Here is a 60,849-nt window from a genome sequence, read left to right as displayed (position 1 = left end):
GACACTACCAAGACAGGCATGGGTGCGCCTCAATCGTCTCCGTGCGGGCGTCGGGCTTTTCCGCTCAACCATGCACCAATGGGAAATGGCCTCTTCCTCCTCCTGTGAAAGTGGTGCCGAAGAACAGACCGCAGACTACATCATTGATTGATTGAATCTTTATCCTCGGACTGGGAAAGCTTCTTGCAGAACTTAATCCTGGCATTTTCGCATACCTGTAGACTAAAGGCTTTAAATCACTGACGCAGGCCCGGTCACCGAGATTCAATCAATCAATCATTTTATTTTTCGTCATTAACGCGTCCGGGACGAAAAAGATACTAACTACAAAAATCGATGAGTGAAGTTTCCGATTGTTGAAGTCTTGTTGTCAGGAAATTATTCCATCTATATACCGCTAAATGGAGAGCAGTTCTTAACGTGCGTTGCTCAAGGGCATGCCCTGAGAGTTGAACCAGTGCCGCTTGATCTTGAAGCTTCTTTGTTCCAGAAGTGACGCGCTAACCAATTGAACTATCGAGGCGGACATCATCAATGACTGTAACATCTTCAAGCCACCTAACGGAATGGAAGGTCTGTTTGTCATGAATGATAAAACCAAAAACTGGCTGCTCTCTAATATAGCCTTCCAGTGTAGTCCGGGAACATCGTGAATCTGGGGCGGTAAAAGGATAGACATCGGGTCCCAGAGGCTCACACGACGACAATTGGGCAAGGACATTTTAAAGTCCAAAAGGGCAGGCCTGAGTGACGAGCACTTTGAAATGCTCGTATTTCTCAAAGGAAATAAACATATAAGCCACTGAGTATTTTTTTAACCACTTACGCTCGGCAAACGTTTATAGCCGCGCGCGCACGTTTTGCTTGCTCCACCCGGCAAGCGTCTATGAACGCAAATTTTTGTTGCTTAACTTTGGAACAACGTTTATGGTCGTATACAACTTGTATCGCTTCGGTGAATTCCCTAAAGCTTCTGTTATCTATCAGAAATAGTTTGGCTTCAATAAATCATCGTTATGGTTTTGCTTCGTAAGGAAAAAGCTGGTCTGTTCACAAGCAGGTTTGAGAAATTCAGTTCAAACTGGCTATTCAATGAGTCTTTTCACGTTGATTCAAGGCCTGGACACCTTGAATTCATGTAAAAACTGCTGATAACTCCACACCGAATGAATTGCCGAAGCTGAATAGGTTTCATATGAGTTCACTTGCCTTGAAGGAGTTTCAAAACCAGGCAAACCCTTGTTTCGTCACAAGGGTTTTTAAACAAGTCACATTTATTGAAGGCCTGACTACGTTGAATCTATGTAAAAAAAGCTGATTTACAACTTGAAGAAGAAGATATGCCATTTGGAGAAGTTTAAAATGAGTTAACAAGCCCATATTACAGCCAAAACGCCGGAAAAAAATTTTGCAAAAAATTTTAGGTCCCCACATCTACATTTTGATTTCTCTCTTAAAAATTCTCCCAAAACAACAAAGCGTTTCTTGAAGCTCGGCAGTTCCCACAACCGCCCCAATAGCTCAGTCGGTTAGCGCGTGACTTCGAGGGCAAAAAAGCTTAAAGATCAAGGTGCGCTGGTTCGACTCTCGGGGTGTGCGCTTGAGCAACGATGCAACATTCTAAGGACTGCTCTCCATTCAGCGGAACTTAATTGGTGGAATCATGGTGGAATAATTCCCTGGCAACAACGCTTCAACAATCGGAAACTTCACGGTCCATCTCGGTAACCGGCCCTGCGTCAAGAGCCTATACAAGTATGCGAAACTGCTAGGAATAACCTATCAAGGTTTTGTCAGTCCGAGGATAATCTTCAAGCAAAAAAAAATGCATTACAGTTTTCTTATTACGCAAAGCAAGCACAACACTGGAAAAATATGGAAAACCATAAATGACATCATCAAGTACAAACATAAGCACACAGCTCACATACCAGAAGAAATAATTAGCACTGACAATGAAAAAATATCTGAGTCTGACCCTGCACAAATAAGTAACTGTAATGATTATTTCACAGAAATTGGTCCTTCCATGTCATCTAAAACCCCTCTACCGTCTCCTGGCTCATTATTGAAATTGCAAAGTGTCCCATTCTCCTTTTTCCTAAAACCTGTCAATTAAGAAGAAGTATTAAAACATCTTAATAATCTTTCTGTCTCTAAAAGTACAGGACATGATGGAATACCTATAAGATTTGTCAAACTATCCTCACCAATAATCGCCCCTTTCCTCACCAACTTATTCAATGAGTGTATCGATAAAGGTGTAGCCTATATCCTGATGTACTAAAGGTCGCTCAAGTTACCCCAATCTTCAAAAGTGGCTCCAGGAAAAATTGTTCCAACTATAGGCCCATATCACTATTGTCCCCCTTCACCAAAATATTCGAAAAATGCCTGTATGAACAAATGTACAATTATCTAACAAAAAAAGACCTGATCACACCACATCAGTATGGATTTAGACCACAATATTCCACTTCGTTAGCTGTGTCAAACGTTTGTGATAACATCTTAACTAACCTAGATAATAAAGATACAACTTGCTCTGTATTTCTTGATTTAGCTAAAGCCTTCGACACAGTTGATCACACTATTCTCATACAGAAACTGCAAACATATGGTTTTCGGGGCCTTCCATTACAATTGTTCAAAATCTATATCAGCAGTGTTATACGCGCCATTGAAATAATTTGACGGCGTCAGCGTCAGCGCGAATCGCCTAAAAACTTTACGGCGTAAAAGAGTGCGTAAGCTCTTAAAGAAATTGACGGCGTCAGCGCTAATTTCTAGCGCTATTTTTTGCCAGCGTCTCATAAAAACGGAAATATTTCAACCAAGTTCAGGCTAACAATAGCTATAAATAAAGAGCAGGTATTATGTTTTGAGACTGTATTGTAATTAGCTGCTCAGCCTATTAGTTATTTCCTTGCAGAAAAACAAGCATTTCAAAACGTTTTTCTGACAATCTGCTGCGTTTGGGACACAAATACAGGGTCGTTGGAACGATTTTTGACTGGATGGGCAGAAGTATGAAAAAAGGGCACTTTTGTTGCTGAAAGGCCAATTTTTTTGTAAGTTTTAAGATAAGATATAGCGATAATGCTCATCTATCAGCTCATTATCGAGTAATGATACAAGTGTCCGCTATACAAAGAACAATGGCACGGAAGGGCATCATGCTATTTTATAATGATGTAGGTAATATAACTTACTGTGATGGAGAATTTTGTGTCGTGAATATTATTTTGAGGCAAAAATAGAACATTATAATTAGGCGAAAAGCGAATAGCATAAATTGTTATATTGCAAAGTGTGCAGTAGCTTACATGACCTTAAAAGGGCACCATTGCCCCCTCTTCCCTCCCCATCCACAGAAATTTTAGACATTCGCTCCCCCTGCTCCCCCCGCTTCCGGCGCCCCTGCGCATATTGTCCTTTCAAAGTGAAAACATGCGTTCCACAGCAGCGCTGGTTGGTATTGGTGTGTTGTATTTCAAAAACAAGTTGAAAACGTTTAGTCGGAAAGGTTATCACTGTTCCAAGCGTACTGTGATAGTTTAGCATGTATAAATCTTTTAGCGAGGTCCACTGCACCAACATCGCTCTTTTCAGGGGCATAGAGCTCTTGAAATAAAGTATATTCAACGTCCGCGATGTCATTCATGGATTTTTCGCTTTCTGTCTCTGATCCCTCGTTCTCAATACATGGGTGATCACCATTTGGCGAACTTCTTCCGCATGTATTCCAGGGAGCCATTCCAACCAACGCAAAAGCCGGTAATTCGGATGAGTCGCGCTGGCCAGAATACATTGTGAAACTCTTATTGTGAAACGAGATTTTTCCATGAAAACAAAAACTGACGCTTAGCGCTTGACGCTTAAAATCGGCAAAATAGTTGACGGCGCTATCACTTCCGTCAACTGAAAAATAAATTGACGGCGCTAGCCTCAGCGTCAACAAAAAGTTGACGCCATCAAATGACGCCGTCAAATTGACGGCGTCAACGTACAACACTGTATATCAGCAATCGTCTACAGCACACGGTCGTCAATGGAATCTCTTCAAACTCAAGACAGGTTACCTGCGGTGTACCCCAAGGATCAACATTGGGACCCCTTCTTTTCTTACTGTTTATAAATGACTTACCAAATTCAACAAACATGAATGTTAATTATTTGCTGACGACACCAATCTTACGATGAGCGACAAATGTGAAATAAATTTGCAGAACAATGTGAATGCCGAAATGCAAAAAGTTTACAACTGGTTGAAGCTTAATAGATTATCATTAAATTTCTCAAAAACTGAATACATGCTAATAACAAATAAAAAACACATAAAAATTTTAACATTAGCATTGGTAACACAAGCATTCAACAAATAGATCAAATAAAATACATTGGCGTTTACATAGATAACAAATTAACATGGAAATATCACATAGATAAAATTTGCGGAAAAGTAGCAAAAGGTTCATGGGCGTTGCTTAAACTCAGAAATTATGTCAACACAGACACTTTAAAAGATGTGTATCACGCTTTGATTTACTGTCATTTGTAATATTGTATTTCAAGCTGGGGAAAGGCCTGTGACAGTGCACTGGATCCATTAATAAAATTACAAAAAAGGTTATAAGAATAATTACGAAACAAAATTACTATGCTCACACTAATTTTTTATTTTTCAAAATGAACATCTTGAAACTAAAAGACATACATAACATTGAAATAAAAAAACATATGTACAAAGTTCATATGAATGAGTATCCGTCTACGTATTGTGATTTATTTACAAATGCTTCATCTATTCATCAGCATGACACAAGATATCAAACAAGCAACAATTATTTCATAAACAGATCAAACACAGAATTTGGCAAGAAGTCCATGCAGGTATTGGGACCAAGGCTCTGGTCAGAGGTTCCAAGTAGGCTAAAAAACTTATCATTTCATTGTTTCAAAAAAGAGATCAAAACGTTAATTTTACAAAGCTACAGTGCATCGTAAGTGATATGTTATGGAAACCAACTTGTCAGTTGCTTCGGAAACTTTATTATTCTCTGCTTGCTTCATGGAATTTTGTGTTTTGGCCTACGTTATTATCAATATGTTTTTTTTTGTGCGTATGCTGTTGTTGAAGCGCGGGAACGTTTCAATTATTATTTTTCTCTTGTAAGCTTATTTTAAATGGCAAAATCGTAATTTCCGTAGGGTGGCAATTGACTAGTAGACCGTATGGTCGTCTCGTTGTCTCCCTGTCGGTATGGGAACTTGTGTAACTTTTGTACTGTGTATATTGCATATTTCAAACATGTACCTATGTTCCTGTTACTGACAAATAAAACATTGATTGATTCATTGATTGAGGATAAAGATTCAAAACCAACTAACCAATAAAAGCACTAAATGACAACTTGCTTAGGCTATACATCTTGTGCCACTGCCGCGACACTTCATAAATTGAATTAAAATAACATCAAACAAAAGTCTGAGTTGTTGCAAAACATAGTATTTAAATTAAAAAAAAAGATGATTTGGTTTTGAACTTTTGATCAGAATGGTTCACTTTTGAACTGTGGTTAGCGTTATCATATTTTTCCGATAAAATTAAACATGATTTTGTTTTATGGTTGACTTGACCAGACAGCTACGAGGTATTTCTGGAAATCACTCAACCATATCATTGCTAATAACATATGGTAACAGCTCACAGCTGTAACCTGCTAGTAACTAGGGTTTGACAGTTAAAGAAAGTTTATAATTTTGAGATTTGTGCTTCCTAGTTGCTGCTAATGCTTATCGTAATATAACCTTTTAGTTTGTTTGACGCGCAAAAAGTGCCGATCATGGACATTGTACTTAGCTTTGCTTTTGGTGAGGTCAGATCGTGGAAACAATTTATTGTTTTTTTGCATCAACCCAAAAGTGCTTCCGTTCTTGCCTATTCTCGAATAGTATATGGTAAGCTGATTAATCACTTTTAAAAGATGTTGTAAAGTGATTTGTCAATTAACTTTTTCTTGGTATGTTTGGTATCCTAATCCTACTAATCTGTCTTTTCTGAGATATATATGCAGTTTAGATTGAGTAAAAATGATGAAGTTAACTTTGTTTTTATAGCTTTGCTATAAAAAAACAACTTAAAAATCTGTAGAGTTCATGTACTAATTTGCGACCATTGACATAACTGCATCCACTTCAAAAGTTTGCAAATATTTTGCGATTGAAAACAATTCAACAGTTTATCAATAATATTATTACAACTTGTGTAAGTTTTATGTTTTTACGCCAATTACGTGATGTGTTTTTTAGTTTTAAAATTTTTTGTTTTTTTATGAAAAAAAACTTTCAAGCGGCATAAAAATGTAATATGTCTATGATATGTACGGTACTTGTATCAGGGCCTGTGAATTGTTGCTGTCATCGCATTATTTAGGTATTGCGTGATTTTGTACGAATTGTTTTATTAAGCGGCTTGTGCGAAACTATTCTGCAAGAATGACAGTGGTGTTTTACGCAGTTTGATATCAAAACAGTAATCACACAATGCGCTATTTCAATATTAATGCACACAACAATAACACCAAATTATTATACGCGTAAGAGTATAAAAATGTCTTTCTATTAAGTTATAAACAGTAGTACCTTTTGAGATTTTAAAGAATAGGAAAATGATTTTCTTGCTATTTACAAAAAGTAAATGTATTTTATACCATACGATAATAAAATAATCATACTAATAACTTGCAGGTATTCTCATGATTGTTGACATCCCTCAAGAAAGAGGAATGACAAGAGCGGACACAAAATATGGCGATGATTCAAACAAACTTTGTCAATTTCCTTTATTTTCTATGTTAAAACCACTTCCTTCTGATTACATGTCGTTATTATATACTATTCTTGTCGCTAGTAAGCAAACTTGGGTTAGTTATCATTTTGATGATATCCACAAATGTTGGTAGCTTTTATTAGACAATGTTTTGCAGGACTGATTGAAAAAAATAGTTTTGTGCTATATATATATATACTACAGTAGAATTCGCCTATAGTGACTTTGGCTATGGTGACACTTCGCCTATAGTGACACCTGTTGCAAAGTTTCGTTTGCATACGTAACAGTTGTTGAGTAGTTGAGTAGGTTGAGTAAGTTGAGTAGAATTCGGCTATAGTGACACTTCGGTTATGGTGACAATTTTTCCGCGGTCCCTTCAGGTGTCACTATAGGTGAATTCTAATGTAATATAATTTTATTATTTATAGTATTAAATCATAAAATTTATTTCATTATAGATGAGAGAAATGCCTATCAAGGATTATTTGGTGCAAACGTATTTCTTATTCAATGAATATTGTGTGAAGACAACAGATTGCGGTTTTCTTTAATCTAACAACATGACTATATATAATTAATAATGTCATAAATATTTCATAGATTGGCATACAAATCAGTAGCATATGGTGACCATTATTTGGGTGTTCACTTTTTTTAGAAAGTTTCAAACACATACTTGATTTGCACCATGACTCTTTATATCATATCACATCAGTTTGTTTTGATATGATCTGAACTGCAAACCAAGTGAGGGTTAAAAACCTTCTGAAAGAAGTAAACACTTGAAAAAATGGTCACCGTACGCCACAGATATAGATATTTACAGCTTATATTTTAGTTATATATATACTATTTTGATAGGCACCATTGGAATTATATTGGGTTGCTTCTACCGCTTGAGTTGCATATGCTTTACCTCTATCTATTGGTATATATTTCTACTGGACAAGTCTACGTGGAACAATCATTCATATCTTTATGGCTTATTATCTCTTTTATTTCTGTTTACTGATGCTCATCGTTATATGTAAGTTTGAAAGCAACCTTCAGTGATTTACTTCAGTTGGGTAATGTCTAAGGAATGATGACCATTTTCTAACGTTACAGTTTACAATGATGGTTAGGCAGGTTAGTTGTGTTTCAATATTTTTTCATTGTATTTCTGACTCTGTGTAATTTCTTCAAGGTCTGTGGATGGGCTCTTTCGAAGCAAAATACGCAACAGCCATGTTCCACATTGGCATTACACCTTGTTACGATTTCAGGTAAATCTCATCAAAGAATGTCATGTAAATACTACAGTTGTGGAAGACTTTGTGTGGTTGCCCAAACAGCAAAGTCTGTCATTTTTACATTGATTCAACATCTGCAAGTTGCAGACTGCAACAACATAAAATTGATGGATTTTGCTGTTTAGGTAAAGTGTCCTGACTTTGTGAGATACATGAATCTAGAAATGTGTCGATGGAAATTGTTTATCATTAAAATACTCAATTTATTTCTCAGGTATTTCTCGTTTATTTTTATGCTGGACTAAAGAAAACTGAGATGGATTGGTTAATGGGTTATTCAATGCATAAGTTGACAAGGCATTGGGTGTTTGATCCCATTAGGTGAGCATTTAAAACCTTTTTAATATTATTGTGATTTGATCGGTAGTCATTGTCAACTGCTATGGAAAGGTTTGGGCAAGTGGTATACAAGTAGCCTACTGCATTACATTTGCTGCTAAGCTTTGTTGATCTTTTCTGCTTTTAATAAAACATTATATTTTATGTATAAAAAAGTCTTGAAATGTTGCTAAATTACGTTGCGTAGCCTATAAATAATTTGAACATCACAAATGCAATTGAAAAAATTGCTTTGTCAATGTGTGTTGTTTCGGTATGGTTTATTGCTAGTGATTAATTTCTACATTAATAACTTTTAGAGCACTATAAAAACTGGTATGTCCGTAGTTTTGCTGGTATGCATGCGTGGTATCTAATGAATGAACCTGATGTATAATGGGTAGCCTACAGCTGGTTTTTTTATACATGCAAAACATTTTTCAATAATAAGATTTTAATATCTCTTAGGTTTCCATTACACACCCACTGATTCTGACCCACATTCAGTATGGTATAGCTGAAATTTAACCGTATCTATGACCGTCGTTGGTCTAGACATGTAGCATACACTGCTTAACTTTTTAACTGCTTGTTTAGTGGAATTCATATTTGTTTATGAAATTAAACGCCATTAATAATTAAATACACTACAAAATCTTTGCGTTTCCAGATTATTTTTAAGTGAATCGATGATGGACTTGGTAGTTGTTCACTATGGTGGCTTCCTTCTTGACATCTCGGCTGGATTTCTTTTGTTTTTTGATAAAACTAGATATATTGGATTTACGATGTGTGGGATGTTCCACATCATGAATTCTCAATTGTTTAACATAGGTTGGAACAAATTCAATTTATTTTATGCTTAAGCTTTTCATTCAGATATGTTAGCATATATATAAATAGTGAAATCTCTTTGGCTAAAAAAGTTGCAGTACCAGTATATATATATATATATGTATTATGTATATATGTACCAGTATATATAAAATCAAATATAGTTATTACTATCTGAAGCCTTACAAATTGTTTCACCTAACACGGATCATCAGAAGGTCTTATTCAAATAGAAGCTTTTTTGCTTAGCATTGAGCACTTTTTTGTAGTATTGATAGTTTTCATTGTTTTACCAACTGGTATATATAATTATATATGTATATAGAATGCTGCTGCTCGGCTAATTACTTTAACACGTAAACGTGAGCATATCACTCTTATACTAAAATCCCTGCATTGGCTTCCAGTATTGTATCGTATTCGCTTCAAAATATGTCTATTAATTTATAAAGTTTTCCATGGTTTTGCTCCGAACTATCTGGACACTTTGCTTGTTCATTATAAACCTGCCAGAACTTTGTGTTCTCAACATCAATTGCTCTTGTGCAACCCTTCATGTAAGACACAATATGGAAATCGTACTTTCCCAGTTGTTGCTGCCAGTTGCTGGAACTGTTTGCCTATTTGTGTGATTGTGTGAAAGAAGCTGAAAATTTAAATGAATTCAAAGCTCGCTTGAAAACGTTCTATTTCAATGAACATTATGACTGAATGTACCGTATTAATTATCACCATTGTCATGTACAGCGCCCAGGAGCATAGTTTGACTGTGGATGTGGCGCTATATAAATATTGTTATTATTATTATTATTATTTTTTTTTCCAGTATATATAAAAGTTGTGTTTTTTCCAGCTCACTATCTAGTAGAAAGAGTATTACATTTGTTTACAATTTTATAAATACTTGTTGAAATTTTTCTCGATATTTAGCGTTGAATTTTCATTATTTAAATACTTAGATTGGTAGAGCTATATTATTTTATAACTACTTATGTAGTTATCAAATTAGTAAAAACTATTATTTCAGGCATGTTTCCATATATGATGATTGCGACGATGTTTGTGTTCTGTGCTCATGATTCATTTCAACGCTTCATAGAAAAGATCTGTTCTTGTATGCGATCTAATGGTAAAGCTCCGACACAGCAAAACACTTCTTGCATATATAAAAATGGCAAAGGGCCCATTAAGATAAGGTAGGCTATCGTATCTACTGTAGAAAACTCAATCTGCAATTTGTATAACTGTGAAGTAATATTTTTTGGAAAGCTAGTGTATGAATTATATCTACTATATAACGATATATTATTATATATATATAAAAGTGTATGTTTGTGCTGTGTTAAGCATTCATGCTCTAAAATGTAGTTTTTTTTAAATAATAAGTTTATGCTTGACGTTTTAGATTTTAAGTTAGTCGTAATTTAAGAGTTTTCAAATCCTCGATCACAAACGTATTCCAATTCCTCCTTTTTACACCTTTTTCACATTTACCTTTAAAAATGTTTTGATTTGTTTGAACATACTGATAGTTGTGTTTCCAATTTTAGTTGGAAACAAACATTTGCAGCCGTGTTTACTGTTGCTTACATCATGGAGCAACTATTTCTTCCCTACTCTCATTTTATTACAAAGGTAAGTTTCTAGATAGCTTTGTTGGCTTGTCTTCGACTAAATCCGTCTGTTCTCTAAGAACTTCCAACAGCAAGCCGTTGTTGCCCAACAACTTGGTTCAGGGCTGTGTCGACAACTTCAAACTGGCAAGCAACACTACTGACTTAAATAATATATTCAATTCACAGCAGTAGCGGATTCAGAACGTAATTTATGGGTGGGTCTAGGAAATATCTTGGTTGGCCTTCACCAATAATGCCACGGCGGGCCAGCATGCAAAAACTTAGTGTTACCGAATATCTCTTACAAATGCTGTGAAATAGTGATGCCACAGACAATTCAGTGCCACTTGGTTGTTCTAGTGTTAAACATTAATATGTTATTTTTTTCATGAATCTGATTTTGGGTGGGCCCACTGTCAATCTGGGTGGGCCTGTCTGTACCAATCAGACCCACCCGGTAGATCCGCCCCTGATTCACAGTTAGCTACCAAGCAGTCAACATTTTGCGTAATACTGTATTTGAATTCCTAAGTAGTTCTACTAAGTAGTCCTGCCAAGCCGGTAATGCTAAGTTGGCACCTGACTGCATCTAGACAGCAATAGATACGTGTTTCAGTCAAGAGGCTGTTTCATTGGTACCTCTTCACTAATTCTGCAAAGTTCTAATATTTAAAGGTCTTCACTGCCAATATGGCTACTCTGTTGTTGCTCTCCGTGCATTACTGAGCATCAGTTTCTGCGTTAAGTTGCGTAACAAAGCTTATTGTTGTTTGTTTGTGATGCGGTGCAGGGGTACAATGGCTGGACGGAAGGGCCGTATGGTTACAGCTGGGACATGATGGTCCATTCATTCAGCAACCAACATACCAGAATCACCTACCGAGATAAGCACGGAGAGCAAGGTTATTTGAAACCAGGGGTAAATGTTTTTAATGAAACATTGCACAATGTTTAGATGCCGTAAACACGATGTAAAATTATATTCTTTTTGCTGTCACTTGACGGTAATTGAAAAAAAAATGTTCGAAAAAAAGTGACGTGTCAAAACTTTTAAACTATGGTAGCTCGTCATTCGATGAGCTGGTAGTGTAAACAATGGTGCAAACAATATTCGATGAGCTGGTAGTGTAAACAATGGTGCAAACAATCCGTCTAATCCAGTGCTTATAAGCAAGGTGCGGTGTATTTTGTACACCTCCAGGGCGTGGCTACCTGTGAAACTTTATAATTTTTATTTTGGTTGCCATATTTTACTGAACAATGCCCCCGAATATAGTCTTCGTACATCAGGGGTGCCCAAATTTATTTAAGTCGCCTTTTGCGAGTCTTGACATCCTTATCAAATTTTCAATCACTTTTTCCCTTGACATTCGGCCTCAGCTTTAAGAATGTGTAGTATATTCTAGAGCTCAGACGGGGGTCGCAGATAGAAGTTCACGTTTTTTGGGTGCAGACAGTTAGTTCCCTGCCCAATAGGTGCGCACTGTCATGTAGGTGCTATTGTGTAAATTACACTCATGATTATTTATCAGAAATGCTTGATTATGCAACAATTCTTCCCGCTCTCCCCTTAATCTTATACATTATGACTTGCCAGCTATAATCAGCAAATGGGCGTTTTATTTTTAATTTGTTTTCGATTCGAAATGCATCTCAAATGCCCCCTTGAGAATATCGTGCGTGCGCCACTATCTAGACTTTACTGGGAATAGCACCTAAATGACCGGGCGCAGCACCTAAATATCCTGACGCCACAGTGTGCGCACCCACAGTATTTGGCAGGCGCCTAACTATCTGCACCTAAAAGACGTGCTCCGAAAAGTAATGTTCTTTCTGGCCGTACTTTGGGCACTGCTAGTCTATATCATCGTCATCCATTCGAGCGTACCCGGACACCATTAACGTTGTTTTTCAAAACATTTATGTCCCTCATAAACTTTGACAGTTCATGTCTCTGCACTCCCGTGTCCTGATCTTATTGATAGCGAAAGTTTTCACTTGCCGACCCCTTGTTCTAGTGCCTTTAAATTTTCTGAATAAATCTGACCCGATAGTAACAATTTTGGATTTGAAATCATACTGTATCATACCATGTATGCAATGCGAAATTGTTAAACATTCAATAGCACTGAAAATGAAGACAGTTTAGTTATCAAAACGTTTGTTAATCATGAGTTTACTATCTATATTTAAGGCTCTCTATTTTTTGGGAAATTGATTTTGAGTAAACCCAAAATGTTGTACGGCTGCAAAATGCTCTTACCAATCTTATGCATCAAGTAACTTCAGTTGATGAAATCTTTCAGGCTTTTCTTCGCTCAAGCAAGTCACGTTGGTCCTCCCATCCTGACATGACAATCCAGTACGCTCGTTGTCTCAAGGAAAGATTGATCAGTTTCAACATCGAAGAACCGTCGGTTTATTTTGACGTGTGGAAGTCAATGAATGGAAGGTTTCAACAAAGGTGGTTGAGTTTAGTTGTTTGTTTAAACTAAGGTACTTAGATTAGTCCCACAATTCCAAACACACCGAAGAAAAGTATAAGTAAATCTCAAAGAAAATTTTGAGGTATGCAGTAAGCCTTGTAACTAGTTAATAAATCTTAAAAGAAACACACGAACCACGGTACAAACAATACTTTTTTGTTAAAGCGTTTGGGCCTTATGCCAACCCAGGGAGTCGCTTTGTGTCTGAACTTGGTGTATGAGAGACAAGCATCTCTGATGCTATGTTATTGTTCGCGGTCTATCACAGGACTAGGAATATACCAACTTCCATTGGTTGAACGTAAGTCCCACAGCTGTGCAACATACCCAGCAAAATTGGTCTTTTTTATATTCCTTTATCATCAACCAATGTCGATGTTAGAATGGCAGTTTTTGCTTGCCGAAAACAACTTAGACAAAGTAGAGGATGTTTCTACAGACGTTGAATCAATATAAAAATGATTGATTTGCTTTCTGGGTATCAAATCGTGAATAAGTTGAAAATTTTCTAAATTAAAACTCAATTGTCTACCATGCTAAGTCCTTATCTTTGTCGACATGTTTCAGGGCTGTCAACCCCACGGTGGACCTGGCCAGTTACGATTGGTCACCTTTTCAACCCGCTGAGTTTGTCCTTCCAGTACTATCAGAGTTGTCTGGTTGGCGCGATAAGTTGCTCTCAATGAGGGAGGAGATCAAGAATCAGTCCTTGAGCGTCGTATTTGTCGCTGATTTTCCAGGTAACTAAACCTCTGAGACAATTTGAAAAGTGCTTTATTTGTTACAGTTTGAAGTTATATAAAACACGAACTATCTATTACTTGTAATGTTGTTCCAACATTCTACCTAGTAGCTACACGTCCGTCTTCCATTGCTTGAAAGTACCATAGCATGATATTTTATTTTGAAAGTCAATATTTGGTATCTCAAACCAACCTTGTTTGGTGTCAGCACATTCTTCGTTTTTATTCCATTTTAATCGTGAATTTCGCATGCGAACCTTCAGTACAGCCATTGCGATTGAATATTTTCTTGGTGGTTTTAATTTTGTGGGAAAAACTTTATTGAAGAAAGGCTTTGTTAGTTGCAAGCTTAATGCAGCGTTGTGAAAGTGTTCATGTTTTGTTTCTTATAGGTATGACACTTGAAAACTTCGTGCAAGAAGATTTCACTAACACGACAATTGAGGTACTTGAAGGTAGGATATCTGTGGCAGTGTCTAAAACCAACACATCACTCGCACCCGGTCAGACCATACAGGTAAGCAACCGCCTGCTTTTGTCCTTGACTGTAGACATCACTCTCAAGAACTTCCCATGTGCTTTTTTTAACCGTGTCATCATTACATGAATGTTTTGGGTTTGTAGTACTATGTCATTTGTTGGTTTGTTTGTATTGTAAACGGTTGTAGTCGCTTGTACTAGAAGGCCTATGGAAAAATTCGCTTATTGCGTTTGCCAGTCATGTATTGAAGTATTAAGAGCTTAGACTATCGCATAATACGGCTGAGAAGCTTCGAAAATTAACGGTGCTATTGTCACAGCGCAATGTGTTCTGCTTTCTTTTGGCGGGACGGCGGCCATTCGCTTTTAGCCCTTATTCGGGTTTGAACTTTCATTGGCACGAATCGGAATTCATATCACACGAACAGGCTGTGTCAATATAGCACTGGCAAGAGCAACAAACCGGTCCAATACGCCCACAGATCATATTTCAAAAAATCTCTGCTGTCGTCGCTTGACTTGATACACCAGTCACAGGGTGGCACCGCTGCTCATTTCAAACCGCACCATTTCAGGTCCCGAGTGGCGAGTTCCACTATGTGACCACCACATCCACGAAACCTTCCTGCTATTTCTACAAGTACCACAACGGAACCGAACAGGATCTAGCGGAGCGAGTGGAAAACTATAGGAAAAAAAACGAAGCTGCTTCTGGCAAGTCGTCTCGTAATTTTTGTATTTTTGTTAAGTTACTTTCATTTTTAATTGCATTGCTTATATCAGTGGTTCCCAACCTTTTTGACCTTGCGGCACCCTATCAAAAAGACAAATAGTTCGCGGCACCCTTGCAAAACTGGATCAATCTCATGAGGTTTCTGTATTTCAAATAACTGTATGAAATAACACAGAATGAGTTGTACAGTATAGTGCGCGTAAATAAATGCATTTATTCAAAAGTCAGTGTGAAATTTGGGCTTTTTTATGAAATTTGGGCTAATAAGTCCCTTAATATCTGGGGGTACATTTGATAAAGCCACTCGCATTTCTTCTTCGACTATGCGCAGTCGTTCTCGATTTTTAGTTTTTATGTTCGTTAATACGGAAAATCCACTCTCACATAGGTATGACGCAGAAAACTGCAGCAAAAGCACAACAGCTTTCTTTCCAACGGAAGGATATTAATTTTGATTTTTTTATCCAGAACTCGTCAAATTTGTATCCAATGTTATAATGGTTCGCAAGAAATCGTGCAATTTTATAATCGTGCTGGTTCACACAATTCGATAATCCATCACTGCAATGTGACTTTGTGCGCCGTGGAACGCGAAATATAATTATGAAACCCGGCAATAATGATGCGCTTGGTTGGTTGGTTTTGAATCTTTATCCTCGGACTGACAAAGCCTTGATTGGTTATTCCTGGTATTTTTACATACTTGTAGAGGCTCTTGACAAATGGCCGGTTACCGAGATTGTCAGAGTGAAGTTTTCGGATTGTTGAAGTGTGGTTGCAGGGAATTATTCCATCCATTAGGTGCCGCTGAATGGAAAGCAGTCCTGAAATGCGTTGCTCAAGCGCACACCCCGATAATCGAATCAGCGCAGCGTGATCTTGAGCCGGGCGCGTATCCACTGAGCTATCGGGGCGGACGTTTTTATGGAAAAAAAACAACAACGAGTCAAAATCTTTTTCACGCTGTTTTTCCTGGGTGAGAAAACAAAGGCTCACCGCGGATTAGAGTTAAAATAAATAAATAAATTCCGCACTTAACGGGTTAAAGAAATATTGGGCCACAGTATTGCAATATCTCAACATCTCGCGGCACCCTTGAGCATTGCGATTGGCACCCCAGGGTGCCGCGACACCTCGGTTGGGAAGCACTGGCTTATATACTCAAATAGACAGGTAGCTTTGAAAATGAACTTGTAATTGATTCTTTAATGCCTAAAAGCACTACGCATTTGCTTCAATATCGAGCAAGTATTTTGAAAATATTTAGACTTTGAAAATCTCAGACCTAGTTGGCTTGTACATGATTGGCAATTTTTGAAACTCTGTGTCTTATTCAACAGGTTCTTCGATTTTGGTGGACACTGATGAAGATCCATTGTAAGTCGGTTGTAACTGTTGGCGTCAGATTCATCTCATTATTCATTGCGGTCATGTAAACCAACGTTGATTCAACCAGACTGCAAATCGGTTGTTTTTACCTTGATTCAACGTCTGCAGAAGTTGGATCAAAATTTGCTGTCTGAGCATAAGCTTAACTATGACGATGAACAGCTGTTCTCAAGCATAAGTACAAAAAGGCTTGAGAACAGCTGTTCATCGTCTGTACAAAAAGAAACTAAAATTGAACGCTTGATCTTCTACCTACAGCGTTGCCCTTTCCGTCAAAATTGCTGACAATCGGATTTCGTCAGTATCTTGGAATCTTCTTTCTTAATGGCATTGTTAGATAATTTTAACTTTTTAAGTCGAGAATTAACTTTTTAACTATTTAAGTCGAGAATTTTAAGATAAATGTTTTAACTGTTTCGTATAATTAAGAGTTTTGGTTCGTCTGAAAAACGGAGTCAGTCTTGCAAAGAATTCTAATCGTGTACAGTTGGCTCGTCTTAAGCCTCGTGAAAAACGGGCTAATGTGACAAATGAGCAAATGTAGAAAAAGAAAAAATTATATAAACTCAACAACATAGACCAAGACGAAGCAAAATGATTGAGGGATAAGTAGAAGTTAAACAGGATCATGCTGTTTCGACACTTTTGCCATCACATCAATAGCTACTACTTTCAGCGCCAAATTACTTGGTTTATTCACTGTACTTCCTTTCAGGGTGGTGCAAATGTACGAGAAGCAGGAATTGTGGAAACGGAGCCAGGAAAGTCGGACCTTATTTGACAATGCTTCGTTTTTCGTAATCAAAAAGTTTCACATTTTCCGACGAAGGTTTGTCCATTTTATGGAGTCCTCCTTTTGCATGAAACCAATGTGCAGGAAATGGCCATATTTACAGCGTCTTTCGCCATAATTGTTGCCAGACAAAGAATTCTGTCCTAATTTGAGAAAATTTTTAATGTGTTGGACAAAGATTTGTAATTTGGAAAATTTGTAAGTCCTGGGCTAAGAGCAAACCTAACCTGAGAACTTTTTGAAAATTTAAAAACTTCTATAAATTTAGGACATGATTTTTTTATCTGGCAACACTGTTTCGAATCAAAACTTTTGATCGCACATTATGGCGAAACCCCCGTTCATAAAACCTCTTCCTAAAGTTGATGGTAGGTGGTGCAAACCCAGGTCAGTGTAACCACATCCAGTGCTGCCATATTGCATATCTCGTTTAGTACCATATTATGACGGAACGTTTTTTCCGTGCCACATTTATTTGCCGATGAGTGCCAAACCCTTTGTGCATGGTGGAATGAAGTGGCCAACTCTTGTTCGTTCTTTGATTGAGCTTGACTTTAGTTGGTCATCAATTGCGTGGCCGAGTGGTGAGAACGTCTGCACGACGTTCGAAAGGACGTGGATTCGACACCGCTCCAGAGCACGCGGCTGTGTCTCGGCAAAGACACTTAATGAAAAGCCAAAATAAAGGGAGCAGCTGACTCGAAGACTAACCCGTCACTCCGCTGCCTGCTGTTTATATTACATCTGTGGTCGCAATGTATTGTATGTTGCCGCAATGGGCGCAAAATAGAACATGATTATGATTCTTGTGAGGCTGGTCGTACACTTATGTTTAAGTTAATTTTACGAGTTGAAACGCTTTTGCAACGCAATTATTTTGCAATCCAACTATTGTCAAACCACTGTTTCAAAAGCCATACAAAGTAATTGTGTTTCCATGTTAAGTTTTGGTGAAAACTTACAGCAGTGTTTCCAATGTAAAATTTGACAAACAAGTAGCAAAACAATTTTTCGTTCTCTCTCAGTCTAGAGACAGTTTGTTAGCATCATAACAGATGGAATATCTGAAAGAGTTTAAAGTTGTAATTTTGTGGATTGCAACTTAATAACAACTTGACTTAAAATACATATCAGGTTAAAGTACTATTGTTATTTGCCTTTATGCAAGTATATCTGCTGTACATCAGTTATATCAGTACATTTGTTGCTGTATCGTAACTTGTTTGTTTTTCTGTTAACATTTTCCGACATTGCTCACTTTGTATTAAAGATTCAAAATTTGTCTTGAAAACTTGCTTATATTTGTTATTGCTGTTGTAGTTTCCTGTTGTCTTGCTACGCGATACGTAATATCGCCTTCGGAAGACCTAAAGAAGAACAACTGGAAGCTGAAAGAAAGCACATGGACAATTGGCTGGGGACAGAGTAAGTATTGTTACTGCAGAAGTACTATGTCGTTGCAATGGTCCAAGATTTAGCACATTCAGCTTATCAATTTCTAGCTGTATGTGCAATTTTGATCGTATTGAAGTAGGTTGTGTTAGGTCTTCATTGAGAGCCATTCATTGAAGCCCGCTACAAGTGTGCAAACTTGCCAAGGTTAAGTTCTTAAGGAAATAATTATTTTTTGTGATTTACATTCCACGGCTTGTCAATGATTTAGAATAAGTGTTGTAGTTTTTTTGTACATTGTATAGCGCATTGTTCTTCTAGACCTGAAAAAATAATATTTTATAAACCACAAATTAATTCTTCAGACAGGAGGAACTGCAGAGCAATGACCATCATTCTAAAACAGAATTGTGATGCTGCCTATCTCGCACACATTCAACTCGTCGTCATCTGGTTGGTTCCTTCCTCTCATCGAAAGCTGGGGGCAATGAAGCGCCAAGTTTCTTTGCATAGAATTATTGCTGATCATGTCGCCAAAATGTTTCGGTTTTTTCGTTTTAAATGTTTGTAGAATTACCACGTTTCTGTGCTTTATAAATAATAACATTTCGTTCGTGAGTTTTTCCTTTCATGAAATTTTAAGCACGTATTCTTCCATAAGTCCACATTACCTATGTAACAAGCATACACATTTTAACGGCATGCCAAATTGACTAAAAAATTTTTGTCAATGTAACGTTACGCAATGTAGAACAACTTTGGAATAAGTGATTTGCGTTGATCCAAAATTCCCAAGGTCTTGTTTTCATTTTGTCCAGCTTGACATGGACACAGAGTTGCCATAACTTTTAATGTAAAATTTTACACTGAACTCTGTGTTTTACTTTGTATGAAGTTTGTAGTGTTACACTTCGCCATCCTAACTGATACATGGCTTTTGTATTTGCTTGAAGTTGATTATTTCCCTGCAGTATGGGTCAGTTTACTCTTACGGATGTTTAAAGATACATCCTTTGCGTTAAATGTATTTCTCATCAATTATCATTACATTCCTGCCGTCTTGTCTTATATTATCTCATAAATAAAGTGCAATCATGAACTTACGAATTTCTAATTGTGCCAATGAGCGATTACCAGCAGTAAAGGGACGGTGCGCATTGGATAGTGTCTGTGGCGAGCGTCCCAGACTGCAAAAGCTGTCCTTTTTGCATTCACCCAACTTAGGGATGGTAGAAGTAGGGGATTGCTCACTCAAAAAGAAGGTGGACAACTGGAGGGTCATAGTGTTATGACAAAATTTAGTGCAACTAAAGCTTGAGGTCTACCGCCATATGTCGCATACCCAGGTGCAGCGTGTTTGACCTGTCTACGAGTGTACAAAGTGTGTATTGCCAAAATAAACGATTAAACGTATGAAAATATGTGATATCATGCTTATGTAATGCTATAGTAGTTATAATAATGCAGCAATAGATTTCACGCTACAATAGTAACAGTAGTTAACCTCACACTGCTGTAGCAAGGTTCTGTCGATGTTCTAGCATCCTAAACATCGCGCAAAATATAGCATTTCATTTGTTAAAAATGAATTTGCGTAACAGCAAACAAAACTTTTTGCAGTTCTGCCAATTTTTAAATTTTGCAGTGACCCTCCAGCTGTCCATATCGCAAAAAAAATCAATAAGCGAGTCGTCCCGTTATTCCACTGTCCCTAACCCAACTATATCAGTGGGAACGCAAGCTACAACTGAGCTGCTGGAAGAAGATTTCTCACATTTTGGCAATCCAATTACAATAGTATCAGACAACGCCACAAGTTTTAAATCTGAGGAGTTCCAGCAGTGGTGCAAAGAAAGGGGTATAGAGCACTTCACAGGGGCAACTTATCACCCAGCAACGAACGGGGCTGCAGAACGGCTTGTCCAGTCGTTCAAGCAAGCACTGAAGAAGTCGAGCTAGCCACCCAAGCATGCACTTCTAGAGTTTTTAATGCTATAGGCCTACTAAAGAACACCGCTATCAAATGGCTTATCACCAGGTGAACTGCTATCGGGTTCACGTCATGCTACCGTCATCACCCCATTTTGCACAAAGAAAGCAAGGAAATGCGGAAGCACTTCAGAGCGTGGAAAGACCTAAGTTCGAAGTGGAAACTCCCTGTTATACGCTGTATTGCAGACCCCGACGGACACGAGACCCTAAGTGGGTCCCAGCTGTGGTAACGAAAGTGTTCGGTAGCCGCAGTGTAAACGTGCGGGTATTACCCCACGGTCCGATGTGGAAAAGGCACATCGAACAGCTACAACAGCGTTTCGACCATCCAGTAGATGAAGCAGATGTGGAAACATCCAATCCTGTCCAACAACCACCAAGAAAGTCTTCAAGAAGACGTAAGCCAAAAAGAATGTTTGAATGTTAACTCTTTCACAGGTTTTCAGAGTAGAAGGGAGGTGTTGTGTATAGCTACGGGTCATTGCTTTTAGATTCGATATATGGTCTGCGGAAAGTTGCATGAAAGCTGTATTTAATGAGGCGTAAACTCTCGTGCTAAGACGTTGCTGTATCTTTATGCAGTGATAGATATAGTTCGTGAGGTAGGCCTACATTGCGTTGTTATTGTGTTGTCTAACTTATAAACGTTTCGTTCAATATACTAAAAACCTATATCTCACCGAAGTAACTCCTGACTTAATAACGAGGCATAAGTAAGAATACAACAACAGGCCAATACAAAAATCATAAAAAAAAAAACGCATGAGAATGAAACGGCAAAGCAGAGGAGAGGTAAAATCAAACAAACAACACAAGTCAATAACGCAAAATTACCATTACGTGAAGACATTTAGCAGATAGGAGGCGCATGTGGCAAGCAACTGCCTATTGAAGGGAGAATTTCAAGATTTTATGAGTAAAGCCTCGTGGATTGTAATATCAAATTCGGTGAAGCATTTGCGTAGGCTACACTTCTAAAATAATTCCAGGAATGATTTGTTGTTTGAACAAGTTTGGCAATCGAGTATAAGATCTTTAATGACACTTTTTCTGTTGAGAGCAGTTAAATCCAAATGCTCTCTCAGTCTTGTGGCCAATTGTCGAATTGTGTTTATTTGACCGAATAAGATTATGCCCAGTTGGAAGATTTGTCCAGCTTGGACAAAAGTATTGTTGCTGACAAAACAGTTCGAACTAGTTTAAATTTCCACGTCACTTCCGTCGAAAATTCCAGCTTTGTGAGGCAACAATGCAGTTTTCCATTCCACAGTTAATTCCACGGTGCTAAATACAGCGTGGTATCAGCAGGTGAGCGACGCACAGCTGAGATAGCTCTTTGGACGATGTGCAAACTGGGAAACACCTAACTACTGCATAGAATTAACATTCTCTGTTTTCGGTTGTATCATTCAGTAGCCTATTGACTATTGTATATACCGGTAATTACTTCTGTCTGGCTGTCTTGGACTTTTTTGGCGGTGACTCATAGCGGTCATGTTGTCATAGCTGTCATAGGTGACTCATTTTTTTTTTTTTTTTTTTTGTTTTATTATCTTTATCCTGCATTGCGGGAAAGCGGACTTGAGCGCTATGCATCGGTGTACGCCTTCCGACGTACACCTGACCCACGCTGCAGCCGACTGCAATGTCTGTTTCCGGTTGTCTACTCTACTTATGACTTAAATTTGGTACTACCCATTACTCGAAATCGATCACTGGGTAGAGGCAATTATCGTAAAGTTTCTTGCCCAGAGAAACAACAGCAAGTGCAAGCGGCTGGAGTCGAACATGCAGGCTCTCGACTGCGAATCCAACGCGCTAACCACTCGGTTGTTGTATCTATAAGCAGTGGCGGCTCGTCATAAGGGACAGCGGGATTGCCGCCCCCCCCCAACATTTTGTGCATATGTGAATTATAATACAACAATGAAAACTATTAATACTACAAAAAGTGCTCAATGCCAAGCAAAAAGGCAAAGCAGAGTGAATTAAATCCAATATAGTTATTACTATCTGAAGCCTTTACAAATTGTTTCACCTAACGGATCATCAGAAGGTCTGAAAAAAAAAACATGCAAATAGTAAAGAATCTATAATTCTGAAAAGATATTAAATATTACAACTGTAATCTAATCTGCTAAAAAAAATCTCTAAACCTGTACTTCCTGAGAAGATATTAAATATTACAACTGTAATTTAATCTGCAAAAAAAACCTCTATACCTGAATTCCTGAAAACATATTAATTATTATAACCGTAATCCAATATGCAGAAAAAAAACCTCAGAGTTACTAAGGGCTACCTTCATAATCAATTTGTCCCAATGGAAACCAAGCAACATGATGGCAACATTTATGACATCACAAAGAAGCAAAATGCGTTTGTGATGATCAGCGCAACCTGTAGTAACCTGAACAAAATGAATAAAAATTGTTTTTAAACCTGTAAAAATTAAATGAGATTTATAACCTGTAAAAATCAAATGAAATTTAATTTTTTCAAAATTATAACCTGTGAAAATCCCAAGGAATTGTGATGATGTAACCTGTAGTAACTCGAACAAATGAAATAAAATCTGTTTATAAACCTGTAAAAATTAAATGAGATTTATAGCCTGTAAAAATCAAATGAAATTTTTTTAAAAAAACCTGTGAAAATCAAAAGCACCGAACTATCTAAGGCAGTTTGGGACCTTAAAGACAAGGGTGTTGATCCTAAAATAACTTGGTCTATCCACAGCTGTGCTCGGCCTTATAGTGGAGGTGGTCGTAACAATTGTGGCCTATGTTTGGCTGAAAAGCTGGCCATTCTGAAAGCTGATAGCGGCCACCTTTTGAACAAGCGTTCGGAACTGATCGGCAAATGTCGTCATAGAAACAAGTTTAAACTCAAGTACTTCAAAATAAAATGAATTCCTTTTGATTTTCACAGGTTTTTTTAAAAAAATTTCATTTGATTTTTACAGGCTATAAATCTCATTTAATTTTTACAGGTTTATAAACAGATTTTATTTCATTTGTTCGGGTCACTACAGGTTACATCATCACAATTCCTTGGGATTTTCACAGGTTATAATTTTGAAAAAATTAAATTTTATTTGATTTTTACAGGTTATAAATCTCATTTAATTTTTACAGGTTTAAAAACAATTTTTATTCATTTTGTTCAGGTTACTACAGGTTGCGCTGATCATCACAAACGCATTTTGCTTCTTTGTGATGTCATAGATGTTGCCATCATGTTGCTTGGTTTCCATTGGGACAAATTGATTGAAACTTTGTCGTAACGGATGAAGGTAGTCTTTAGTAATTCTGAGGGTTTTTTTTTCTGCAGATTGGATTACGGTTATAATAATTAATATGTTTTCAGGAATTCAGGTATAGAGGTTTTTTTTGCAGATTAAATTACAGTTGTAATATTTAATATCTTCTCAGGAAGTACAGGTTTAGAGATTTTTTTTTGGCAGATTAAATTACAGTTGTAATATTTAATATCTTTTCAGAATTATAGATTCTTTACTATTTGCATGTTTTTTCAGACCTTCTGATGATCCGTTAGGTGAAACAATTTGTAAAGGCTTCAGATAGTAATAACTATATTTGATTGAATTATAATACATATAGATAGTTTTGCCATGTTTTTTTAAATTTATTTCGTTTGAAGAAATAAAAAATTCTTAATATTAATTTTTTTTGTAATAAAACAATCAATTGGCAACCCTGGGTCTGCAAATTGAGCAGGTCCTGTGTTGCTTGTTCTTTCTTTTATGAAGTAGGTTTTTCAGAAAAAAGTTTTCTAGCATCACTGAACAAGCGCTGTGGGGACCAGTGCTTCCACTTTAAAGGATTTTATCCCGAAATCGGGATTTTTCAACGCTTCGAAGGATAAAAAAAGGAAATGAAGATAGGAAGGATTTTTTAAGAATTTTTAACAATTTTACAAGGAAATTTTATCTTAAAAAGGGAATTGTTGTTTTTAGCAACTTTAAAGAACATTTTATTATTATTCTTTTTCAAAAGTTCTAAAAACGACTGAAATAACGATGATCAGCTGGTTTCCGTCGTCACTCGCCATGCGGAACCCCTCTCACTCTCTTTCCCATTCTCGCCTTTCCGTTGCTTGATTTCTATTCTCGCCATTTTTGGGAATTGGATGTGAGTGCAGTGAGTGAGTTAGTTCTCAATTCTTTTAGTTAAAACTAGGTAATCCGTTGATTTACAGTTGAACTTGAGTAGCAATGACAAAGTTCTCTGAGCTTCGACGTACCGTTAGGTATGATAAGCTTAGGCTAGTGGTAGATCCTTCCGGTTAAGAAAAGTTTGTCATAGCCTATGCTAACCTATTATGGTGTCATAATAATAGAGCTAGCTAGGCTATGTATGTGTATACAACATAGTATATACAGTCACACTGAGTCAGTATCATGAATAGACCTAGTATCCTGAAGTGTTTCATCAGTCTCAAATGATTGTGAAGAAGCTACAGACAAGGAGAAGAAAGAGATAGCCTGGCCTATAGTGTTAAGTTAGCGCATCAAGGAAAACTGAACTAAACACAAAAATAAATTTGTTAATGGATAGATAATTCGTTACTGGACATTTACCACCTGTACATTTTCGGTGTATAGGGATAGGTTAGGAGTCCGGGTAAGAAAGATAATTGGTAAATGATGTCCAGGTCTCCAGCTGGTAAAGGTCCCAGAACCGACTAACCGACAAGCAGTTTTTTGGCTGGACAGTGAACAAAGGAAGTAAACCATGTTATTGTAAAATATGTGCTGCTTTTGTGCAGCCTACTGTTCTAATAAAACAGCGTTACTTCGACATACCGGTGCTACCAGGGTCTCTGAGAGAAATTTTCACTAGGGGTACGAAGAGTCATTCCGGGCCCCCCTCTCGCTCCGGGCCACCTTTGTCTTAGGCAAAACGCGTGATGTTTGCTTAGGCGTATTACACACCATACAACATTTTACTGCAGAATTGGACACCTGTGCGCAATAATAGTATCAGGCTGCAATAAAACTATTATTTTGTGTTATGTATATCATGTGATCTGTCCCTCGCCAATTTGTGTATCCTGCATTGAATTTGTGTGTTGAGAGGTGTCGCTTGTACATCTTCAATGTACATTTTTTTACATAGAATTTATATTAGATAATTTTACATATAATTTTACATGGAATACATAGAATTCGTTTTTTTTATTTCTTCTTGATGTAGCTTATAATTATTTCTGAAGAGGACACTATGTGGTGTCGAAAACGTTGGATTTAGTAGTTTTTTCATGTTTTTTTTGTGTGTTTAATGTTAAATCCGTTAACGTTACTGAGTGTTATATGTATCTGGTACAAGCCAAGCTCTCTACCAAGGCTCAAACATAGGGTCTGCTACTATATTCGGTGAGTCCGATTCGGTGAGTTCCTATTCGGTGAGAGCCTTTTTCGGAGAGTTCCCTATTCGGTGATTTTTTGAATTTTTTTTTAAAAATTATCGGGTACCGTAGCCTAATTATCATTGCCGCTTTTACATCGTTTTAACGCCGCTAAACGTTGAAATAAGACCTAACCCTATCCCCTAACTCTGACCCTAACGCCTAACCCTAAAACGGCAATGATAATTAGGCTACTGTACCCAATAATTTTCAAAGAAATTTCAAAAAATTACCAATTAGGGAACTCTCCGAAAAAGGCTCTCACCGAATAGGGAATTCACCAAATCGGACTCACCGAAACGGGCCATTCCGAAAACATAACGTCTTGTTAAAACATAATCAAGTTAATCATCTGACCAATCTTAACCTTTCTTCATTAACTTTTACATTCACCACATGCCCAGCACTAGCAGAGGTGAACGAGAGATGCTCCGAAAGTATTCTCCGGCTCTTGCTCTAACTCCGAAATTCATTTTGAAGTGAAATAAGCGTTAAACTACCTTTGTCAAATAGTTTTTTAAAAACAAACAAAAAAAACACCCGGGCTTTTTCTCAAACCTGCTTTTGCTACACTATGCCTCTCTCCCCCGGACAGGAGAATAACTAATTTTTATGATTTAATTTAGGGGGCTTTTAACAAAACATTCTTGCACGTAAAGAATTAAATTACCACTTTGGGCCCCTAATTTGCTCGCAAAGCACTCGATTACCTTTCTGGGCCCTTTTGATAGATTACGGGCCCCCCAGGACTAAAAAATAACAACTTTTATGCTTGAAATCAGTCGTTTAAGATGGTTTTAACCAAACATTTTACGCGAAAACTATAAAACCACAATTCCGGGCCCCCCAACAAACACAGATCTGGGCCCTCAAGGGTATGCCGTACCCCCCTCTCATTGGCCTTGGGTGCTACTAAAAAAAAAATTGAGATTAAAATAGCTTTAACTGAGATGATAATAACTTTAAAATTGTATTAATTAGCACCTTTTTTAACTTAAATAACGTCAAAAATAACCTCGCCTATGAAGGAAATTTTGAAGGATTTCCGACTGAGAAAAAAGAGATTTTTCAGGACAAAAAAGAAAACTGAAGAGGATTTATCAATTCTCAGAAGTGGAAGCACTGGTGGGGACTGCAAATGGAACAGACCCTGGTCAGGGATTCCAACGTTGGTTCTCGTAAGGTTAAGCGTGTGGAAGCTATTGGTGATTGAGTAAAGGGATCGTAGGTTACTTTACTTGATCTGTGTTTTGAGAAGTCATTGAGACAGACTGGTTTTGATGTGAAGTAAAGCCAATTAGCCTACTGTAATTATTTTTAATCATTTCAGACCAGTAGAAGCATGAGATGTATTGTTCACGCTTGTCTTGAAAAGAATTGTTAGGCTGTGATATTTTCAAGTAAGACTTACCAATAGCCATGATTCAGATATTAACTGTAGGCTACCCATTTTAAGGCATCTCATGTAGAGCTAAAAGGGTTATATAAGCCTAGTATAGCCTAGTAAAAGGACACCATTGAAAAAGTTTTGTGTCCGGCATGATGTAGATGTTAACTGTAGCCATTTTAAGGCATTCTATATAGAGCTAAAAGGGTTATAAGTTATAGTACAGTATATAGCCTAGTAAAAGGACCCAACTAAAAAACTTTCTGTGTCCGGTACAGGTTTATAATTATTTATATTAGGTTACTGGTTGATGCAGCCCCCCCCCCCACATGTTTTAAAATCACGAGCTGCCACTGTCTACAAATTATAATTAGAAACTGAAAATCAACCGTTGAAAACCACAAAATGGGCTACCAACCAGAGAATGCCTAGAATAGGCCTACTGTGGCCGGATGTCAATGACTTCACAATTTCGGATTGGTTGTTGTCACTTCAATGAACTGAAGTTACTCACAGATTGTTCAGCACCGGGGAAAGTTATAATCTAAAATTGTAGCTTAGTGCACAACAAAGACATTGTTAGTCGTGGTGTAAAATTTTGTAATTTTCGGGTTCGTGCTTTAAACTACTTGCTAGATGTTTTCTAAGATTATCTGCGTACACTAAAAAAAGTAGTAACGCAGGCAGACAGATTAATTATTTGGAAGTGTGAGAACACTCTGTCAGTGACATATTTTTAATTGCTGTAGAAAAAGTAGCATGAAAGGTTGTATTAAGGCTGGAACATTATTTTGGATAGGGCACCACCACTGAATGGGCAATGCAAATGTAGCCTTTTAAGAGTTATATTGGACTTCCCGTGACAGCACCGAGTATCAAATACGGGCCGGTTGAGTGAGGCACCATTTCACCAACCGCTAAGCCACTCAATGCTCAGTGCGAATGTAGCCTTTTAAGAGTTATGTTAGACTTCATGTGACAGCACCGAATATTGAACACAGGCCGGTCGAGTGAGTCAAGACTACACTAACCGCTAAGCCAGTCTATGCGCAATGCGAAACTATAGCCTTTTAAGAGTTATGTTAGACTTCCCGTGACAGTTGAGTCAGGCACCCCTCCACTAACCGCTACGCCACCCAATGAACAATGCGCAGGCCTCGAAATTCGTTTTGTTGACGGCGGACAAACGTGTCCTGTCTGAGCAGCTATCTCGGCGGACAAATTAAGTCTCACGGCGGACACACCAGTTTTAACGTCGATCGTCATGCTTAATCACTTTATCTTGATAATTCTTCGCCATTTGAGAACTACACAGTAGCCTAGATACGGTTTAGAAAGATTTTTAAAATTTCAGCGAAGTCATTCTGAAAGGCTTTCATCAACCAATGACGTGCGCTTGAAGAGTCAAAGCGCCCTGTAGCTGCTAATACGCGGCATGACTGATTAGCTTCCACCGAACGAGGTCGTGTGGCTTCTTGCGTCACAATGCTCTGGGCACGAGTCGGAAAACTTCTACACTAGTGCTACTATTTTCTGCTGTGTAAAGTTTCACTAGGTTTTTTTCTTTAGGTTTATTTTTACGTGTCATGTGAGCGAAAGTGAATTTTCCCAGAGCCTTTTCTTTGTTACTATAGGCCTAATACCAAAACGTAACAAATTTTGCTGCATCTTGCTGTAACAGTCTACTCCTATAATCTAATTTTGTAACCAACCTTGTCTTATCGATATTACTCGGAGATCAAAGCCAAACATTGTGACGTAAGACTTCAACAAAGTTGCGCGTGATTAGTGTAGAAGTACATACTCTCATCGATTCTTAGCGAGGAATTCACCTTTTTTACGCTGATTCAATATCATCAATTGTTGAAGCAACGTAAAAATCGAAAGCTTTCCTGCTTGAATGGAAGCTAAGGGATACAGTATTCACATTTTCTAGATGCGCGGAAATTACAGTATATTCTCGCAACTATTGTTCGTGCTACGTAATGACGATTTGTATCGCTAGTTCCTGTGTTATTTCTCGGCGGACATTTATGACCGATCTAGATCAGTGGTTCCCAACCTGGGGTTCGCGGACCCCTTGGGGGTCCGTGAGAAAGCATTTGGGGGTCCGTGATTACCTTGAGGAATTTTGAAAAAAACGAAAAGCGATCTTTTTACTTTCATTTCTCTCATTAAATTTGCTTACGTTGAAAAAGTTTCGGCATGGCACTTTGGGTCATCTTGATATTCAAATACTGCTGACATTTCTTGAATAATTCATTCATTTTCTTATTTGAACAACTGTTTAACGTGATATTTTCCGCAGGAGTCATAGCGGCAATGCAATATGACACAGCAGTGGCGTAGCAACGCAATATACCGCCCTTGGATTTTTGCACGAAATGCCGTCTCCCCCTTTTAACAACGCCGTAAAAGCTGATTAAAATTCCACACAACAGAAGTAAAGCAGTGTTTGTTTAGTTTTATTGAAAGATCCAAATTCAATACGTCTAGCTTTCATTGAAGCAAATTTAGAAATCATATCGTTATTATTATCATTCATTGGCTGACTTTTTCCAAGGATCACTTCGTTGTTGTTTTGCTTAAGAGTTATGTTAGACTTCCGTGACAGCACCGAGTATCGAACACGAGTCGGTTGAGTGAAGCACCACTTCACTAACCGCTAAGCCAATCCATGCGCAATGCAAATGTAGTTTTTTAAGAGTTATGTTAGACTTCCGTGACAGCACCGAGTATCGAACACGGGTCGGTTGAGTGAAGCACCACTTCACTAACCGCTAAGCCAATCTATGCGCAATGCGAATGTAGCCTTTTAAGAGTTATGTTAGACTTCCGTGACAGCACCGAGTATCGAACACGGGTCGGTTGAGTGAGGCACCACTTCACTAACCGCTAAGCCAATCTATGCGCAATGCGAATGTAGCCTTTTAAGAGTTATGTTACACTTCCGTGACAGCACCGAGTATCGAACACGGGTCGGTTGAGTGAGGCACCACTTCACTAACCGCTAAGCCAGTCTATGCGCAATGCGAATGTAGCATTTTAAGAGTTATGTTACACTTCCGTGACAGCACCGAGTATCGAACACGGGTCGGTTGAGTGAGGCACCACTTCACTAACCGCTAAGCCAGTCTATGCGCAATGCGAATGTAGCATTTTAAGAGTTATGTTAGACTTCCGTGACAGCACCGAGTATCGAACACGGGTCGGTTGAGTGAGGCACCACTTCACTAACCGCTAAGCCAATCTATGCGCAATGCGAATGTAGCCTTTTAAGAGTTATGTTAGACTTCCGTGACAGCACCGAGTATCGAACACGGGTCGGTTGAGTGAAGCACCACTTCACTAACCGCTAAGCCAATCTATGCGCAATGCAAATGTAGCATTTTAAGAGTTATGTTAGACTTCCGTGACAGCACCGAGTATCGAACACGGGTCGGTTGAGTGAGGCACCACTTCACTAACCGCTAAGCCAATCTATGCGCAATGCGAATGTAGCCTTTTAAGAGTTATGTTAGACTTCCGTGACAGCACCGAGTATCGAACACGGGTCGGTTGAGTGAAGCACCACTTCACTAACCGCTAAGCCAATCTATGCGCAATGCGAATGTAGCCTTTTAAGAGTTATGTTAGACTTCCGTGACAGCACCGAGTATCGGGTCGGTTGGTTGAGGCAACGGGTCGGTTGAGTGAGGCACCACTTCACTAACCGCTAACCCAATCTATGCGCAATGCGAAAGAAGCCTTTTAAGAGTTATGTTGAGGCAATGTGTCGGTTGAGTGAGGCACCACTTCACTAACCGCTAACCCAATCTATGCGCAATGCGAAAGAAGCCTTTTAAGTGGTATGTTACACTTCCGTGACAGCACCGAGTATCGAACACGGGTCGGTTGAGTGAGGCACCACTTCACTAACCGCTAAGCCAGTCCATGCGCAATGCGAATGTAGCCTTTTAAGAGTTATGTTAGACTTCCGTGACAGCACCGAGTATCGAACACGGTCGGTTGAGTGAGGCACTACTTTACTTACCGCTAAGCCAATCTATGCGCTGTGCGAATGTAGCCTTTTAAGAGTTATGTTAGACTTCCGTGACAGCACCGAGTATCGAACACGGGTCGGTTGAGTGAAGCACCACTTCACTAACCGCTAAGCCAATCTATGCGCTATGCGAATGTAGCCTTTTAAGAGTTATGTTAGGCTTCCGTGACAGCACTGAGTATCGAACACGGGTCGGTTGAGTGAGGCACCACTTCACTAACCGCTAAGCCAATCTATGCGCAATGCAAATGTAGCCTTTTAAGAGTTATGTTAGGCTTCCGTGACAGCACCGAGTATCGAACACGGGTCGGTAGAGTGAGGCACCACTTCACTAACCGCTAAGCCAATCTATGCGCAATGCGAATGTAGCCTTTTAAGGTACACTTCTTCTTCCGTCTCAACTTGAGGTAGCGATTTACTATTGCTGCTAACTTCTTCTGTTTCTTTGGCAGAGGCAATTTTTACGAACTTCAAAATGGCTCCTTCATTCTTTTTTAGTTCCCATTCTTTAGCTTTCTTTTTCTTTCTGCTAAAGCTCCACTTGTTTTTACTCTCTCATAGACAAAAATTAACTTTAAAAATTTGCAACTTAAATCGTTCTGGAATCTGCAGCACAATAGTTAAAAAACAATAACCATAATTGCAAATTTACTGAGTTAAGTTAAGTGATCTATTTCAGACCTGAAACTTCAAACCTTTCACAAATCTAACCCATCTTCACTCATGAAGATGGAAGAATCCCGTCTATCTACCACTGACAGATGGTAAAGGTGGCAGTTGACTCGACCTCAAGGTCCTTTCCTGTCTCCTCACAAATAAACTGAAAACAAATCTAAACTTAACTAATAAAGCTAAATTGACTGAACAATGAACTAAGAACTAAAATAACTTACAAGTTACAACCGATATTCTATTATGACTTCACAACATGAGTAGGCCTATCATTATACCATCAAAAATACTACATCGTGAGTCACAGTCTAAAAAAGTTGCAAATTAGTTTAGAGGCAAAACTTGTGTAATTTTTTGGCTTCACTTGGATTAGTGTTAACTTAAGTCGTTTAAGTGTGAGTCTCTCTGAAAATAAATTAATGATATGGTCTTTATTCGTTTGAAACGTTATCACATCTTGCCGCCCTCCGGCAACGTGCCGCCCCTGGATTTATCCACAAGATCCAATGGGTAGTTACGCCACTGTGACACAGTACAGCAGTGGTTCCCAACTCGTTTTTAAGGCAACCTATTTTGAAAAAAAATTCAGTTCGGTAAAATCTTGCAACCCAAGCAAATTGTCGTAATATTTTAAAAGCCATACAAGATTGTGTTGCAAACAAACAGCACTACAAAATCAGTAACTTTTTCCGAAAATAATATGTTTATCAAATCACTAATGAGATAGGTGTGCTGGCTTGCTGTCAGTGAGTTTTTGAAATCGAGGCGTTATTTTGCTTAGGCATAGCCGCATGTCGGCTTTAACTTCCAGCCGGTTTCGCTGTTCAGTTTTCAATACACACATGGCGCTAAATCCAATCTTATAAAGCTTGTTGCAAATGGAATCTGTTTTTAAATCCCTAATTGTGAAACTGTGGGATACACTTTGTACATGGAAGCCCAAAAGTGGATGTTTGCAGAATTTTTGGGGTATTTGTCTTTAAAGGACGCAAAAGAAATACGGTTTGCTACTTCTGTTGTTATGTCCATAGACTGCAATGTGGATGGAAAGTTGAGGCAGATCTTTTCCAACAAATGGATCAATTATCCAATCATGTTGGTTATTAAGTGTTAGAGATTCTTCATAGTAGTGCACAAACTTTTTGGCAAACTGTTTCTAGGTGTCTAATTATCGTTTGCTTAATATCAACTTCATTGCCACAGATATATTGCGTTAGCTGAGGAAATATATCGTAGCCTACTCATCTCTGGTGACATAACTTTTCCAGAATATGAGTTTTTTGTGGTAAGCAGAAACTTTTGCGGCGCGATCAATCACCGTAAAACCGTTGCCTTGCATAGATAAATTTAGAGAATTCAGAGAGTCAAATATATCTGCAAGGTAAGCAGCTTTTGCGTTAAAATCTTCTTGCAAAAAATTCTCGGCTAATCTCACACAGTTCTGTTGCCTCAGGAAGATAGCAATCTCCTCTCGCAAATTACAAACTCGCTTCAGGACACGACCTCGTGACAACAATGATGTCAAAAAAGCGGAAGTTTGTCCTTGATGGACTCTTCAAAGCTGAATTAAATGAGCTACTGTGGCGAGAATTGGCGGAAGATGGTTATAGTGGAGTTGAAGTCAGAGTTACTCCTTCAAGAACAGAAATCATCATTCTTGCAACTAGAACACAAAATGTTCTTGGTGAAAAGGGTCGTCGTATTCGGGAATTAACTGCTATGGTTCAGAAGCGTTTTAAGTTCAAAGCTGATGCTGTCGAGCTATATGCTGAAAAAGTTGCGAATCGAGGTCTTTGTGCCACAGCTCAGTGTGAGTCATTACGTTACAAACTGTTAGGAGGTCTTGCAGTAAGAAGAGCTTGTTATGGTGTACTACGATTTATCATGGAATCTGGTGCAAAAGGTTGTGAAGTCGTTGTGTCTGGCAAACTTCGAGGTCAGCGTGCAAAGTCCATGAAGTTTGTGGATGGCTTGATGATTCATTCTGGTAATCCTGTAAGGGACTATGTTGATACAGCTGTTCGGCATGTTCTACTTCGACAAGGTGTTTTGGGAATTAAAGTAAAGATCATGCTTCCCTGGGACCCAACTGGAAAGATTGGACCCAAGAAGCCTTTACCTGACAACGTCAGCATTGTTGAGCCAAAGGAAGAGGAGCCCATTACTGGACCAAAAAGCGAACGTAAAGGAGCTAAAGTTCTTCCTGATGCAATGCCAGTTCCCCAGCAAGCTCCCATGCCATCAATGCCTCAGGGTGTTCCTCCTGGTCAGCCTTTGTCATAATAACCCGGAGTGGAATAAATAAATATATTAAATGTAAAAAAAAAGTCCATACAGCACTTGGGGCTTTGTCTTTGATGCGTTTTACCACCAGACTATGCGTGGTCCAACGTGTGAAAAACTTTGTCATAGTTTGTCCGACATAGCGTTCGTGACATATAGTGCACGTTACAATATACATCCCGTAACTTTGTCAAGTTAATTTATGTTTGAGATTAAAATTTTTGTTGGGTTTACATTTAATAATAATAACAACAATAATAAAAGCGAAAATTGTTAAAACTTCTTGCACTACGATCATGCTACAAAGCTTTCCGATGTCTCGACATGAAACGGTTCATGACTTGTGTTTATATTTTCCAGTTTTGTGATCGATCTCTTCACGTTTTAAATTTTTTTTATTGTTATTTTTTTCGCCCAAGATACAATATGCCTGAAAAACAAGCGACCCAAAAAAATTATCAGGCCACCCAACTTTGGGTCGCGACCCATGAGTTGGGAACCACTGCAGTACAGTAGTTGAGTAGCATAATTATTACAATAGTATGTTGAGTTTCAGGCAAAATTGAGCTAGGGGTTCGCAGAATTAATAATTTGTCTAAAGGGGTCCGTGACAACAAAAAGGTTTTGAACCACTGATCTAGATCAGTGGTTCCCAACTCATTTTTAAGGCGACCCATTTTTAAAAAAAATTCAGTGTGGTAAAATCTTGCGACCCAAGCAAATTGTCGTAATATTTTAAAAGCCATACAAGATTGCGTTGCAAACAAACAGCACTACAAAGCAGTAACTTTTTCCAAAATTAATATGTTTATCAAATCACTAATGAGATAGCTGTGCTGGCTTGCTGTCAGTGAGTTTTTGAAATCGAGGTGTTATTTTGCTAAGGCGTAGCTGCATATCAGTTTTAAGTTCCACCCGGTTTCGCTCTTTAGTTTTCAATAGACACTTGGCGCTAAATCCAGTCTCACAAAGCCAAGTTGTTATAGCTGTGCTGGCTTGCTGTCAGTGAGTTTTTGAAATCGAGGTGTTATTTTGCTAAGGCGTAGCTGCATATCAGTTTTAAGTTCCACCCGGTTTCGCTCTTTAGTTTTCAATAGACACTTGGCGCTTAATCCAGTCTCACAAAGCCAAGTTGTTGCAAATGGAATCTGTTTTTGAATCACTAAATTTGAAACTGTGGGATACACTTTGTACATGGAAGCCCAAACGTGGATGTTTGCAAAATCTTTGGGGTATTTGTCTTTGAAGGACGCAAAAGAAATACGATTTGCTGCTTCTGTCGTTATGTCCGTAAACTGTTCTGCAACATAGGCCTAGATGGGAAGTTGAGGCAGATCTTTTCCAACAAATGGATCAATTATCCAATTATTTTGGCTATAAAAGTGTTAGAGATTCTCCATAGTAGTGCACAAACTTTTTGGCAAACTGTTCCAGGTGTCCAATTATGGTTTGCTTAATATTAACTTCATTGCCACAAATAGGCCTATATTGCGTTAGCTGAGGAAATATGTCGTACTCATCTCTGGTGACATAACTTTTCCAGAATAGGCTATGAGTTTTTTGTAGTAAGCAGAAACTTTTGCGGCGCGATCAATCACCGTAAAACCGTTGCCTTGCATAGATAAATTTAGAGAATTCAGAGAGTCAAATATATCTGCAAGGTAAGCAACTTTTGCGTTGAAATCTTCTTGCAAAAAATTCTCGGCTAATCTCACAAGTTCTGTTGCCTCAGGAAGATGGCAATCTCCTCCCGCAAATTACAAACTCGCTTCAGGACACGACCTCGTGACAACCATCGCACTTCTGTGTGTAGCAGCAATGCTTGATAATAATCAGAATCCATGTCAGTGCACAAAGACGAAAACAAACGTCGATTTAGTGGACTTGTTTTGATGAAGTTTACACGCTTCACATCATTCAACACTTCGTGCCGCTCTTGAGACAGCTTTTTTGCAGCAAAGGCCTCTCTGTGGAGAAAGCAATGAGTTCATACATCACTTGGGGCTTTGCCTTTGATGCGTTTTACCACATCAGACTATGTGTGGCCCAACGTGCGGAAAAATTTGTCATGGTTTGTCCTACATGGTGTTCGTGACATATAGTGCACGTTACAATGTATATCCCGTAATTTTGGCAAGTTAATTTATGTTTGAGACTGAAATAGTTTTGGGTTTCGCCCTGTTGGGTTTACATTTAATAATAATATTAACGATAATAAAAACGAAAACTGTTAAAACTTCTTAAACTACGATCATGCTACAAAGCCAGCAAAGCTTTCCGATGTCTCGACATAAAACGCTTCATGACTTGTGTTTATATTTTCCAGTTTTGTGATCGATCTCTTCACGTTTTAAAATTTTTTTATTGTTATTTTTTCGCCCAAGATATGCTTGAAAAACAAACGACCCAAAAAAATAATCAGGCGACCCAACTTTGGGTCGCGACCCATGTGTTGGGAACCACTGATCTAGATGGTACTTCCCGCGGACATCACATGCTGTGACGGCGGCCTGAATGCGAATGTAGCCTTTTAAGAGTGATGTTAAACTGACGTGACAGCACCGAGTATCGAACACGGCCGGTAACCGCTAAGCCACTTATTGCTCAATGCGAATGTAGCCTTTTAAGTGTTATGTTAGACTTCCTGTGGCAGCACTGAGTATCGAACACGGGTCGGTTGAGTGAAGCACCACTTCACTAACCGCTAAGCCACTCAATGCTCAATGCGAATGTAGCCATTTAAGAGTTATGTTAGACTTCATGTGACAGCACCGAACACGGCCGGTTGAGTGAGTCACCACTCCACTAACCACTAAGCCAATCTATGCGCAATGCGAATGTAGCCTTTTAAGAGTTATGTTACACTTCCTGTGACAGCACTGAGTATCGAACACGGGCCGGTTTAGTGAGGCACCATTTTACTAACCGCTAAGCCAATCTATGCTCAATGCGAAACTAGCCTTTTATGAGTTATGTTAGACTTCCGTGACAGTTGAGTTAGGCACCCCCTCCACTCACCGCTACGCCACCCAATGAACAATGCAAATGTAGCTTTTTAAGAGATTTGTTAAACTTCTCGTGACAGCACTGAGTATCGAACACCGGCCGGTTGAGTGAGGCACCACTTCACTAACCGCTAAGCCACTCAATGCTCCATGCGAATGTAGCCTTTTAAGAGTTATGTTAAACCAGGGGTTCTTAAACTTTTTTACCGCGGACCCCTTAAAATAAATTTTGGTTTGCGTGGACCCCCTTTGTGGCCTAGTCCGAGAAACTTTTTTGATCAGCATGAATTGGACATAACGCAATAAAATTCAAATGAATTGTTAACAAAATTTATGTTTTATTAAATTCAAGAAATAACGAATGCAGATTATTTTTCAATATTTTCGACTAAATTTCATTAATGTGAAGGATGCTGCTGTTTGTCTTCAACATGAACAATAGAATTGTTTCACCTTTGATAGGGCAACACGCATGTCATTCTTTGTATCCAACCGGTTTCGACTCTTTGTTTTGATATTTACCAAGGATGAAAATCCTCACTCACATACATAATGTAGTCGCAAAAGGGATTATAGCAGCCATGGCTCTCTTTACCAAAAGAGGATATGCTTGGGTCAACGAACTCCAAAAATCGCCTATCCTTTTCGAATTGAAGGACATTCTTAATGATTCCATTGCCCTTAGTTCAATGAACTCATCTTTTGCAAGGTCCTCATCACTGATTGATTCCAGTTCAATGAGGAAAAGGTAACGTATCCATGCTGTATTTTTAATATCCTCTGAGGCTAAGCAGTAACCTCTGAAAGAGTTTTGCAATGCTTCCAAATGTCTGCACATGTCTGTGTGCAGAGAAGATGGTAGAGCATTACAAACTGCAGTTGCATTTTGAAGCATTAATTCTTCCAACGTTGAGAAATTAGAATAGTTCTTAGTCTCCAATCTCCTTTTCCACAGAGATAACCTGTCCTGAAAAGCTTTAAGTTTTTCAGAAGCGTCCATAGCTGTAACGGCAGGGCCTTGAATAAAACGATTTACCTCATTCATATGAGTAAAAACATCCGCCAGGCGCCAAGTAAGCTAACCCTTGAATAAACTCTTCACTGTCAAACTGCTTTGAAAGTTCAATGTTTTTGTCTCTTGGAAAAAAAAACTTCTATTCGAAGCTCAACTAAGCGCTTCAAAACTTGTCGCCTTGACAGCCAGCGAACTTCTATATGATAGAGGAGAACTTCATCTTCTGCTCCCATTTCTTGACATTAGGCTACCTCTTGAATATTCGGTGGTTCAAAGCACGAGCTCTGATAAATTAACGATTTTCACACTACCAGACAAAATTTATTTCAAATTTGTTGGGAGAGTTTTCGATGCTAATGCATGGCGATGTAAAAAGCAATGAGTAACGATGGCCTGAGGAGCTTCTTTTTTTAGCATTGCAGGTGCTCCATCTGTGCACAAACTACCATTATTGAAGTAATTCTTTCTTTTACGCCACAAACTAGTTCGACCATTTCTAAATCACATGGTTTTATCAAGGTTTCTCCAATTTAATCTCTTTTCTTTTGAAAAATTTATTCCATTTTCGAAATTATACACTAACATTTTCATTGTGCCTTCATGAACCCCCAAAACTGATCCGCGTACCCCTTGGGGGTCCACGGACCCCAGTTTAAGAAAACCTATGTTAGACTTTCTGTGACAGTACCGAGTATCGAACACGGTGAGGCACCACTTCACTAACCGCTAAGCCACCCATTCCTTAATGCTAATGTAGTCTTTTAAGAGTTATCAGTTTAGTTTCGTTGTTTTTATTTCTGACCATCACATCAAAACAATACATGTCAACATAGCAAAGGTCGAGAAAAGGGTAGAAGCGACAAAACGCGAACGTTAAAACGTGCTTGAGACCGAAGTAAGTTATTGAGTTGAAAAAAAAATTGACTCGGTCGCAACACCTTTAGAAAAATTTAAGATATAAAGTGAATATAAAAAAAAGAAAATGTTACAAAACAAAACAAATAAACAACATATATTTAGGCTATAGCTTTATTAGCCCACATAGCTTTAGCTGATATATTTAAGATTTGTATGGACAGTTGCTATGAAGATCGGCCATGGTGCGTTATAAAGAGTGCTGATGGTCGTAAGGGGAACACGTCTTGATGCGTTTAGCTCATAGCAAAGAAGAGCAAGGCAGGCAAAGAAAACCCCACAAAGAAATCCTACCACGGGCAAAGCCATTTCAAGCGCAACGCACTATAGGCCTTGCACGACTCACAAAATAGATAGGCTATAACTTGACGACATGAAAACAATGACAAAAACAAATAAAACAAACTAGCAAAAACAACATCATCATCTTGCGGAAATTCAATTATACCCAGGGAAGTTATGTCTTGAAGATATCAAGCGTGCTTTGATAACAGTTGCGTTGATAAAGCGATAATTTTAGACCCCAGTCAGCTAAACTCGTCACCTCTACACTGATCCAACGTTAGCAAACGTTGAATTAATGCAAAAACGACAAGCATCGCCAGCTGGGATGTAGTAGTGGCATGTCACAGTAATATGATAAATTTAGGTTAGCGTATGTTTTACACGTTAAACCATAACAAAAGTGAAAAAAAAATCCAATTCGGCATGATAGAAAAATAGATAAACAATAAGACAATAATATGACGATCCAGTCCAAGATATTGATATAAAACAACTGGTTGGAGCACATGGCCACCGCTTCACCGAAAGATGGCGATTGGTCGAAGAGGATGGAAAAACTTCTGCAGACTCTGTAGAACTTCTGTGGACAAAAAACACAAGAACCAGAAGGCCAGTAGGAGTACTTACCGTACTACTTACTACAGAGTTATGTTAAACTTCCCGTGACAGCACCAATTCACTAACTACTAAGCCACTCAATGCTCAATGCGAATGTAGCCTTTTACGTTTAAGTAAGTTTGTTTAAACTCAAAAACTGAAGTGGCATAGGTAAGAAGATTGCTAGCCCTATTTCTAGACTAAAAATTAGACCAAAACCGCTTTTCAGATTGCAGCAATCATCAAATGTTTGACCTAGGCCCAAAAACCTTTCCCAAATCAAATTGAAAAGTTTCTGACCGTCTACGCTAACTTTGCTGTAAATTCTCTTCTGGTGAGCCTAGAATGACCAGTGAAACATCAATGGAATCGGGAAGTAATACTCTAGTCTAGCGCCATGTCACAAATAAAAGTTCAAAAAAGCAACCGCTAAATTGAGATAGTAAGTTTCGTGGTTCAGGAAACTTTAAGATTGTGCAAGATATGTTAAACAACAATGCTTTTGGCATATCTGTTTTGATCTATTCATCTTAATTTTCTACTTTGAACGGCATGTGTCATCCTCATTTTCACAGCAAGCTTTATATTCATAACATTGTCGATGAAAGGGGCCCGAAAGTAAATTGGTACCGGGCCCGAGAAATCCTGTTAACGGCCCTGGGTATTATCAGACTCTTATTGAGTACATCAGGTAAGATTTCTTGCAAAACACATTTATTCAGTACAGGGATATCTAAAGAAGGGGATACGAAGGCTTTTATTACGTCTGACAATAGAAGGGCTTTTGTTTATCGTAAATAATCTGTGTTTATCGTAAAATGACAATTGGCACCGATAGTAGTTCAATAAATCTTGTTATGATAACTTGCATTGCGCTATTAGCATCAGGCCTAGATATTCACAACATGCTCATGGTTGCTTGTTAATTCAACTACCCATATACTTGCTTTACATCTAGCCTACTGCAAACGCTTTGTTAAAAAAAAACAGCTTACTGGTAATTTTTTAACTGTCTTTGCAAACAAATATTCTTTAAATATGCTCTACGTAACGTTTGCTAACTGATTACTGTAGCTCATTGTACCAGCTGCACTACAAAACTGTCTACGATCTTAAAAAGAACCACATGTTTAAAGCACTACAAACTACCGCCCTGGTAGTGTCACGAGAATAAGGCAACCGCTGCGAGCCTTCATATCCCCTTCTCTAGATATCCCTGATTCAGTAGCCTACTTTTGTAAAAAAAGGGCATATAATTACCTTAGCCATTTTGATAAATTTAGAAGGTATAATATTTCAAGTTGAATGTTGAGGCGAGGATTGCAAGATTTTATGAGCAAAACCTCATGGATTTTTGGTATCAAATTCGATAAAGCGTTTACGTACTATTCTAAAATATTCCAGGGATGGTCTATTGTTTGAACAAGTTTGGCAATCGAGTAGTATATGATCTTTAATGACACTTTTTCTGTTGAGAGCAGTTAAATCCCAGTGCTCTCTCACTCTTGTGGCCAATTGTTGAATTGTGTTTGTTTGACCGAATAAGATTACGTCCAGTTGGAAGATTTGTCCAGCTTGGACAAAAGTATTGTTGCTGACAAAACTGTTCGAACTTGTTTAAATTTTCACTTCACTTCCGTCAAAAATTCCAGCTTTGTGAGGCAACAATGCAGTTTTCCATTCAACAGTTAATCCCACGGTGCTAAATGTAGCGTGGTATCAGCAGGCGAGCGACGCACAGCTGAGATAGCTCTTTGGGCGATGTGCCAAACACCTAAATACTGTATAGGATTAACATTCTTTGTTTTCGTTTGTATCATTTAGTAGCCTATTGTAAGCTATAGTTGCGTTGTTGTTAAAATAATCTCACAGAAAGGTTCCAAAAAAAACCTTTTCGAAAAGAACCTTTCTGCGGGGTTCTTTTCGAAACAAGTTCCGAAAAAGAACCCTAGGATTAGGGTTCTTTTGACAAGCAAAGGGTTCTTTTTGCAATAAAGAATCTTTTTTGTTAAAAGAACCCTAAGCCTAGGGTTTTTCTCGAAAAAAGAACCCTAAACGAACATTTTTCATTTACAGTGTACTTACCTGCTTTGTCTGGCTGTTTAACTGTTTTAGACATTTTTGGCGGTGACTCATGGCTGTCATTGTTTTATCAATAGAATTAGAAACTGAAAATTAATCGTTGGAAACTACAATATGGGCTACCAACCAGAGAATGCCTATCAAAGAGAAAGAATAGGCTTACTGTGGCCGGCGGTCAATGACTTCACAATTGCGGATTGGTTGTTGTCAATTCAATGAACTGAAGTTACTCACAGATTGTTCAGCACCGGGGGAAAGTTACAATTTAAAATTGTAGCTTATTATGTGCACAACAAAGACATGTTAGTCGCTGTGCAAAATTTTGTAATTTTCGGGTTCGTGCTCAATATAAACTACTTGCTAGCCATTTTAAAAGATTATTTGCTTAGCCTACACTGAAAAGAGTAGTAACCATGCTTTTTCCTGAAGGGGCGGTAAAATCTGAATCCGCCCTTGGCGGCACATTCCCTAGCTACGCCACTGGTAGTAACGCAGGTAGACAGATTATTTGGAAGGGTGAGAACACTCTGTCACTGACATTTTTAATTGCTGGAGAAAAAGTAGCAAGAAATGCTGTAGGCTAGAACACTACTTTAAATAGGGCAAAGTAATTTATTAGTGGCAGTTGCCTCTCAAGCCTTTTGTGTCCGACGTTCGTCAGAATTTTGTTGTTTAAGTCAGGGGTCCGCAAATACTTTTTGGTGCGACCCAAAAAGCAATCGTTCGAAGTCTTCGCGACCCAAACGTTTCGGAAGCATATAATTTTGCGCAAAACACTTTGCAAATTAATATTAATTCCAATACGGTCGTCCCCACTTATTAAGGCCACATCGGGACCGGACGATTTTGGCTGCGGGAGACAATTTTCTACCACTCCTATACCTTCAGTAATTTCGGAATGGACCAAATTGGGCTTAATAAGCGGGTGGACCTATTAACTGTGCGCTTCGTCGTCGTGCAAGCCTCTGGGGCCGAGGGTCTACTCTATCCTTTTACCAGCCCAGACTCAAGATGTTCCCGGACTACACTGGAAGGCTATTAGAGAGCAGCCAGTATTTAGTTTCATCACCCATGACACGCAGACCTTCCACTCCGTTAGGTGGCTTGAAGATGGTACAGTTATTGATGATGTGGTCTGCAGTCTGTTCCTCGGCACCACATTCACAGGAGGAGGAAGAGGCTAATTCCCCAATGGGGCATGGTTGACCGGAAAAGCCCGACGCACGTACGAAGACGGTTGAGGCGCACCCATGCTTGTCTTTGTAGTGTCAGGCGGATGGGGCATGTGTCGGCGTTGGGGATGAACGAATGAAGTCCGGTGGTACTTGACTTCTTTTCAGAATTCCATTTATAGTCCGCCCAAGTAGCCGCAGAGATGAAGTTCATCTGCTGCGTTGATCAGAAGTTGAGCGGCTGGCACGAATGGTTGTCTTGACTTCAGTCGACTGGGGTGCTGGTTTGGGGAAGCAGAGATCTTGTGGTGGAGAAGATGGTTAGGCTTTAGTGCCCGTCGGCTAAGAAACAGAGTGGCTTCTTCGTGAAGAAGCTCAGAAAGTTGGATGCCAGCGAGAATGGCAAAATTATCCAATGATGTGGGACGCATGCATCCGGTAACTGTGCGCAGGGTGCTGTTTATGGCAGTGCCGATGTTATGGCAGTGTGCACTGCAGCACCAAACAGGTGCACAGTACTCTGCTGAAGAGTAGACAAGGGCTAAGGCTGCTATACGCAAAGTGTCAGCCCTCGCCCCCCAGCTGTGGCCTGCCAGGCGCTTGAGTAGTGCAGCGTGGGATGTCATTTTCTTGCGCAGTGACACCAAATGGTGGCGGTATGTGTACGATCTGTCTAGTGTCACCCCAAGATATTCTGGTTCGGGGCAGAAGGTCAGAGGTTTTCCATTGTTCTGAACATGTAGCTCACGATCAACTTCCCGACTGTAGGCTATAGGTGGAAAGCTGCCGCCAAAGTTTTGTTTTCGCTAAGTTTTAGTCGCCAGTTCTGGAGATAGCCTAAGTTGAGAAAGTTTTCATGCCCTGGCTCAAGCTGTCTTCCAGGCTATATATATAACCGTGGGCTTAACTACTGTACTACAATCGAAAGTATAAATTTTCTTGTAGCTTACCAAATTGTACGAAACTCAGCACATCAAAGACTATATGATTGTATTTATTTTTGCCATACAAGTTATATTTATGGTAATTTTAAACCGTTTTGCGACCCACTGTGAATGGTCTCGCGACCCAAATTTGGGTCGCGACCCAGTATTTGCGGACCCCTGGTTTAAGTAACCTAACATCCAGTGCTTTCAGCAATTGCATAAACACCCACGAACCAACTCAATGGCCGAGTGGTTTTGGCTCTGGTACTGGTAGTTTGTGGTAGATCTGAGATTGATTTCAGGTCGAGTCAAATCGAAGACTTCAAAAACGGTACTGATCATGTTCTTTCTTGTGTGACGCAGTGAGGATAAGTCGGGTAATAGTGTGATGAATGATGACATTGTAAACCTAAAATAAAATAAAAATTAACCTATCGTTAAAAGACCTTAGCTGTTGTAGAGCGACAATAAATAAAACCACAACATTATTAATATTAAACATTCACAATCTGACGTAAGAAAGGAAACTATACGTGATAAGGTGATGACTCAAGAATTGTAGATTCAACGATGCAACAACAAAGCTTACTGTGTATCTAAAACTGATGAATGGCTGAATTTGTTTTGGTTGCCACTACACAGTGCTATTTCCTACTGACTGTTTTAATAGGTTTTAGTTTTAGTCACAAACGAAAATAAAATAAGAGATATACCGACGACATGTTTTTGCTATGACTATTAGTCAGCTTCTTCACTTATCTAGCATTTCAGCTTTCAGGTCATGAGAATAAATCGTGGTCAGACCTAAGCGAACACTTTGGAAATAGTCGGCTACCACTTGGTATTTTCTTGCGCAAACCGGTGAGAACACCCTTGGTAATAAATGTATTATTATCGAAACGATAATTATGAAAACGTTCCGATAACTCAGTTGGTTAAGCGCGTGATTTCGTGGACGAAGAAACTTCAATATCAAGCGGCGCTGGTTCGACGCTTGGGGTGTGCGCTTGAGCAACTCATTCTAAGGACTACTTTCCTTTCGGCGTCTCCTGATGGATGGAATAATTCCCCTGCAACAACATTTCATCATTCGGAAAGTTCACTCTGTCAATCTCGGCAACCCACCCTGCGTCAAAAGCCTCTACAGTCTACAAGTATGCGAAACTACCAGGAATAACCTATCAAGGCTTTGTCAGTCCGGGGATAAAGATTCAAAAACCAAACCAACCAAACTAAAACCAAATCAAATAGTCGGCTACCACTTGTTTTTTTCTTGCGCAAACCGATGAAAACACGTTTGGTGATGATCAAAAATTCTGGATGTGCCAACAGCAATAAATGGTGAGCTGGTAAATTAAAACCACAATACTCTTAACCAACAGTCGCTAGATCAGTGGTTCTCAATCTTTTAATCTTTAATGGCTTGTGGCCCCCTACCATAGACTCTCAATATTTGTGGCCCCCGCTTATCAATAGAAATTACCTAGTTTTGTTTTCAACGAGTTTCTAATGTATGTGTGATTTAATTCGCCACGTTTATAGTTGTCACAGCGGCTGAAAAGATCAAAAACGATCTAGGCTACACCTACACCTAAATTGATGTATAAAGGTTCCTTTTATTAATCTTTAGATTTGAAATTTCATGGATTTAAAACTTAATTAGAGCAACCCAGAAACGAGTTTTGTTTAAATGAGGGTTTTAGATCAACGCATTAGCACAGTTGGAAATTTCAGGCTTACTTTGCTTGATGTCATTGCTTGACGCTTCAAATAAGATTATCTTTGCAGAAATAATTAACAGTTACTGGCTGCATAGTTGACAGCTAGTTCGGTGATTGCAACGTCTGCTGTTGATGCCGTGAACGGTTAGGTTCAAATGCTGGCGACTTTGTGCCAAGTAGCCTAAGTAAGAATATCATGCAAGTAAGACTTTTGGTAGTGGGTATTGCCCTGACAGCAACAGCCGTCATTGATTCAACATCTGCTGTAAAAACGATGGACTTTGTTGTTTGGTGGAAGGCGGGCAGCCTGGCAGGACCTTTTCAAGTTACATTAGAAACCACAGGTAGATGCTGCATCATTATTGCGTCATAGAGGCAAAGTACAGAAATCTTTACCGTTGAGGGAACTTCAATGGAATTTTTTTTTATCTCGAGTTTATTTAGTGTGCTTTGCTATTGCTTAATTCTTTTGTATTGATACGTTTCATTCTTTTGTCCTTTTCATTCAGCCAAGTTTAAAATGATGAAAGTGGGTGAAAGCGTTTCTAAGAAGTTTTAAATTAAAATTATCTTTGAATGTATTTTTAGTTGAACAAAAGCGTACCCGCTTTTAAAAAAAAGGTTGTATAAGTGTCAGTAAAGTCAGTGCTGCCACAATTTGGAAAGAATTTACCGCATGAGATTAATACATCAAAATATATGCACACAACTTGAGAAGATAATAATCAACTGTCGCATGCAGATACGTAGCAATGAACAAGTGAGCAAAGTGATCAAACCGTTACCGTATCTGTTATTCATCCCAGCCAAAGATGAGATCTTTTTTTACATTAATTGAAGATCTGCAGAAGTAAAACAACCAGGCCTAATTGCTAGATGCACAACAGTTGCAGTACATACAATTTGCTAACAATAGTAGCCTACGTTTATATTAATTTTACAGCTTTATTGTGGCCATGTTCGGATTGTTCCGTCACTACTGCGACTAATCTTGAGTGGTCTACTCAAGAACGGGTGCTAGACATAGCGTTATCAAAGTTGCTAGAAGGACTTTGCTGGTGATCTAATCAAGCATGGTCTGCTAGCAACAGCGAAACGACCTTTTAATTAAGGACAATTTGTAGCAGTCCGTCTGTTTAATTTCAAAGTTGCAATAATACGATCAGCTAACTGTTAAAATGCGTTTCTTTAATTTTCGTGTATGGAATGGTTTTATACTTAAAGATTCCCCTTGGAATTTCCCGCAGACCGAGTACAATTAAAAAGTTCGTTCTAAAACGCGCATTGACAGATTGTCGAGACTCATTCTTTTTGCATGCTCCATGGGCTGCACAGCTTTTTTCATATTTCGCGATGCTGTACAGATTTGTGGTGTCATTAGGGCATGCATTGATTTGTTTTAGTCATAGCTTCAGAATTTTCTTTTTGTGTTTTAGTTTTAACGTTTGTTCATGCAGTGTTTAATGCAATAACGATTATGTGGAAGGGACAGACAAGTTTTGAAAGAGCCAGAGGAAATGGTGCTAAAAATAGTTTGTGAAAAAATTTGATCAATTGATCAAGTGCTTTAATGGAAAAAGTAGCCTACCAATAGGTCTACCAAGCTATACTAAACCATCAAAAAACTCGTTTCTTATCAATTTAAAATGATAAAATAATTCAAAATTTACCGATTATGTACATAAACCTGTTGTTTTGAACTAGCATTAGATTATTACATCTGATAACTTGTGACTTAATGTCTACATTTTCTATTTGAGCATTTTATTGCATTTCAAAAAGTGCCATCATATAGCAGTTGCTTCTGCTATTATAATAATTGAATCTCAATTACACCGTTTACGTTGTAGACCTAATAACAGCACTTTAATACGGTTTTGTGCAATATAAGCTGCTACAAACATACTGCTACGAATATACTACAAGTGCTGGACAGTGTGATTGAGTAGTTTGTAAAGAGAATGGGAATAGAAGACGCTTGTAGCAGATTGAACAAAGAAGACAGTGTGGACTCCGTGCCGTTTCAAACAGGTAAGCATTAATGGATTGTTAGGCGTACTGGCAGGGCCGGATTTAGACCATGAGAGGCCCTAGGCTATTCCATTTTTGAGGCCCTCCCTATTTTTGAGCTCAGAATTTCTCTCTAAACAACATCACATGTCATTGCTTAATATTAAAAATATGAGTGCATTAAATTCTTCGTTCTTTTCATTTTCCACATTCATGGGTGCAAATTTTTAATTGAAAGAATAAAAATTTAGTTAAGGCAGTTTTGCTTTTAATTTTAATTTCTTTGATTAAACAACTGTCACAATACAAATTGCAAAGTTTATTTAGGCTACGAGGACATAAGAAATAGTTATAGCCAGGGGCTCTATCCACTTTTAGAATTCGGGGGGGGGGGGGGGTGATTTTTGGACAGTGGGCTAAAATCGTCATAGTCATTTCAACTTCTGGGGGGCGCAGCCCCCTAGACCCCCCATCGCAGCATCAGCTTCACTCTGATGGAAGCACAGGGGTTCCAAGTCGTTTCACAAAGTATGTTTCGGAAAGGGCATTTTTGGGTAAGCAAACTGGTAGTCACTTAACAAGAAATAATTCTGCCACTGCAAATGAAAAGTCGAACCAATCATAAACTACGTTTTCCATGATGTGAAAAAGGGCGAAAAGAAGATGATACAAAGCAAATCAAGTGCTGGATTTTCTGTAAGCTGGTTGGCATAAGGGTTAGGGTTAGAAAGTAGTCATTTCATTGACGTGGGTTCCATTCTCACAACTGCTATTGCTCTTTTTTCTTCTGTGATTACCAAATAAAGTTCAAAACAAGGATTAACTCTCTGGCTGAGTGCAATGCGAGAAAGGTCACAATTGGACGGTAGCCTCTTATAACATGTTCTGACTGGTTGGCGGTGTCATTCTAGTCATTTGCAGTGGCAGAATTTTTTCTTGTTAAAGTGGCTACCAAGCAGACTAAGTTAAAACCAGAGATGTAGGGAAGTGTGGGACCTATGGAACGCCGGGACCTATGGAACACCAGATTTGCTCCCAAACCAAAAGTGGATTTTAAAAAATATTTATATTTGGAAACACCGTTTTGACACGTAAGCAGAAATCAACTTCGAAAATTCTGGAAAAGGCTGTTTTGAAAGACGCAAACGCTTTTTTATGTTTTTGAGCTTGAAAATGTACCTTTGAGGTCTAACTTTGTAAGAATTCTTCAGGAGTTTAGGGCAAGCAGGACTCTTAGCGCAGAATCTCCGATGAAACCATTTATTTAAACAGTATATAGACAAGAATGCAGCACAGTGAAGTGCATCATCTCAAACTTACAACCAGTTATCTAAACATCATGGCTATGTGGGACCTATGGAACACTGTTTCACATAGGTGTTCCATAGGTCTAACTAACAACTTTACCACGTGACTTTATTTTGTGGGTTTCATTTTTTGTTATTTTTCTGTGTATTCGTTTTTTTCGATTGGTGTTGAATGTTTTCCATGGTGCTTTGTTAAAAATCTAGATTTTGCTTGACAATGAGCAGTGCTTTTAGCTCTAATGCAATAGCGTTCCATTGGTCCCATAGGGGTGGGGCCAATGGAACATTTCGCAAAATTTTTGTTTTTTCTCGTAACAAGCTAACCAATCAACATATTTTTATTTCGCTTTATCATAAGTTAAAACCACCCACCAGCATAATATAATCCAAAATTTAGGTTGTTTGAAGTTAAAATACAAAAGTTATGACCATTTCAAAAAAAGTGTTCCATAGGTCCCATACTTCCCCCTACGTATACGCCGCAAATTCTACGCCACATGCTTGCGGCGTAGACTTTTTGTTTACGCTAATGCTTGCGGCCACATTTTTTTGGATAGTAGTCGCTTGAGGCTACGCCGTAAAGTTTTCGCGTTTTTTTAGCGCATAGCGTCAACGCATACTTTTTAATGTCTTTTTTTCGCTACAACACGCCAATAGCCTACCTTCCAGCGGTGCAGTTGAAAGAATGTTTTCAATGGGCAAAGACATATTGGAACCAAAACACAGCAAAATTTCAGATGAACACTTTCAGATGCTTGTGTTTCTTCGTGGAAATTCAAAATAAAACTTGTTTGTTTCGAGTGGTTTATACCGTGTGAATGTTTGGCACCTAGCAAACAAAATTAGTTTACGCTAGTGTATGCGCTGACGCCACCAACTTTTTTTACAAGTTACGTTGACGCGTAAGGCGTATGGTTTTTCGAACGTTTGCGTTTACGCTGACGGTGTCAATATTTTTCGTATGCGCGTACATCACTGGTTAAAACACAGTGTAAACGCCTGGTTCGTAGTTCAGGGTTGCCAAACCAAAAAATCTTATTAAAATGAAATATATATTCATACTGAAAATTCATATTGAAAAAAATTTAAAATGTGCTAATAGCGAAAATATTTTTTTCAAAATTTGATCAATAAAATATCACAAAACCTTTTCAAAGCCAAATGAGTGGGGGAGTGATTTTGCATTGATCACCCCCTACTCCAATTAGTGGGGGGTGATCACCCCCCTCACCCCCCCTTGGATAGAGCCCATGGTTATAGCCATCAAATAGAGTAAGACTATAGGCTACCAAATTTTTTTTTCTGGCTTTCATCAAAGCAAAATCATGCAAAACTTCATCAAAATTGATCTGTTTAAGTTTGCCACTCTCACTGGACAGAATGTTTTGTTTTGTTTGTTTGTCATATCTTTACCCTGCATTGCGGGAAAGCGGACTTGAGCGCTATGCATCGGTGTACGCCTTCCGACGTACACCTGATCCACGCTGCAGCCGACTGCAATGTTTGTTTCCGGTTGTCTACTTTATTTATGACTTAAATTTAGTACTACTCATTACTCGAAATCGATCACTGGGTAGAGGCAATTATCGTAAAGTTTCTTGCCCAGAGAAACAACAGCAAGTGCGGGTGGCTGGAGTCGAACATACAGGCTCTCGACTGCGAGCCCAACGCGCTAACTACTCAGCCACTACTGCCGACGAGAATGCTTAGTGCGGACAACCTTTCTTGAGACATTGTCGATGTCAGTTTATTTTTGATAGGCTACTATTGAGCCTTGAGAAAGATCTCTCTCCTGAACAGTTAGTGACCATTAAGCTTAGAAACAGTCTTAATATTGCTTCCACATTAGGAAAAGCAGTGTTAATTTTTTCCTTGCACATAATTTCATAAAGGTCTCCATGAGACAAGGAAATAGATTGCTCTTCTGTACTGGTAAGCCCTTGGTTTGGTGTTTGTCTCACGTAAAAATGAAAATGTAGAAGTTCATCAGTAAGTTTCGGGTCAACATCTTCCGGATACGCTTCCTTTAAAAGTTCTACGCCTCGTACAATTTCTACCTTAGTTGCTTTCAGATTTGCAAGAAAGAAGAACATTTCTGCAATGTCACTGCACACATTAGCTCTTCTTCTTAAATTGGCTTCAAGTGCGTCGAGCATAGGGATAAAGGAATTTATTTTAAACCTTTCCTTTGAAGAGAGTTCACTTAAAGCGGCAAGTGCAATTTTTTGTCTCCTAGTGACAGCTCTGTAGTTAATATTCGGCAAGGTTGCTTTTGCTTGCTGATCAAACTCATCTCTAATTTCGCTTAGAAAGTCTACAAGTAAACTGTAGCCTACAATTCGGCACAAGTACTTAATAACAATTCCGGTTTCTGAAGGGTTTTGCTAACCCTGTGAAAACGACCTAGCACTCTGGACCAAAAATGCAACATAAACACAAAGTCCAATTTTTCCATTTTTTGCAAATGACAGTTTGCAGATGCAAACGACGTAATAATGACTGTTTATAACGTGGTTGAAGCCAGTTGTGTAGACCTATAGAATTTTATACTCTGAAAAGCTTGATATATATATACTTTAGGTAGGGTTTAAACTTGCCAAGCTTTTAACAGAATTACAAACTTCGAAACCGAGTTTCGAGGCCCCTGGACGTTGAGTCCCTAGGCTTCAGCCTGCCTAGCCTATTGGTAAATCCGGCCCTGCGTACTGGATATAACAAGGGTAGTCAAATATTATCCCCAGTAACTTAAACAAAATGAGCAGTTTATTTGGGCAAACATACTGTAACTTAGTAGGCTTATAGCAGGAGATTTTTGAATAGCAGTTGACTGGACAGCCAAACGGTCTTCCGTTGCTTCTGTCTAATCAAATTGAATTGTTCAACACTAATAAGCGAACTTGAAGCGTATCTCTATGTTTGTGAATTGTATGTTATTGTGACGTAACTTATTATGTACCAGAAGTATCACGACAATTCAAAGCAGGCAATTGAAAGCCGATGATTCAAAGACGAAGGGTTAAGGTTAGGGTTAGTGTCTTTATCGTAAATGAATTATCGGCTTTGAATTTTTAATTGACGCATAACCGTACCACAGTAAACTAGCCGTAAGATCGCCTACCTGATTGGCAAATTAAGTTATTTCTCTTTTCCTTTCTGATTTATGGGCCGAAACACCCTTCACTGAAACAAATTCCTGACAATGCTACTTAATTGTGAAGTTTTTTAACCATTGACACTGCAGTAGCATGCTAGTTAGCCTGCTAAGTTTACCAACTTAAACTTTCCGTTTGTGATTTTCTATTATCGCTGTGCTGGCCGTGCACGATCCAAATCTATTTAGTCTTGTTAAAGAAAATTGAGCTGGAAACGTTTTGTTCCAGTGCATACAGATTTAGAGCTTGTTAATTTAGGCTGGTGGGTATCAAACTAATAAAAACAAAATATGTTAAGTTTTAGCACGTAAGGCTAATTGCACAAAATTAAACTCGTCTATGATTTTTTTAGATTTGTCTTCCCAATGTGATAACGACAATGGGCAGGGAATAACTTATAAACGGACAAAGCAGAACAATACCTCCGGTAGATCTGCTGGACTCGCTCTGATGTACTTCTCTCCAAATTCACCTGATAGCAACAAAACAAAATCAATCGAAAGAACACCAGGCTCAACGAATGGAATTAGCCAAGTTGAAGAATTACATTCTCAAGAGTCATTCCGTTGTTTAAATCCGATTAATGGTGAAATGCGAGATCATTGTCGACGCAGGGAGACCTTTTTCAAAAGCTCTGCCGTTTGGCCAAACAGTCTGGCTCAAGTCACACCAACATCACTTTCTAAGGCTGGGTTTTACTATCTGGGTAAGAAACGTGTTATTTTCGTTGGCCTTGATATATGTTCGTTACTTAAAGTGCTTCATAGTCTAATGAACGTAGTTCAAGCGTTGTGTTCAGGTAGCCTACAATTTTCGGTGTTTGTGTTAAACTGTGTTCTTATGAGCAGTATGTCTAGGAAGGTAGTGGCGGATCTAGGGAGGAGATCGCTTCTTTTAGAACACATAAAAGTATCTTTATTCATGGTGTGTTTTCAAGGTCGGATAAATGTAGACCTACACACCATTGTGTTTTGTTAAAATTTCCTCCTAAGGCTACTTGCAAAAAGTAAAAAAGCAAAAACGAAACCAAGCGAAACATTTAGCAGCAAAACAAAACAAAAAGCTGTGGCGTTTCCCAAAACTAGGCTTGGAAAAAATTGAACTACAGTGGTTCCTATAGCCGTAAGAGATGGGCTGATGGTCGTTCCCAGCTGCAAAGAAATATCGCAAGTTTGGAGAAAATGTCCAGCTCGGCTATTTAGGCAAATTGTAAATTGCTGCGTTTTAAAAAAACATATTTGCAAAGACAAAATTTTGCACTCCCAAATTGTTTTATTCTCATGCGTTCATAATAGTATTTCTTTGCGCCAGAGAAACATAGACCTTACAATTAATTAACAAAAATATCCTGGTATTAATGTCTGGATGGGTTTTTTGTTGAGCAGGCAAACGGGACGAGGTGAAGTGTTGGTATTGCAACGGAAAGTTGAGAAATTTCGACATTGGCGACATTCCATGGCAAGAACATGCAAAGTGGTTCCCAATGTAAGTGGAAAGTTACTGAAAAGTTAAGAATTGTCGATGCAAAGAGTAGGGTACGGGCCAGTCAGCAATGCGCTGTAGGCTAATGCGCAGGTTACTCATAGAGAACAGAAACACATTTATTGCAAACGATAGATCATGTTGTCACGTGTGGTCGTTTTGGGTTAAGCACGTAAACCTACACAAATATATGTTGTGCATCGGAAAATCATTTGTACATCTGCTTAGGCACTGTACTGTGTATCTGTAAGAAACTACATCTGCAGCTTTCGGGGTTTTTATTAAATACCTAAGAGTTAAGAGTAGGCCTACAAACTAAACAAACGTTTGGTATACAAAAGTTCGTTTCCCATTTGTTTACCGAGCACCGACGATAACTTCAGTTTCCCATTGTATGTTTGATGTCACTATTGAAAGATTGCTGGTGCTTTTCTCTTGGACTCCTATAATTCAGAAATTACCACCACTTTTATTTTACCTTGACGAAAGGCCGAAAAACGTGGGCTAACTTTTTATATTGAGTCAAATATACATATTTGCTCATAATTAGGGTTCATGTGTTACTTTTAGTTATGATTACCTCTCTCACATCTCTCTCTCTCAAATCACTTGTTATGTTGTTATGAAAGAGCTTATAAATATTATTTCAAAGTTTGGTTTGTACGTCCAACACGCTGTAACCCGATATTTTTTTGAAGGTGTGAATTCTTGTTACAACAAAGAGGCATTGATTTCGTCAGGGACGTTGCTTCTACCTTTCCCACACTTCGAAGACCAACTCTCCATAATCCTGCTTCCTCCATATCTCCCAAAGATGTACTATGTCCACTTCCTTGTCATGGCAGGTTAGGAATTAAGGCCGTGCAACAAAAATATTGTTTTTTTACGTTGCTATGATATCACAATCAATGTTTTATCAAATTTGACACTAAAATTTACAAGTTCCTGCTCAGAGAATCGTGCAATCTTCGGCTCAATTGTCTGTAGGAGATGCTCGTATCTACTCAACGTCGTTTATTAAATTGTCATGTGATATGTTTTTCTAACGTAATCAAATCGTCATGTGATGTGTGTCAGCCTATCTTTTTTGCCATGCTAAGTTCTTTCTTTTGTAGTTTTTATTTCATTTCATGTTTGTGTAAACCAGTTTTTTAAATACTTGAAATGGCTATCATGCTGCATAACCGAAAATGTTTGCAATTTCGTGTTTATTTCATTACGTTATGTTATGTGTCGTTGCTTGTTTTTTTCTGCTTATGGTTTAACAAAGTTAACTCTTTTACCGAAATTGAAATAAATCAGGTAGACCCAATACTACGTATACTGTAATATACTTATAAGATAAATGGTTACCGCAAATGAGTGCTCAGTGCAAAGTTAATTAAGTGCTTCATGATTTAATTGTTTGCAAAACTCATTTTATCTTTGTGTGGCTTTCAGAGATGTACCACCACCGAGGCGCCATGCTCAGTCTAGTGCAGATTCAAGTAACCATGTTCACGTATGAATGCAAGGATCAAAGATGGAATACAAGCAATCACATACACCAACAAGAACTCCCACTGTACAAGCGCTATTATCTTTCATTTTTTAAGCAATGATCAGGCCCATGAGAAGTTCTGAAGATTTAAGATGTAAAAGGAGGTGAAAGAAGCCAATTTTCTTGTCCATATTTAAACAGTGCAGGTTTTAGAAGGTTGAAGGGAAGATGCAGCAGCTTATCATATTTGCTTTGCTGCAGATTAATAGAGGCTCTTAATTACCGCAAAACTGATGTTATAAAATCTCATATTTCTGGAAATAAATGATGTTTAGAGATTCATAAGTAATTCCCCACTAAAATAGAATGATACTGCAGCTTCCCAAACAATCCACCAGGGCCGTTTTTCCACTCAGCATTTTATTGATTAAATTTTTCACCAAGAAGCGGCTATATGTCTTCGGTGGTCAGAGTCATAACGTTTTGATTGTCAGAGAACGCTCCTGTCACACACAGCTACAAAAAACGTAATTTTTGTTTTGTTTACTACTAGTTTGTCTACTACATGATAGTGGCATAATTTGTTTTATTTAATATGGCTTTGTACCGCTGGAAGTGTTTTATTACTACTGTACTGTGATTTTTAATGTTTTGTTAATTTAAGGGTATCATTTCTGAGGAAGCAAAATTCATAACGATACAAGAGTCACCTGTCACGACACTGTGAATGTTTCTACTGTAAAAAATGATTGGTATTAATTTAGTATTCACGGAACCCTAAGAAACAGATTTCGGTAACTAGTGAAAAAATTACAGTTACAGAAAATGTATTTCCAAAGTGCTGCTATATAACACGTACGGAAAAGCAAAGAAATGTTTGATTTCATGAGTTGATTTTTCGAGGCTTAAGACAACGTAAACGCAAAAGCTACGTGTCAGGAATGGCAGCAAAGTAACTACAAGGCTTTTAGGAGATAAGCAAAACGATTAGAGGATTACACTATAAGTTAGTTTGAAATTTCAGGACATAACTTACCATCAGCTGGCCGCTGGTGAAATTGCACAGTAAAAAATATCCGTTACAACTAAATTCCGGACATGCCAATTTTTTTTTGGCTATGTCCTGAACATGACACTACTGTTTATAACTTCTGATTATAAATCACATACAGCCTGCATTGCTTGGTCATAATAATAACAATACATCACCACTGTTTTACATGTCATTGACTTTTGGCATGACCGGACCAAGAAGCGAGCCAAAACCTGTCGGAAGCAGAGACGAAAACGCTCAGACATTAGTCACCCGAGTTGGGTGATATCAATTATCTTTACATGGACCTACTGTTACATCAGACGTCGAATCTCTCAATCATCTGCAAACGTTTAATCCATACAATGATTGTCTAATTTCCTGTTTGGGAAGTTGGCATTTCCGCCAATCATACCAGTCACATTCAGCAGACCACTGCGTTTTACTACATGTTATTGATGACGTGATTTTGTTGCGACCACATAGTGTTTGTTTTACACATAGTGTTATGTCACGTCGCCAAATTAGGAATGTATTTTGAGACTTCTTTTTACTGCATGGTCCAATCATGAACGTTTTAAAATGTGTTTGCTATTTTTATTCATTGCAGCCTATCACTTGTACTTGAACACAATTTCTTTCATTTTAATCGCTAAAACTGTTTATGTAAAACGCATTTTACTGGAGTCGTTGTGAATTAAACTATTTACAGTGAAGTGATTGTTTGTTGCATCGTATGTAAGGAACAACTTGTTGTAAGTAAAAGTCTCATTGGCCAAGCTGTTGATGTCCGGATTTGAAAATTGTTGGTTTGACTCAGTTTGCAACCCTAACTTTTCTCTTTGGCCTACTGCTAGCAACAGATTGAGGTGGTCCAACCCTAGTCGACAAATATGTTGTGGAAATACCAGCCCAAGGTAGGCTACGACGCTTGAAAGGGGGTCAGTTCGATTAAGAATGTAGGTAGGTGAGTTTAGCTCAAGATATCGACCCAGTTCAAAAGTTCAGTTATTTTTATTTCTGACCATCATAGCATAAACAGTACACGTCAACATAGCAAAGGTCGAGAAAAAGGTAGAAACGACAAGCGCAAACGTTAAAACGTGCTTGTGACCGAAGTAAGTTATTGAGTTGAAAGAAATATGACACGGTCGCAACGCCTTCTGTATCCATGGAGGCATTATCCCAATTTATAAACAGATTTTCTTTAAGTTTTTTTATTTGAAATTTTCTAAACTTAATTCCTTGAATGTAGTCGAATTGGCGCACCACACACACACCAATAGAAAGCTACACTCTCCAAGAATCGATCTTCGGTTACTCAAACTTATTACCTACCTGTTTGTTTGCAATGTGTTCAACGATTTATTTTTAAAAAAGTATTGCGTTTTTTATGGTTAACCTTTCAAAACAGATTTCTTACTTGAGGACTTTGCATACGTCTTCAATGCATTGGAAACTGTTTTATTTTTGAACAGTCTATTGGCTACTTGTCAAAAAATATTCTTCTTTTTCATTTGCTTGCAAAAAAGTACTGTAATACTCTGCCTCACAAAGTCATAGCGCCAACTGCTCTGCTACGCTATCTCGCGTTATATTAATAAACATATAAAATTGAGTGACATCAACGTTTGGGTTTTCATTATTTTTGTTCATGCAAAAAATATATAATACAACATGAATAAAATAAACTTTCATACGTTTTAAAGACAACAATTCACATGACATCAACGTCTGCATTTCTAATTGTTTTTTTCCTTGTAGCTCATGCTTTACTTTTATCCTTATCGATTCTATAGTCGGGTTTTAGTGTTTACCATACTGAACATTGGCCTTTCATTACGATTTAGTTTTTCATCTTTTATCGATTTGCAATTTATTCTGGCTTACCAGTGTTCAATGCTAAGCACAAAACACGTTTTTATTTCAATTTTAAACTTTTTATTTTGACACAAATTTGTTGTCTTGACTATTTTATTTTGTTTCAACAAAAACAATTCAGTCCAAACAGCTTTGTAATGAATACGTGAACGTTGTCGAAATGTTGACATGTGTTACTTTCACGACGATCAGGGGTGGATCAAGTAGCCTTAGAGGAGCAATTTTAACAAAACAGAATGATGTGTAGGTCTACATTAATCTGAGTTTACAAATAAACCATGAATAAAGTAATTTTTCTGTGCTTTACAAAGACGATTCCTTTGATGGTTCTGCTCTTTCCCCCCAGTCAGCCCCTCCCTGCATTCGCCCTAGACGACGATTATAACTGAAATCTTGACAAAGAGTTAGTTTCCAAGAGTGTCACTAGTCAATAAAAATACATATTTTCCAATATATTGCACGATAGTTTGTTTGCTAGAAAAGTCAAAAGGTAATAGTTGCATTTTAAGCGTGAAATGCAGTCCGTAACAACGTGGAAAGATGCAAACAAATCCGTTGTTGCACATTTTCTAAACTTGTTGCAAATTGCCCGAAAGATACACTCAAAGAAGTAAACAGATTCCTTTTTGGTGTTGCTATGTTTCAGTTGTCAAGAAAAACAAAGCTATAAGCAAACAGATGAAGTGTGTAGTGTAACTCATAACCTAGCTAGAAAAAATTAACACTGTTTGCATTGATGCTACGTTTGCAAATAAAAAAAAATCTACCTTGATAGTTGGAAAAAAGCTTGATTTACATTTGAAAGGTTTAAACAGGGGATTTCCCTGCTTGCTAAGCCATAACTCGAACCCAGACAACAAATCAATCGTTTTTAACATGGATTCAACGTTCGCAGAGGCTGAATCAAAAAACGGTTGTGTTGCTGTATGGGAAGTAACATCACACCATGTGCACGAACGGTGTGCAAAATAATTGTGACGTACACCGGCACTGAGAGAAAGCTGAAATGTAGCAGAAACAACGCGGAGTTTGTGCATCCAGTGGTTATTCTCAGGACTTCTGTTATTTGGCTGCTTTGCATAATTAAATACAGCACTGCATTCATGTGTTTCGTCTTAATTGCTTAGCAATGCGACAAACAACAGAAATAATATATTTCAAAGATAAAAGCAACAACAGTCGCTTCTTACTCATGAAAACTATCAAGATGACTTGGAACTAGCAATTTTGAATTTCGATTGCTAATTGGTATAAGTTTAAGAGAAAAATCATTTTGCAACACCACAAACAGATAAGACAAAAATTAACGGGATTGAATTAAAACCTAACACACATATTAAATTCAAACAGTTTTCGGCAAAACTGCGATTAGAACAAATGATTTTGTCGAAAACCTTCGAACTCACTGTGTTTGTTAGTTTATTGTATTGTTTGAATAACGTAATTCAATCCCAATAATCTGTTATCTATTTTTTTTTTTTTAATTGCAGGATACAATTTGCATAGCTGCTTGGCATTTTGATGCAATACGCTTTGCGTCAAGACTTTGTCGTTTTTTTCTTTTTTCTGTTTTATTAAAATCGATTGGTTTTATCCAAAAACAGCATTCCTACTTAATTGCTTTAATTTGAAACAAAATATTTCAAATTTTGAAAGTTAAGCTTTAATAAAATCTATGTAACAGCTGTGGTGTAGGCTGTTTTGGTTATAAATCAACCTTTTTTCAAGTTCATTGCTGGGCAGTGGTGAGTGCGATGTGAGATTAGACTTTGATTTTCACAAGGAAAAACTGTAAATCTCGATAAAGCGAAAGGTCGCGATTACAGTTTGGTATGTTGTATGAAGAGATTAAACTACAGTATCTCAAAAAAAAGTTACTTGAGTTTGTTTCTGACCATCACAGCAAAGAAGCAACACATGCCAAACATAGTAGAGGTACATAAAAATGCAGAATTGTATTACAAGCAGCTTAAAACTTAAAACCAAAGTTTTAAATTTTTTGCTTCACTTTAACTTATATTACTGTATATTCATCATCGATACTTTGAAAAGATATGAATCACAAAAAA

The 60,849-nt window shown here is 38.3% G+C and overlaps 2 protein-coding genes and 1 pseudogene across 2 annotated transcripts; all 3 read left to right on the top strand.

The window, feature by feature from the left end:
* The first annotated feature begins 5,712 nt into the window (after nucleotides 1-5,712).
* LOC145782812 (vitamin K-dependent gamma-carboxylase-like) lies at nucleotides 5,713-20,008 on the top strand. Its single transcript, XM_082594577.1, has 17 exons — nucleotides 5,713-5,961; nucleotides 6,751-6,912; nucleotides 7,697-7,862; nucleotides 8,022-8,100; nucleotides 8,342-8,448; nucleotides 9,116-9,279; nucleotides 10,307-10,475; nucleotides 10,830-10,914; nucleotides 11,686-11,814; nucleotides 13,202-13,359; nucleotides 13,949-14,121; nucleotides 14,517-14,641; nucleotides 15,180-15,318; nucleotides 16,678-16,714; nucleotides 17,442-17,555; nucleotides 18,840-18,944; nucleotides 19,277-20,008. Exons 1-17 carry the CDS (start codon nucleotides 5,847-5,849, stop codon nucleotides 19,323-19,325), a joined length of 2,076 nt encoding a protein of 691 aa, XP_082450703.1. The 5' UTR covers nucleotides 5,713-5,846; the 3' UTR covers nucleotides 19,326-20,008.
* A 13,944-nt stretch (nucleotides 20,009-33,952) lies between these two features.
* On the top strand, nucleotides 33,953-34,761 carry LOC145783044 (small ribosomal subunit protein uS3 pseudogene; annotated as a pseudogene).
* Nucleotides 34,762-48,332: 13,571 nt separating this feature from the next.
* On the top strand, nucleotides 48,333-55,947 carry LOC145782791 (uncharacterized). The gene is made up of 5 exons (XM_082594556.1): nucleotides 48,333-48,466; nucleotides 53,257-53,610; nucleotides 54,290-54,389; nucleotides 55,085-55,231; nucleotides 55,827-55,947. Exons 1-5 carry the CDS (start codon nucleotides 48,397-48,399, stop codon nucleotides 55,891-55,893), a joined length of 738 nt encoding a protein of 245 aa, XP_082450682.1. The 5' UTR covers nucleotides 48,333-48,396; the 3' UTR covers nucleotides 55,894-55,947.
* Nucleotides 55,948-60,849: the final 4,902 nt, after the last annotated feature.

Source organism: Aplidium turbinatum, chromosome 14 (genome assembly GCF_918807975.1).
Source record: "Aplidium turbinatum chromosome 14, kaAplTurb1.1, whole genome shotgun sequence".
Lineage (NCBI taxonomy): Eukaryota > Metazoa > Chordata > Ascidiacea > Aplousobranchia > Polyclinidae > Aplidium > Aplidium turbinatum.
Note: the sequence above shows the minus strand (reverse complement) of the source record. Positions and strands in the feature narration are given on the sequence as shown.

What these genes read in the sequence shown, in the direction of transcription:
- LOC145782812 (XM_082594577.1), top strand. Translation starts at nt 5,847, where the DNA reads ATGGACATTGTACTTAGCTTTGCTTTTGGTGAGGTCAGATCGTGGAAA. An exon ending in TGGGTGTTTGATCCCATTAG is followed by an intron (nt 8,449 to 9,115) that starts GTGAGCATTTAA and finishes TTGCGTTTCCAG; the next exon opens with ATTATTTTTAAGTGAATCGA. An exon ending in GACACTGATGAAGATCCATT is followed by an intron (nt 16,715 to 17,441) that starts GTAAGTCGGTTG and finishes ACTTCCTTTCAG; the next exon opens with GGTGGTGCAAATGTACGAGA.
- LOC145782791 (XM_082594556.1), top strand. Translation starts at nt 48,397, where the DNA reads ATGGGAATAGAAGACGCTTGTAGCAGATTGAACAAAGAAGACAGTGTG. An exon ending in CATGCAAAGTGGTTCCCAAT is followed by an intron (nt 54,390 to 55,084) that starts GTAAGTGGAAAG and finishes ATTTTTTTGAAG; the next exon opens with GTGTGAATTCTTGTTACAAC. An exon ending in CCACTTCCTTGTCATGGCAG is followed by an intron (nt 55,232 to 55,826) that starts GTTAGGAATTAA and finishes TGTGGCTTTCAG; the next exon opens with AGATGTACCACCACCGAGGC.